This window comes from Ylistrum balloti, unplaced genomic scaffold (genome assembly GCF_031769215.1).
Source record: "Ylistrum balloti isolate Yb309-2 unplaced genomic scaffold, AGI_CSIRO_Ybal_v1 Utg370100, whole genome shotgun sequence".
Taxonomy (NCBI): Eukaryota; Metazoa; Mollusca; class Bivalvia; order Pectinida; family Pectinidae; genus Ylistrum; species Ylistrum balloti.
The window spans coordinates 228,787-300,875 of NW_026782127.1; the positions used below are offsets into that span (position 1 = coordinate 228,787).

The following is a 72,089-nucleotide window of genomic DNA, read 5'->3' on the forward strand; positions in this document are numbered from 1 at the left end:
AGCAAATAATACTGGACATAAATAAATAATTTAAATATCTTAACACTGAACGTGATTAAATTTTAAAATAATTAACTTTGTGTGCAAGAATACAAACACAACAGACATGTAAGAAATATGAGATTTATATTATCACAAGAAGATAATACACACGATGAATACATATGCACTATTTTTAGGGAAAATAACAGGTAGGGAACTTCTTCCATATAGTTAAAGGGTTGTGTTTTAAAATTCTGTAGAGCAAAATTAATTTTACTGTATAAAATGAAAGTTTCAGTCACTTTAAAACTACTTTTAGCCATTTAGAAGTGTTCTTAACAGTATTATGTTTGTGAAATTAAGTTTACAGAAATATACTGTTAAAACTGACATTCACAATTTCTATCCAACCCGGGAATGATTATAAAGTGTTAGCTCAGATACATTTCATTATACACAGAATTTAAATTAGCAAATAAATTTTGCTTTTTTGAAAAATACTTTTATATATACTGAATTCTTATTGAACTTGAGTATTATTTTTTACCCATCCATGGTAGGTTCTAGATGCCATACTAAATGTGCTGTGAATTCAAGACGATTCCCAAGTTTCTTTAAGCATTTTCTGCAGGTGAACGGATCTGATTCGTCTGCGGAGTGGAGGGAGTTATGCAGTAAACTCATTGCATAATCCTCAAACCATATACAACAATGTTCGCATCGCATCATTTTTTTCACTTGAGTTCCTGCGGGAATTTTGTTGACGGTGCTTGGACCCGCTGAAAGTGTTGTCAAAGTGCTTCCCCAACCCGACTGAGGGGCATTCACCAATTTGGACATATTAGCACTATTTCCTGCAGCGCTGGTTATTCCAGGGCTAGAACTGACTGTTGGGATGGTAGAAATTGGAACATAGGATTTTAATTTGGCTCGTAATTTCTGCTGCATGGCTGCCTTGTAACTTGCTGGTCCAATGACCTTGAATTTCATCTTTTTGACACCAGTAGCTGATCTTGGCCCCACTCGTATTTCCTGAACATTGGGAGTAGTTCCATTATTCTGTGTTTCATTATTTGAACTCTCCTCTTCGCTGGTTTTTGATGCTGAATTTTCTTCATTTTTTTCATCAGTTTTGCCATCATCTTCTTTAGATTTTTCGTCATCATCGGATTCATCATCATCATCGTCATTATCCATGGTCTGGCATTCCTTACTTAAATCATTGGATGTTTCAGCCTCTGCAGCAGCTTCAGCATTTTCCTCCATTTCGTCTGCATCTTTTGGTTCCTGTTTGATTTTTTTCAGGTCTGATGGTAAAATAAACATATTCATATCATCGGTGATGGTAGTTGTAGACTGATAGTTGTTATCACCATCTCCGTTATTTGTTTCATTTGTCTCCCTTCCTTCAAAAGTTTCCATTTCTTTCTTCAATGTATTTGATCCTCCATATGCCATTTCCATCTCATTCTGCACAGCATTTGAAATGGCATCTTTGATGATGCTTTCCATAGCAATGTCTTCGCTGAGTTGGAAATCGGCAGGCAGACCATTTGATTTATTCACTTTGGCTGGGACATGGCTTACTACATTGTTACGAGGCACTGAATCACGTTTTCCAGAGACGTCTTCTGGAACCTGTGGTTGGGGACCTAAACTGAATTTTGCAAGGCCTGTGACAGGATTTTCATCATCCTCTGGTATACTTGGTTCTTTTTTTATGATAACACCATTTTCTGTGACTTCTGTTGTGGGAGGGTATAACGACAGATGGCTTTCCTTGTGGGTATGGAGTTGCGTTATCAAATCGAAAGCCTCGCCACAACGATGACATGTAAACACTGTTGACACCCCATGAATCTGCTGCAAATGAGAATGCAAGGTCTGGCGACGTAAAAATTTCATGTCACAAAGACGACAAACATTTCTCTGTTTCTGCGGCATATGAACTTTTAAATGTTGTTTGACATGGTCAGAGCGCGTAAATCTACGACCACATATATTGCAAGCATACGGACGTTCTCCACTGTGAACTCTCACATGACGTTGTAATTTTGATGGTGTCGAGTAAGTTTTTCCGCAAACATAGCACGAATGTGAGGATGACTTGCCCCTGGAGTGTGTTGCTATGTGGTTTTGCATTTCGACAGGTGTATCAAATTGCCTTGCACAAAATCGGCACATAAACTTTGTGACTACCTGAACCGTATATTTGTCCTTATTAGCTGGAGTGGGCGTTGCAGTAATCATTGACTTTTCTACACTGGACCTTGTCCACACACCGGACCGTGTAGAAACAGGTGGTGTTGATGCCTCCCCATTCATTGACGAATCCAGACCATTGACCTCTTTCCTTGGTTGAAGGTCAAGGTTGCTCTCTGTGGCCTCTCCATTCATTGGTTGGTGCAAATATTAAGCTCTCTGGCTGTTAATTTAAGTTTTCATCTGAAAAAAACACAGAAATGAAATGTCTATTACTGTTTGAACACATAAAAAAACATTTTCCTTATTAAGTGAAATTAAGCAGAGATTCCCCCTCACTGAGAAGACCTTGAAAGCTTATGTAGCCTGCAACAAACCCAGGAAGCCGTTGATAATCCTTATTACTCATTTGATTGGCTTTAATATTTCAGGACAATGCATTAGCACTGTAATATGGGTGGGCTTATTACCAAACTTTATTGCCATTTAAATGGAGAAATGCCTTATAACAGAACGTAATCCATGAACAAGAGGCCCAGAGGGCATGTACTGCTCACCTGGATATTTTAGTCAATAATGTTAAACTTTACATTTCTTTAGAAGAAAAATATTTCCCCTGATGAGAATCAACCCACAGATACAGCTTCAGTGGGGGTCACAACTGCTTCAGATAACCATAGATTCAAATGAATTGTTGATGGTACAAAGCAATGATATGAAAATAAACTAAATCTACTTGGGGGGTTAGATTTCCCCCATTGGGTCCCACCCATCTAGCCCAAGGGGCCTTAAACCCACACTTTATACAACACTTTGGGCCAGGTGAGCTAAAAAAAACCACCACTTTAGAGCTTTCCTGTGTGTTGTCTATACATCATTCTGGATTAATAATTGATGAAGCGAACAGTATGAATTAAGTCATTACTTGTTGAACATATTTCAATATTTGTCTTCTGATTCACTTTTAGTATATTCAATACAGTTATCACCACCTGTTTGTCGTGAATATTTTTTATATATTTTATTAAATTGTCTAAAACAAGCAAAACAAGCTAATATATTACAATATTTTTGTTTATTGAAGTGCTTCAATCAAACTCCCTATAAAACAGCATTTTGTTCTGATAAGTTATTGTATCATTAAATATTTTTGTCCAACGGAAACAAACCAAAGGGTGTGTATTGTGATGTATATCTAATTGGAGCTAACATATTGTAACCCTGATAATGTACATGTGTAATCATTTCATCTCAACGAATGTCAAGTACGGTTTTATTTGTGATTTCAGAAATATGACTAAAAAGATGATTCACTTAAACAAGTCTCTGGCAAAGCCAAGTAAATTAAAACATTAACTGTCACTCTGGATGAAGAAGAGGAATGGTTTCGACCTCCACATACCAGGTAGGTCTTGTGTCTGACTGCAGGTTTCACCTGTCAGTCACCTGGAATCTCTTACCTTTCCGGATCAGGATGGATGTATTTGCTTTGGATAATCACATTCAAAATTCACCTTAAATGATATAGTATGGGACTTTAAAACTGGAGCAGCAGTTCTCAGCAACATCATCCAAAAAATGGATAATCAGAATATTTTAATCTGTAATGTCATTGATGATTATCTTATTCAAAATCTTCAGTTATCAATCGATGAAAAAACGAAAAAATAAAATTAGATTTGGTATATCAGTGTGTGGAAATGTTTTCTTAATTTTTTTCCAAACTACAAGTAACACATCTACAAATTGTGATTTTACAAATCCATAGAACAAATCGAAGTTTTATCTGCATGTTTTTAAAAATTGTTTTTAATTATTTTCAGGGTACAACATGAAAATATCCTAAATTTTACAACAAAATTATATCCTATCAATTGAATTCAATAATTGTTAAAATCATCATTAAAAATCCAAATCCTATTTGCGATGAGGATTTGCGATGAGATAACATATCACTGATTAATTTTATTAATAGATTAATGAAATAATCCTTTACCTTCATGTAAAAAATACATTGTTTTATTTGTGTTTATTTCTATTTTTCACTCTTGTTTCCCCTTTGTGACCCTCTCCTGGACTTTACACAACAATAGGCTTTAAATAGCGACACTGTGTATTGGGGGATTTCTAGCTCGTTACCTCGGCAAATGCAACAGACCCGAGCCGGAAATATAATATCATTTACCTACAGATTGCTATGAAAGATACCACGTGTTTCGTCTAATTTGGATTATTTTTGGTAAAAGCAAGCATATTATTCATTTCAAAGTCCAACCTATTTTCGATATAACTGAGATATAGATCCAATACACATACATGATATGTACACATATACGTACATTACCGGTGACCTCACTTTGCCCTAGGGGCCAAATACACAGCGCCATCTATCGTGGGTCACGGAAATAATTTATGCGCTATGTTTAGCCCTGTAATGACCGTAACATGCTGCCCTTTTTATTCTAGACCACAATAAAACTTTGAGCAAAAAACCGATCAAACATACGTTTAAAGACAAGGTTGATATATATTTGATATAAATCAGCTGTTTGATATTACATGTGTCAGTCAGAAACCGTCAAAATGAAAGCGAACCACAGCCCCTAGTAGACTTGTGTATTGTGTCTGACAGCGCCGTGTCATGGCGGCGAGAAGGGACCCGACCCTTTCTCAACAATTACTCACGTTTTCTATCTAAACAGGAGATTTTTAAAACTAAATGTTCGTGTAAATATCAACAATATATACTCACAATGACGGAGAGGCCGTTTCAGGGGTGAATCCAAACCCGGTGTGAACAAGGACCCTGATTTACCTACAGTAGCCACAGGTCCCTGCCTGTTCGCGAGCCAGCTAGTAAACCTGCGAACAGTGCTCGCTACCAACTAGGGATTAATAAGGGAGAGCAGTCAGCTCGCTCAGCTGGGATCTGATTCCAGGATGAGGTCATGTAGGGGGAAAAGGTAGCGGGATACTTTAGGGGCTAAACAGAATTAACCTAAGTTAACTTAGTAAAAATTCACTTCCAGGCGATGCACATTACTACACAAATAACAGCATAATCGTATTTATAAAAATATTCAGATATAAATATTTCATTTCCAATTTATGTATCTACCACTGAATGTACCGGATGGGCAAGGTAATTGGTTTGCATTTTCTTAAATAGCAATATACAAATAGGACTCGAAGTCTTTTTTTTAAATTTTAATAAACAATAATTTTTATATTTTAAATTTAACACGTGACAATTAGTATAAATGATAATAATAAAAATTATACCTATAGGAAATGTAAAGGATTTCGTCAAAGTGATACAATTTTGATGCATCTTTATTATTGGGAAAATATTCGTGAATACGTAAACCACGTCCACATACGTTTCCATAGCTCATCCTCCCCCTCTCTGTCTCTGTATACACGTCACATGTAGGTTTATGACCAACATATGATAACCAAACCCTACCGCAACCGTGCTTATGATTTTAAAAAATTGTAGTATTCATTTCCGTACTTATAGTATGTCCTTTACTCGTAGGTACACACACCGATTCACATTCACGCTCACATTCCAAGCTTTATATAATATACACGTGCATACCCCATTCACATACACAGAAATGCACGTGTGTGCATAGCGTTCTGTCTAGGCCTATTTCCATCAACATATACTTGAACTTGATTTAAAACAAAGTTTTAAATTGTGGATATGCATGTTGATCAGACATAACGCACGTGTACCCAAAGCACATGCAACGATATTAATTTACTAATAATATAAATAGTATTATATCGGCACACACCTTCTTAACACAGAAACTCTCTCAAATGTATATATATCTCATGCACTCCATGCTCTCATTACACCTCCACACGTGCTCCCAAAAGCGCTCACTTTCTCTGTCCATTGCATACCATAAATCTAGATCTCTCGCAAATATTCCCCCACCTATCGTTTGGACATTGTCCAGCTGGCGTGTGTCCGATAAACCCAGGTCACGTGGTATACAAAATCTGACGTAAGGGTACCTATACTGACCTGTGTGTACTGGCCCTCTGATACGGTCTGCAGAGATTTTTTTTGTGACAGTTAAAACAGCTAAATACACACACCGTGGAAAAGTAGCGATGCACAGGCCCCTCCCCCGTTTAATTTCTTTATTTTGTTTTGTGTCCAAGTGGTATTCTTGTCCCCTTTCATATATTTTTGTTTTATTTAATTTAATTTGCATTTTTTTATTTCTCGTTTTCTCCATTTCCTTTTATTGTTTTTTCTTCAGTCTTTAATTCTTTTAAGAAAGAGCTCTTTTAATATCGCAATATTTCAATATTTCAGTGAAAGGAAAAGGACGTATCTATCACTATCTATTTTCTACTGTTCAATTTCTAAAACATTATGTAAGCGTCTAAAGCAACATATGACTGAAGTACAAGTCGTCACTGGAAACACGAGAGCACAACAAACGGATGAAATATTCACCCGTCTGACCCGATCCCATAATTGTGTTTTTGATTTAGTTATTTTGTTTTGTTATTGTTTGTTTAATATGTATATGAAAATTATCTAGTACCAGTGTCCTGTCTTGATATGTATTAATATGTAAATGTATAAATTAATTTTCTGAAATTGAATCCATACCATCATTGCTAACATTTAGTTAAAAACTTCGGACCATAGAAAGAGTGAAAGTTGAGACCACTGAAGAAACTTGCATAAACACTTTACCCGAAAGATTGCCCCCAAAAGGTTGTCCCAAAACGAGTGAAATTAGATCATTTTCACAAATAAGACTGATTTTACCATTGTTAGTCCCCACAAGTACAACCATGCCGAAAATTAGGCCAACAATACATGTACTTTATTTGAATGAAGTGTCGACCCCTACCCCCCTCCCCGCCTTCCACCCCGACCCCCCCCTCCCAGCAAGCAAATAGTAAAAAAAAAAATTCATGTTGAATATGTACTGTAAATGATAGACACCACAATAACATATAAAAAAAATAAGGCCGTAAGATCTTATCTAATGAACCACAGGCCACTGTGGAAACTTGTACCAATGATTTAATCTAAAAGTTTCCAACAGGTCAAAAGTTTGAAATGCTGTCTACATAGAAGTGGTGGATCCCACTGAAAATCAAAACCGATTCTAAGTTACAAAGGCCACCACGCTTTTTTGACCGCATGATGAATGTAGATGTTGGGTCATTCTGCAACAACCGTATTTATATCAGTGTTATGGTGGGTGTTTTTATCACATTGTGACCTTGTCACTTCGATTTTGTCGCATTTTCGCTTCGATTTTGTCGCATTGTAGCGTTGGCGCTTATGTTTTGTCGCATTGACGCTTCGATATTGTCGCTTAGGTTTTGTCGTATTATCACGTTACGAAACTTTACGGTAGGCTATAATAAAACAATGGTGATGGGAAATAGACCTAAATGTGAATACCTAACTCCGAATATTCACGGGGCCACCCGTCTACAATTTTCTGATATTTTTTTTAACAAATGAGGACTTAATTTAGACACCGTGAATTAGGATACCCTAAGGTACACAAAGATGAACTAACGACAGATGCGTTAGCCAATTAGCGGAGGTTATTTGGGATGTTTTGTTCGATTTCGAACTCTTCTGGCTAACTCATCCCACAAGTATTCCATTGGGACATATCAGGGTTATATGGAGGCCAATCTATACAGAAAATCCCTACAAAATCTTGCGACGTGTGGTTTAGCGTTATCATGCTGAAATGTCAAATAGTGCCTTATAACAAAGGGCCCAATATGAGGCCTCAGAATCTCATCTCGATAGTGTACAACCGTTAGATTCGCTCTAATGACCACTAATGTTGTCCATGGGAAATCCTTCCTAAAACCATAAGTGATTCACCACCGAATCTGTCGTGCTCCATAAGTTTCTGCAAGAAGCTCACCTCAAAGACGGCACCCACGTCGATATTTATCCGTGAAGTGCATGGACCTCCAATGTCTCGAAGGGGACGTCTGTGCACCTTGTGCCGTCACCCATCGCAAACGGCGTGCTCAACGTTGAGGTGTCAGTAGTGAAACAAGGCCTCTCGCAGTCTATTTCTCACAGTTGCTGAGTGGGTCGGATGGTTTCCGTTACCAACGGTATTTCGCGCCGTTTCGGACGTCATTGATATCTTGTCACGCAAGTGGGTAAGGCTAATGTACTGATCTTGACGTCGCGATGTTACACGTGGATGTCCGGGTCTCGGATTTATAGTCGGTTTGTGAACTCCGAAGTGAGTAACTACCTGCTGTTGAGTATTACCTCCTATGAGCATTGCGACAGACCGTCCTCTACTAAGGTAGGATAGCCGTGGCATATTTGTAAAAACAATTCTTGATTGCAAACATAAAGACGGTCACGTGTCTTGGTGATAGGCAGAAACCGACACTAGTTTGAATGGAAAAGAACGCATGCATTTGTACAGTCACGGTACATTGGTAATTTAAACACACCGGATGTGGATGAGTTTTTTGTCACGGTTGACAGATTTTAAACATTTATTGAGGGATTAGGTAAGGTGTCCTAATATTCCTCTTACTTTTTACACAGCTATGTACACTATATCTTAAAAAAGAGATATTTTACAATTAAAAAATCGCGCTTCTTTCCACTTTCAGTATAGAGCAACACAGAAATGGTTTATGATCGTCTCCATGGAGACCACCTTACCTGACCGATGTTCCGTTCAGCTCTGAAATGAATTAAGTTGTCCATTTTTATAAATGACACAATATTATATATCCTTTCACCGTCATTCACTTCGCTAACAGATGCAATATATTCCTTGATATGTTTTACAAAAACTGAATTTTTCGAGTTCTGTAATAAAAATAACATTCTGTGGACGACAAAAACAATTAGGGAGAAAATGTTGGTTGGAGGTCGTAAACACGCTCTCTTCCGGTAAATTACGGTATACCGGAAACATTCCGTTGACCACTTTCCCATTCGTGTCTCACGCGCATTCCTAATCATTTAGGTTAGTAACTTTAGGAACGGAGATAACGTCACCTTCTGGCTGGATTAGAATTCCAATTCTCGAAATCAATTACATCGAAACATATCTTAAAAGTTGTATTTTCCACAAATTGATAGACATAAAAATAGAAAAAGAAACTACCATGATTATAATCCGAACTTAAATAAAATAGAACAAAATATGAACAAAAAGATTTACTCGGAGACTCCAGAAAAAGTACAGAGAGAATAAGACCAGGTCTTCCGGAAGAGTAAGCGTCTTCTGCTTCATTGACGACACCCCTCATGTAAACATTGGTGACTCCAATAAATAATGTCACACTTTCAAACAATAAGGGGGTATGCGACATCGGAATCAACAGGCAAACAAACTATCTAACATCATACACGTCCAGTTACAAAACGTCCCACATCTACGGTCTGTCGAGGAATTTGAACATAAGAAGTAAAGAGTTATTTCCCTTCTGTCCATTCTCAATGTGATTTTTAATCTGCATTTTCTTAAGTATGACAAACATTTATCTGATGTTTTTTTACAAACGATGAAAATAATAGTTATAGTTACAATTATATTTTTTCTCATTTGTCGTTACATATTCCGTACAAGTAAAAATACACACTGATTTTATCAATATACGGACTGTAACAGAATTCAGGCTGTCTTAAGTTGGAATGACTGAACTGTTTATTGACACGTGTTGCTAAGATACATTTCAATTTCAACAGTATTTTATTAACATTCCATATGTTAAACGGATTGGACAACAGGCTGAGCCTATATTAGTCCTTTCCAGAATTAATACATAAATACATTACATTTATCTGCAAGCAAATCTAGTGAGTAAAATATTGTATATATTAAATTAGGATATAACAGGTAAAGGGAGGTAACTCCAATTTATTGTGGAAAGTCCATGTGTATAAACACCTCGACCATCCACCCAAGGATATGCATAATAACTTATCAACAATTCTGCATTTTCTATGTTGATAGGTAATATCATGGTTAAGTTTGAGAGGTGGTGGATCTTTGTTAGAATAAATTGACATTTTGTGACATAATAAGTTCATATATTTTATTTTCTGTATTGGCTGATAAGTATTTAGATAAACACTTCTTGATTTTATTGGCTATCAGTTATAACGCGATTTGTTATATCTTTCCTAGAAAAGATATTGAAAAGATTTAACAAAAGAACACAAAAACCATTAGAATAGCCCAATAAGAATGCATATATACAGGATATTTGTTTGAAAGGGGGCATGATTGCTCAGTTGATTAGATTGTCGGCCTATGTAACTTACGATGAAGATCCAAGGTGCGAGGTTCGTTCCTCCCTACCGCTGTTGGTTTATGTTTCTTAGGAAGCTGATAAACGGGCCATTCATTTTTCAGGTGGTCGTGTCCTTGGGCAAGAAACTTAACACTTATTGCTCTGAATGACAAACGACGCGCCTTCCGTATAGTATTCAGTGGGGTAGCCATTTGCTACTACAGGGAGGTATACATCGCCTCAAAATGACTCTGGTAATGGAGCCATAAAGTCTGCAAACCAGCTAAATTGTTTCAGAAATAATTAACGAGTTTTAAAACCCAGTTGTGTTTTGTGAACTTTGATAAAGTAGTAGCAATTCCGTCAGTAAAATTCACTTTAAATAACTGAGCATATATTGGATATTTGTGCGTTAAGACATTTAGATTTAAAACAATAAATGTTGAACTTGAAATCTATCTATGTACGTACTTTGTAACTCATGTTTATCTAAAAATTATTTTAAACATTTTATCAAAGTGTATTTTGATCAGTGAATCATTAAAAATTAAACCACATAGTTTCTTGTATATATTCTATTTATAAATACACATACCTTGGGAAAACCTATTTTCAAGGTCACTCACTAGACATGTAAACAAATGAATCGGTTCAATACGAGGCACTATTGGATAGGGGGACAGATTGAAACGAATCCATGGTCAATCATGGATTACATTTATATCTAGATAACCTAGGAAGTGTAATGTAGTTTTTCTTACATTTAGGTCGAGATGCTGTGTTCTGTTTATTCACATTCGTGTTACACAAGAGAGGAAGTTTAGAAATCCGGCCACGAGCTTCCTGATAGACTGACGCATTCTTCCTATGTCTATTTTTAGAGACCCGTACAAGTGCGCTCCGGCAGACGATAAACTCCAAGAAGAAAATTGCTGCATTGATAGATAGAGGAGGATGCATGCTCCTCCTGAAAAGGTCCGTAGAGTATGTAAGCCATGTTTAAAGAGAAACCAAAGTTTCTCAAAATTTGAAGAGTACGGAGTAAACATCGGAAGAGCGGAATTTGTCTGCATAAAACTTCGTAAAACAAATTCAGAAAAATCTCCTGAAAATACAAAATCAGAAATCGCGGAATATAGGGACCTAGCGGATAAAATCCAAGACAAAGTGTATAACTGTGAACACTCTGCACCAAACGATGGATGCCTCAGAGACTGCAAAGAATTCATCAGTTACAAACTCCAACCAATCCATTATGGCCTCAGATTCGCTATCTATGAGGGTCAGGCCGATACTATGCGGACATGTGGACATCAGACCGAGGAGTTATACAAACACCCAATTTATCAATGTCTCAAAGTGCTTGCTCCACATACCCCTTTTCCTTCCATAGCCATGATGATATACAGATTCAGGTATGTACATTGTATAGCACGTCTGTTTATTATAGTGTCATTGTCCAGGCTTCAGATATAAACTCTTCTTAAGATGTTTTTGCAATTTTTTATCTCCGACTTTTGAAGACATTTTTTACCCTTACATAAGATTAATATATCTTTTATAATTAAAACACAAATAATTTGAAATTTCAATATTTCAAATACAAAATTATTATGTATATAGATCTACTTAAACATTTATTGTCTCATTGCTAGATTTGAAGACATTTTTTACCCTTACATAAGATTAATATATCTTTTATAATTAAAACACAAATAATTTGAAATTTCAATATTTCAAAAACCAACAGAAAGGTGTTGTCGCAAGGAATACACATGTTAAATATAAAATACCTACCTCATACGATACAATCGTTATGGCAAGGTTAAAATTGACAACAGACAAACAAACAGACAACACTAACACAATATGCAACCGATCCAGGTGAATGATAGACGACTTTTCGACAAATGGACCCTGAGTTTGAAGTTGTAAGAACCTATACATCGAAATGAAATGTTATTTATATCTTTACAGGTATGCAGCAGCACTGACCGTTTCCGGATTTACAGAGGACGCTAAGAAAGAAGCTGACATAGGAAAGAAGAAACTACAAAGCTTCTTAAATGACACAAGTATGGCTCGAATTAACGCAAGTTGTTTGTACGGATATGTCAATGTTCAGTTAGCACGACTTGAAAGAAACCCAACAAAAGAACAGGTTGATTACATACTGGAATGGATTAACAAAGGATTAGAACAAGTGAAAGAAATTCCTAACGGGCTCGTTAGCAATTTATGGGCGAGAATGTTTCTAGTGAAGAAATCGTTTCTTCTGTTGCGGATAGGCTTATCAGGTGAAGATATCTATGATGAAGATAATGAAGTTATCAGCTGTGAAGACAGGGAAGCAGCTAGTCAATGTTTGAAAGAAGCTGATGAACACTGGACAAATACGGATAAAAGAAGAATCATGCTGTACAAGAGGGCAGAAGCAAAAATTCGGTGGCTTGGTGGAGACAAAAAGGCGGCTCTCATCCGTCTTCAAGAAGCAATCGAACTTGCAACACATTTCAAGCGCGAAGAGAAAAACTTTCAGCAAATTCATCAGAAATGGGCTTCATAATGTTTCAAAATATGAATTGAGATGGTGGTTTAAACAGAATGTGAATGGGAAGTGTGCAATTCTATTCTGCGATAATTATATTTATTAACACAGCGTGTGTGCTTCAGGTTTAAAACCGCGGAGGGACTCATAAAAGGTTTTAACACGTTGATTGATTTTCCTTTATGTACGTACTACTGATCTATTGCAGTATGTTATTTTTATACCTTGAACCAGACTCTTTTTTAAAGACCATGTGCATATGTAATTACGATATTATTTATCTGTGTATTTTTGACTATATTCAGTTCACGTAAATTATTTTCTTTGTGTACATATCTCGTTTAATTTTATGCATTGTGTATATATTGTATATATAGACGAAAGTCATAAATCGGAAATATAAGTAACTATTTTTATCAATCCATTCACCGTGGTGATGCAATCATGGACTATAAAACTTCCATTATCGATTTAACTCCTTATGAACATGTTCATACGGAGTCAAATTGAATATTGCACTGTGATTACACTACTTTAGATTTTGTAAATGGTTTAACGAAGTATGACTTTCAAACATTCATGTTTACGATACAGAATGCATTCAATGCCTATCAGATGTTGAAATGGTTTTCATATCATTTTCATTTCCACATTTGTTGATATTTTTATATGTTAAATCATTAATAAAACATGACAAAAATCTGCACTAGTTGTAGTTTCTTTTTCAGTATAGTACACTGAGCACACTTGTGGTTTGTGCTAGGTGTGATGTCATTGTATATAACCTGTCGCCTGCTTCGTAAGTGTAAATCACTCGTTGAATTCAGCAGTCTGGTTAACTAGCTGGAAGTCACATGTATACATTGGACTACAGTATGAAGTCTAATACAACATTAAAACTTTCAAGTAAAGTTAAATAGGAAGGAAAAACTTGTGGAACACTATGACGATCGGAAAAAAATACTCGCTACTCGTTATTATTAGATATTACAGCAATCTTTCACGAGAAACAGAAACATACAAGTACATCAACCGAAAGGATCATTTTAGATACTGGCTATCATAACTGAGTAAGAGATATTTGGCAGTAATTGAAAATGAGGGTGGATATTTAATGATAATTGTCAGAGAAATGATCAAAAGTGGTGCGTTTGTAGTGTTTCCCATCATGAACCGGAGACATTCTGAAGCGGGGTTTCCTTCTAGTAACCTCTGGCCACCTCACTGAACAGGATGCAGGAGGTGCAACGCACGTCAGAACTAACCAGTCTTGTACAAAGACTCCACCACAATAACACAAACCGGTCCAACGCACATCAGAACTGACCAGTCTTGTACAAAAACTCCACCACAATAACACAGACCGGTCCGTTTTTTATGTTCCGAAGAAAAACAAACTACGACTTGTGTCGAACTAACCAAGATTAATGATGGTGTAGGCATTTTTTTCTTTTTATATAAAAGACCTTCTATGAATGGCTTTCGCTGATTGAATTCAACAAATATGATTTACAATTTAATTGAAAGAAATATTTCATATCATTAAATAGTAATAACTTAAAAATCAGCTTAGCTAAACATGGAACTAAAATGACATTACTCGTACTCAATCTAAAATACGCGAAAATCGTGACAATTTAATTTTATTATATATTGTACATTATCTTAATCCCCAAATAAGGAAGTTGTACTGATAGGCAGCTGGTAACTTGATCGTATTAGCAAATGAACTGATCACGTGATATTAACAGATGGATCACAATGTATTGTTTACACATTCTTCTTTGATTCTTTGTGACAAACATAAAGTAAAGTATCATGTTTGATCTTCATGACTCCTGTATGCTTCAGTGTGTTTTATGTTATTTTTGTTGATATTGATGACACTGACGCACGTATTGCATTGTTTGAGATACCAGAATGTACTTTGTGCATTTACCTCTGGCTTAGTCGGTAGATAATAACATACGTCATTGTTAAAGGGAGCTGCACAATATCGTTTTGATTGTAATTAAACATCGCATTCATATATCAATTTATCTAGTAATTTTAACGTAAGAACTTAAAACAATTAAGGTAGGATTTTGTCTTGAATACGATTTTTCATTCTTAGTAACATGATAGCGTGAACTTGTATCTGTATTTGTATTATCATAATGTAGCCTGTTCATATATTTTATTTTCTGTATTGGCTGATAAGTATTTAGATAAACACTTCTTGATTTTATTGGCTATCAGTTATAACGCGATTTGTTATATCTTTCCTAGAAAAGATCTTGAAAAGATTTAACAAAAGAACACAAAAACCATTAGAATAGCCCAATAAGAATGCATATATACAGGATATTTGTTTGAAAGGGGGCATGATTGCTCAGTTGATTAGATTGTCGGCCTATGTAACTTACGATGAAGATCCAAGGTGCGAGGTTCGTTCCTCCCTACCGCTGTTGGTTTATGTTTCTTAGGAAGCTGATAAACGGGCCATTCATTTTTCAGGTGGTCGTGTCCTTGGGCAAGACACTTAACACTTATTGCTCTGAATGACAAACGACGCGCCTTCCGTATAGTATTCAGTGGGGTAGCCATTTGCTACTACAGGGAGGTATACATCGCCTCAAAATGACTCTGGTAATGGAGCCATAAAGTCTGCAAACCAGCTAAACTGTTTCAGAAATAATTAACGAGTTTTAAAACCCAGTTGTGTTTTGTGAACTTTGATAAAGTAGTAGCAATTCCGTCAGTAAAATTCACTTTAAATAACTGAGCATATATTGGATATTTGTGCGTTAAGACATTTAGATTTAAAACAATAAATGTTGAACTTGAAATCTATCTATGTACGTACTTTGTAACTCATGTTTATCTAAAAATTATTTTAAACATTTTATCAAAGTGCATTTTGATCAGTGAATCATTAAAAATTAAACCACATAGTTTCTTGTATATATTCTATTTATAAATACACATACCTTGGGAAAACCTATTTTCAAGGTCACTCACTAGACATGTAAACAAATGAGTTCCATTATTGTCAAGTTGACATCTGTATTCTTATCCTGAAAACAAATGATCGATCGAAACGCGTTTTAGGATTTTCCTTTCTAAAGAATGAGGTTTTTCAGAAAAAGAAATTAGATATTGATATTCTGAAAAATCTCTATCTATATTTCGAAATTTGATATTTACCAATTTTGCATTATTCATTCACTAAGCTAACGATGCTTTAGTCAAGACACACGCGAAATTTCCAACTACGACTGGCTCCATACTAGGCATAGTTTTTTAAACTATGGTTACTGTCCGCTCTTGTTTCCACCAATAAACCACCTTGATTAAAGATATTGCGTGCACCTCACCTCGCTTATACTGAATTATTGGCAGACATTACGAAGTTGTCATATCTTATTTAAAAAATCAGTTTTTGCCAAACGGGTTATTTGTGTGTGTGTGTGTGTCTGTGAGATTGTAGATCTCTAAGGGGAAGAGGTCAATGCAATATATATAGATATATTATAAAGCATTATCGATATTCAGCGAGTACTTAAGGCTAAATATGCATCAGGTACATAACTGACGTATTGAATGCGGTACACTAGTACACGTATTAACGTAAGCAACACACAGAAGTCACTGGTCATTGTTACATAATACCCTCTACCAGGCAATTCCATTCCTTGTTAGCTGATGGACAAGGATATTAAAATCTAATTTCAAGTTAAGGTGCATAATGTCCAACAATTCCAATGTTCGGATTTTCTATCAGTTTTATTGGATCGATTTTCGAAAAAGGGTTCATTATATCTAATACGATAAAACAGATTGGGGTGTTATTGGATGATTCGACTCGGATTATACCTAACGTATGAATAATATGCATGGATGATCGTTACTCTGTATTGTTTCAAAGACAAAGATACGAGCGGATCTTAATACAAAAATAGCAATGGATGGAGCAGACATTGTACAAAAGAACGAAACAACGAACATTACTTATTATAAGTGTATCACGGTGGCGGATACTCAAACTCTCACGACAGATGATGTAAAACAAAGCGAGGAATATCTAGGATATAGAAAACATGCCGACGAAATTCAAAAAGATATTTACGACGCGAACTTCCGCCTTCCTAGAGACAGTTGTCTTAAGGACTGCGAGAAGTGGATAAAATATGATGTAGAGAAGAAAGTCTATAATTTTTTATTTGCTGAGTGTGAAGGAGAGGCTGATACACTTCGAACAACATCAAGGCTAACTGAAGACTTGCCAAAGCATGATATCTACCGGTGTTTGAAGAAATTGGCAGTTGTCACAAGCTTCCCGAAAGTTGCAAATATGATCTACAAATTCAGGTTAGTGTAGTACAATTACAATTTATATAGACCATTTTTTGGTTTCTTCGCCAAAAAAAAAAAAAAAAAAACAATATTAATGTAGAAGTGTTTTACCTTGCAGTTTTCATGGTTTCCATTGACTAGTAAAGGAATGAATACAATTGTATGTAATTGCCCATAAAAATAGTTTTGATATCTTGTGATGAAATTGATTTGGTGCTTAATACAATAACTGCTAACATTAAAAACTGCAGCACTATGATGCTTAATACAAAAGAATTATCGTCCCCATCAGAAATAAACCTTTACACACAATTTCTATCACATTAAAGATAAAAACAGCCAAAATATTACCAGAATTGTTGTAGGTAATGGTTGTGAACGAAATGTACGGTTTTGTCGATATCAAATTTCCATAATGGTGGAAGACATTATTATTACCATCCGTGTTTTGTTGATTAGCAAACACTGCTCCATATTCCATAGGATCTTAAAACTATATTTCATGATCCCTTTCATCACAATGCTCGTAAAAGCTATATTTTTAAACGTTTAAAATCAAACGTGGAAAATAAAAATGGCCATTCTCTTGGTCATCTTTAATTCATGACGTTACTTCATCGTCCATATTATAATATCTATTTCTGACAACAGCTTATATAAAACGTTGAAGGACATATTACGTCACTGACATATTATGATATCTATTTCTGACAACAGCTTATATAAAACGTTGACATATACGTCACTGACATATTATGATATCTATTTCTGACAACAGCTTATATAAAACGTTGAAGGACATATTACGTCACTGACATATTATGATATCTATTTCTGACAACAGCTTATATAAAACGTTGAAGGACATATTACGTCACTGACATATTATGATATCTCTTTCTGACAACAGCTTATATAAAACGTTGAAGGACATATTACGTCACTGACATGTCTGTTATAGTAATACATGAATATAATGGGCGGATTATGTGATAAAAAGTATTAATACCAAAACGTAATTTAATTCAATTACTCCTATACATTCGTAGCGTATCGTTTACATATTTATATATCTAAGTTTCATTTCGCTCTCGGATTACAAACTTTAATTGCTACACTTATATGGATGTGTCTGTATTATAGGAAGGCGGCCGCGTTCGCAGTGGCTGGAGAAACGGAAAAAGCAATAAAGAAATCTGATGATGGCTATGAAACTCTTCAGTTATTTCTTGGAAACAAGAAAATGGCAAAAACCAACGCAAGCTGCTTGTACGGATACGTAAACGTACATCTGAGTAAATTTAGTGCCGAAAAGGATGCTGGGAATTCAGGGGAGCAAAAAGACAAAATATTCTTTCTGATTACAAAAGGATTGGAACAAGCAGAGTTAATTGAAGAACGAGACACAATGAACATGTGGGCGAGAATGTTCCTGGTGAAAAAGGCATTTTGCTTTTTGAACATAGGTCTCAACGGCGAGGACATTTATAATCCGGAAGGTCTTCATATAACGGATAACGATAGGAGATCAGCCAATGAATGCTTAGTCAGGGCTAAAGAATCCCACTGGGCTGTAACAGACAAAAGAAGAGTTATGCTGAGAAAACGAGCTCAAGCGAAGATGTTTTGGATTGAAGGAAATAGATCCACTGCAATGCAATGTCTGAGAAAAGCCGTCGATATTGCGATCGAATTTGAACGCGAGGAAAAATTCTTTCAGAAAATTCTGCGGAGATGGGAAAAAGATATTGAGACAGAAAATAAAAAAGTAAAGAAACAGAAGTGAGATAGTAAATGAACACCTTAAGATATGTAATTTAATCAGTCTGTACTGTTGAGGTATTGTCACTGTTGGGGATTATGTGCTGTAAAAAGTGAATAAACTCGGAATGCATTCACAGTGTACATTGATATACATCACATCAGTACACATTGTTATATATTACATCAGTATACATTGTTATATATTACATCAATATACATTGTTCTATATCACATCAGTATACATTGTTCTATATCACATCAGTATACATTGTTCTATATCACATCAGTATACATTGTTCTATATCACATCAGTATACATTGTTCTATATCACATCAGTATACATTGTTCTATATCACATCAGTATACATTGTTCTATATCACATCAGTATACATTGTTCTATATCACATTCTTAGATATACATTGTTCTATATCACATTAGTATACAATGTTAAATATTACATCACTATACATTGCTATACATCACATCAGTATACAATGTTAAATATTACATCACTATACATTGTTATATATTACATCACTTTACATTATGATATAAGTATTGATATACTTTCATCAGAGATGACAACTGTTTTCTTCATTAGAAATTTGTTTAACTGGTGACATATTGTTTTATTAAGAGAATTTGAAAAGAAATAATTATTAATGTCTTTTTACTAAATAGCTTATTTTCATACCCAGGTTTGAATATAATTCTGTCTGTCTGTCTGTCTGTCTGTCTGTCTGTCTGTCTGATCTTGTAGAGTAATTTCGATGAAACGAAATTAAAGATCGTAGGATGCAATTTGTAGAATTTCTCACTAAAGATTTTCTTGGATATATCTGCCTCTATATGGCCACTCTCTTGGTCTTTAGTTCGCCCGATGAGGAAGGTTTTAGGTCTTGTCCCCTGGCAGGGTCTACCGTATTATATAGTTCCTGCTCCCTGTTTAGATATCACTCATTCTCACTAAGCCAACATTCTGAAATTTACCTGTACTACCTGGCTAACGTCAAATTTTACACCTGAGTGATTTTCAGCTATAGTCTGTTCCTACTTTCCTTGACAGAAAATATTAAAAAAATGACAAGCTGAATATGATTTATAAAATAAAGATTTAAATCAATTTATGTCGAAAATCATATTTAAGTCTTAAATGTTTGCTGCAATTACTTAATATATATGTACTAAAATCTACATACATTATGTAATATATTCTAAAATCTTAATCTCAAGAGTTTAAATTGTGATATCAATAAGAAAGGTATTTACAAGTGTTTTAATCAATATTTTTTTCCAAAATGACAGATTTAGAACTGAAAACGCAAAAAAAAAACCAAAAAAAAAAAAAAAAAAAAAAAAACCATTCCGTGCTACCAGTAATTCTAAAATATATAATATCCTATTAGATGTTGTTATGCCTGCTGTTAATCACTAACATAATTGATAGAATTGTGAAATATAATTAGATATTGTTAACATTAATTGCTTAAATGTTGTTTTATCATTTCATAGTCCGTTCGTGAAATAATGGTAATTGTGTATTTATAAAAAGTCTGGAAATTTCGGTGCGACGAAAGCCCAGCTTGTTTCTCAGGCGAAAAAGGCTATGTATGCATTATATACTAGAATTAATTCATTAAATCTACCAACTGATTGTCAGTTGATACTTTTTGATCAGACTATTGTGCCAATCCTGCTATATGGATGTGAATCCTGGGGTTTCTCAATACAGATTGTATAGAGAATGTACACTTAGATTTTCTGAGAAATATTCTAGCAGTCAAGAAAAGTACTCCAAATTTATGCTGTATGGATAAACTGGCCGTACCCCATTATCTTTGCAGATAAAAACTCGTATGATCACATATTAGGGTAGAATAGTCACATCAAAGATGAACAAATTGACACATCTGCTGTACAGTTTTTTATTACATTATAATCATGTTAATAGTTTCTATAGTAACTGGTTACGGGCTATTAAGACCACATTAGAAGAATGTGGTATGGCTCATGTATGGTAAAACAAAGAGTGAGTGATCAATATGTACAAACATGGTTAAATGTTGCTGAAAACTCTAGTAAAGGTTCACTGTATAAGCTATTTAAGCCTGACCTGAAATTAGAAGAGTATTTAACAAGTAGTATTCCAAATTATTATCAAAATTGTCTAACAAAGTATAGAACTACCAATCATCGCCTTCCCATTGAGCTTGGCAGATGGAATGCTGTGGCACGTACTGATCGTAGATGTGAATTATGTAATGCAAATGAAGTTGGTGATGAATACCACTACTTATCAGTGTGTCATCACTTTTCTGATATAGACACCAGATCATTGATAGTGTCTACTATAATGCTCCAAATAGGTATCATTTTGTAAGATTAATAACAACAAAGGATAATGTAAAATGATAAAATTATGTAAATTTATATCTCACATATTGAAGTTTTGGGCAAATGTCTAAAAAGTAGCATTTTTTCTATGCCACTCTGTGTATAGTTTGTAAATTTGATAATAACAAAACATAAAAATGCTGTTTAAATTACTTACATTTGTATATCTTTATATATTTGGTGAAATGAAGTTTTGGATAAACACCTAAACTACAAAACATTTAAATGTTTAACATCTCATTTTAATTGTACAACTATTTATTGTATACCATGCTAACTCTGACTACGCCATGTGTCCATATGAACATCCTCATATGTCATGTATGTATGATCTGAGGGCTCAATAAAAGAATTTGAATTGAATTTGTGTACCTAAGTGTTTACCTAATATACTAGTGTTGTTGTAACTCATATGAATTAAAATGTTGATGTGATGGAAGAAGACATCAAAGCTTGGCTTGGGTGGGTTGGGATTAAAACAAAACATATCAAATGTCTTGTACTAATTTTCATATTTTCAAATCGTTCATATTCCATGATGGCTGATGCACAGGTTAACATCAACTTCATAGAAAATGGAAGGGGTGGATACTATCTTCTTCATGCAGGCTACAAGTTTTCCGTCAGGACCTGACGTAATGATAGAGTTTATTGGAGATGTGTACAGAGACCGTGCCCGGCCACTATTACAACACTGAACAACATTTCAGTTACCTTTGGAAATATCCATGACCATCCTGGAGATACCATCAAACTGGCAGCGGATGTGTTTCTCAATGATGTTAAACAACGTTGTCCTAAAGAAGTTTGTCCTATTCCTACTATCTTCGAGGCATAAGGAAATCTGCGTGATAGAGATTTTGATGATGATGTTGGCGAGATGATTTCAAAGATTCCCACATTTGAGAGTTGTAAAGCATCCCTTTACAGAGCCCGTTCAAAGACTGCCAAAACTACACAACAAGAAGTGAACTTACAGGGCGCCTGGACGGAAACTCTAGCAGGAGAGAGGTTTCTTCTTTGTGATGACACCGATGGTAACGGACACAAAATCACCATTTTCGTCAAATGATGACAATTTGAGCAATTTTATAGTCAAATAGTGAAATAAACTGCATGTGTTGCATCAAAAAAGAAATATCAATTATGAAAAATTCTGCTGTGAAAAAAACATTCTAGTACCGAATTGAATTAATTCATTTCCTTTAATACCTTTTCCTACACGCAGATAGTGTATCAATTATACAAATTATAGGCTTTTACCATTGGATTACTAATAGACGGTTTTAAGTCATGATATAGAGGATACACAGAACATTACAATACTCCTATTCAAAAGGAATCTAGCTACTTTGTGTGTCTATATATGTGTATATACATAAATAATTGTCTCTAAATGTGAAGAATTTTCATTTCATGAGATTGAAAACGTTTGTAAAAACTTACCTTCGGGTAAAGCTCCTGGTCTTGATTTCCTTGTTTATGAAAATTTTAAATTTGCTCATGTGTCACTTTTTCACTGTTTAACAAAGCTTTTCAATGCATTTTTAGTAAACAACTACATACCTTTGTCTATTAAAAGAGGCGCCATTACCAGCAATCTTTCCTGTAGCGTGCTGCGCATTCGCCAGCCTGAGCCGATTTTTCACCTGTACTGTTACTATAGATTATATAGAGAGAAAATCTTTAAACTTGAATAAAGCATTTTTTCGTTCAAATGACAGTATTTTTCCCCGTATACATTTGGATGATAATTTTATAAGCTTTAATATGATATTTGAAAATTAAAAATAAGCTGTGAGGAGTCGGTGCCTTTTTTGAGTTAAAGTTCAGAAGTTTATTTACTATGAATAAAGAAGGATTTCCACTAGAAATTCGCTATATCACCGAATTCAAAGTTAGATAAAAATATTTCCCAAACTTTGTGAATATTTTTCCCGTATAGGTTAATTTTCTAAATTTATCCAGGATTCCGACACTATAATTTTTTTTAAAAATAAAAGTTTAGGAATCGGTGCCTTTTTAAGATATATGTACATAGGTGTAGATTCAGAAGCCTCATTTTACGCTGGTGTGACGTCATGGGAACAGTGTTATCGAGTCTCTGTACACTGTGTTGACTTAAATATCTGGACATACTCAAGTGTAAATATGGCGTAATTTCAATGATTTATATTTGATAATTAGAATTTTATACTAGTTATTTTGTTTAGTTTGTTTTTATTTCAGCACTTTGACAGTGTATATCCATTATTAAAAACACTGTAAATATGTACGCGGAACAGGTGCAAGTTAAAACTAAGATATTAATAACAATTTTCCATAATTAATTAATATAATGTGTATATGAAATTTATAGATATTATTGTATCACTGTAAATGTAATATCAATCAACATGAACTGGGCAAGGAGAAGATTTATATAGACATTGCCTGTTATCTCATACTTTTGTGTAAGAACACAATAGAATTTGTTGAACTGAATTGAAAAATAGTAAGCCACAACCGATTCACTGTTTTCCATCGAGGATTTAAACAAGATTAGACGTGCATATATCTTTAATTTGCATAACGTTAATTTCTAAACAAGTTAATGAAATATATGAAGGAATCATTATAACAGGAGGAAGTAAAAAACTCTTTCTAAGTCTTCATCTAAGCATGTTACGTTATCATTAACGACAGGATATAACGGTACCAGTATCTAAAAATTCTATCGTTACAAAGCACATAACCTTACCTTATATAAACAACTATGTGTCTTATATAGAGGACACGATAAGTCAAAAGCTGATCCAAATAGCTATCGTGCCATTTTGAAAAATTGTTTTTTTAGAAAGATTACAGTCTGAAAACATCTTTAAAGTTAGTCCTCTACAAAATGGTTTCCAAAAGCAAGTTAGTAGTGCCATGACTTCCTTCCTCTTGCATGAAGCTAGTATTTATGCCAAAGATTGTGATAACAATCTTTTCACTTGTTTCTTGGATACTTCTACAGCGTTGGACTGTGTTTGGCACAACGGTCTTTACTTCAAAATGAACCAAATGGGGTTCCCTGTTAAATATATAAAAGTATTAGCTTCAATGTTTGAAGATATGCAAAGTTGCGTTTTGTATCAAGGTTTTCAATCTAATTGGTTTTCCATCGATCAGGGAACGAGGCAAGGAAGTATTGTCTCTCCATGGATATATACTTTATATATAAATGACTTGCTAGACACTTTATGTAACTCAAACTTTGCTTTATGTATAGGAAATGTAAATATCCCTTGCCCTACTCAGGCAGATGGTATGGTTTTACTAGCATATAACAAACGTGGTCTTAATGAATTGATGAATATCTGTTGCATGTACAGTTGTAAATGGAGGTTTACATATAATGCTTTCAAAACATGCATAATAGTTTTCAAAAAATCGAAAACGATGTATTCTAGGTCGAAACGCAAGTAGTTACTTGGTTCAAAAGACGTTAATGAAGTTGAAAGTACCATACTATCTTGATAAGTATAGATTAGGAAGTCCTAATATAGTTCATGAGTTCCGAAGTTCATGTTTTGGTTTTCTCGGATCCAACCTTATAGGAGATAGTATCAACCCTTTAATTGGTTTAAGGCTGTATAAATCTATCATCGTAGCACGTGGACTTTACAGCTGTGAACTATGGTTTCTTCTCTCTAATTCAGATTGGAGTCGATTAGAAAAGATTATAAATCTCTGTGTCAAATTAATTCAGTGCTTTCCGTTACGTACTAGATCTGACATCTGCTTAGGAATGTTAGGTTTACCTTCCATATCTGCTAGGGGTGATCAATGTAAACTCTTTTATCTGGATCGCTATGTAATTTGACTTCACATTGTGGTGTTCAGCAAATAGTTGTACTACGTTCATTGCATATGCATTATCAAATGTATAAAAGTACCGATGGTGTTATCCCAAATATATGGTTTATTTTACATAAGTACGATCTACAAAATTATACATATGACTTTATAAAATCGGGTATATTCCCGATGAAATCTCATTGGAAACAAATAGTTAAAACGACAGTTTTGAGAAAAGAAGAGAGCAATTGGCAATCTCGCTTGAATGCCACCAATGACTTCAGTAGATTCAAAATTCTCCAAACTACGCTTGTACCTTCGCCACTCTATTTTTTCTGGCGCTCACTTAATGTTCGTTTTGGTACGGTATGTCAGAAAATGGCAAAGTTATGGACAATTAATACAGACTGTGAGTCATTATGTTTAAAATGTGCTAGCTACTGTGAAGATGCTTTAGCACACTGCTACGTCGGTTGTCGCCATCCCATTATTATAGATCTAAGGGATACTTTTTCACCAAAATTGATAATGATTACCCGGTATCTGTATATATATTTGTTGACAATTTGGAACGTGAACGTTTTATTACAACCCTGCTAGGGGCCGTTCCTATAGAACTGCAACTGTTATTCTCTCCCATTCAGCCCTCCGGCTGTCCGGTTACATTGCACTTGTCAATCTACAAGGTGCGCGACACTGACCTTCAAAGGCCAACATGAAAATTGCGTGCATGACCACTGTGCCGAGATCACCCTATAAAAGACACGTCCACCCGTGCCCCTACGCTTTTGTCATTCAAAGGTGCGCTTGACAGACTGAACACGCTGTGTTGGTCATTAGTACACTTAGTATTTTTGCTTGGTTGTACTTTGATTTCTTTTGACAGTTTTAGACTGTTTCGCTTTGAGCGCTCGGCCTCCAGTTATGGTTCGTGGTGCGGGGTAAACCTGTGTCCACCCCTTCTAGTAAGAGTACGAGTTTTGAGAATGAGGATATTTCCCTCCATCCGGCGGATGAAGAAGCCGTTGGCTGTGACGATTTTTTCGTCCGTACTGTACAGCCTTCCGAGGACGAGGTCCCGGAAACGGAAATTTTGTTAGATGTTATAAGCGGAAGGAAGCGTGTCGCTTCGGCAGCGCTGGGGGGACCCGCACAGAATGAAGGTAAGTGTATTAAGGTGGGCATGTCCGCCAGAATTAAGGAATTGGAGTCTAAACTCGAGCGCCTATCTAGGGAACGTTGTTCCGTAGTTTCTGACGATAAAGTACCGTCTGTCACAGTTTCCTGTGACCCTATACATGACCCGCTGGGTCTAGCAAGTGAATACGAGCCCGAGTTTGGTGACGGTTTTGACAGCAGGTTACCGGAAGGTAATAACGCTGTTAGTTTAGGGCTAGATGAGATTTATTCTGACATTTTCCCGTCTGCAGAGGCCGAGGAGCTTATGCCTGATATTTTTGGCGAAGTGAAATATGGACCGGAGGTCCTTGAGGGCTTAGCGCGGTTGGTTAATTCTGCTTGTACGATACAGCAGATACGGCTAAAATGATGGAGAAATATCAGTTGCCAAAGAACTGTGATGGTCTTACGGTGCCACGTTGTAATAGGGAGATTTGGGGTAAATTGAACAAAAAAATGCAGACGAGGGAAGCACAATTACAGGAAGTGCAGAAATCCCTGGCCACAGGGCTTATACCTCTGGTTAAGCTAACCCAAAACTTAATGACTTTGCCTCAGTTTAGGGAGACACTTAGGCCTTTGTGTGTTGATGCGTTGTCCTTAGTTGGGAATGCTTTTCAACAGTTGTCGGTTAAGAGAAGGTATGGCATGAGGCCAGCCTTACCGGTGTCTTATCATGCTATTTGTTCTAGACATGCCGGTGTCTAAGTTACTGTTTGTCGATGAATTAGGCAAAAACGTTAAAGAACTGACAGAAACCCCAAAGGCATTTAATATGTTTTCTAACAATAAAGGTAGAACAGCCTGGAGCAACCAGAGAGGCCGGGGCGGACGTATTCGTCCTTTTTTACGGCAGGGCCGGAATTATCATGGCAGAGGCCGGGGGTACAGGAGACAGGATGCTCAGTACCAGCAACAGAGTGTGAATCAGGCACAGTCGAAAGAATAGTGAGTGAAAATCTACCTTCAGGTCGTTTGAACTCAAAAGTTTCATTTTGGGAGTCCATTACGGATGATGAATGGGTGTTAGGAACAATTCGGGGGCTCAGATTACAGTTTGCTGAGACCCCAGTAGAAATTAGGCTTCCTGGTTCTATATGTTTCAATGCACAATAAATGGAGTTGATTGATAATGAGGTACACGAGTTGTTGAGGAAAGGAGCAATATCGCGCTCATTAAGTGAGCAGGGAGAATTTATTTCGAATATATTTTTGGTACAGAAGAAGAACGGCACGTTTCGCCCTGTTATTAATTTGAGGAAGTTGAATGAGTGTATAGTGTATCATCATTTTAAGCAAGAAACACTAGAGGTGGTTCTTGAGGCAGTTGAGAGAGGAGACTGGTTTTTTTTACCTCTATTGATTTGAAGGACGCCTATCTCGGTATTCCAGTTCATGAGCAGTTTAGGAAGTATTTGAAGTTTAGGTGGAGAGATCAGCTCTATGAGTTTGTGTCTATGCCATTTGGGCTTACTAGTGCTCCAGGATTTTTACCAAGGTGTTGAAACCTATCTTTGCGAAGGTACGCAGTTTGGGCATAACAGCGTTTTACTACATAGATGATTCTCTAGTGAAGGAGAAAAGTAAAGAAGTTTGTGAAGTTAATAGTAAAACATTGGCTAGTACTTTGTTGGAGGCTGGTTTTCAGGTTAATTATGAGAAGTCTGTGTTGGTAGCAAGCAATATCATTGTCCATCTTGGTTATGTGATAAATTCTAGTTTGTTTACGGTGTCCCTTCCTGATGATAAGGTGGAAAAAATATGTTCAACATGCAAGGTTATATTGGAGAAAGACCAGGTCAGTTTGAGAGAGTTGGCAAGTTTGATTGGTGTGTTTACATCAGCTTTGAGGGCGGTGAGACTCTCTGGGCTTTATGATAGGGTCACAGAGAGAGAAAACTTCGTACTTGCAGGGAAATGATAATTATGATGACCAGATAGTTCTGTCACCAGAATGCAGGAGAGAAATAGAATTGTGGATTGCAAATGTTAGGCATATGAATGGTAGGAGCATTAGACCAAAGGACCCATCTGTGGTCATTGAAACAGATGCCTCACTCTTAGGTTGGGGGGCAAAACAGGGAGAGTTAACAACCCAGGGTTTTTGGTCTTTGCAGGAACGGCAGTTCCATATCAACTATTTAGAGTTGAAGACTGTATGGTTAACTATTCAGGCCTTGTGTTCGGATATGTGGAACACCCACATTAGAATCAAATCCGCTTACATTAATGAGCCGGGTGGTAGTTCACCCCTGATGAATGAGTTGGCTAAGTCAATATGGATATGGTGTGATGAAAGAAAATTCATCTGACAGCATGTCATTTACCTGGTGTGGAGAACGTTGACGCAGATTGCTTGTCAAGGTCATTAGTATTGTCAGGGGAATGGTCATTGCATGTTTATATAATTGACAGGATTTGTAGGCACTATTTTACACCTGACGTTGATCTGTTCGCTAGCAGGTTAAATTGTAAGTTACAGAGATTTGTGTCCTAGATACCTGATCCAGATGCCATGTGATATAATGCATTTATGACGTCATGGAATTATTTTACACCCTGTCATTTCCTCCTTTCAGTTTAATAACCAGGGTCCTACTCAAGGTGAAGGACAAGGTGTCAAACACTTTGAAGGTGCAATGTAACCGCACAGCCGGCGGGCTGAATGGAAGAGAATCTCCCCCTCATCAAAGCATCGCCATGTGATGGATGAGAGGGATTCTCTGTAACGAAAGCCCGAAGGCTGGACGGTTACATTACCCGCCACAATTACTAGGTATCCCTCCCCTGGGTTGGGGTGGTTTGATTTGTCAACAAAATGGTTGGTCTTTGAACAAGCGAAGGGGCACGGGTGGACGTGTCTTTTATAGGTTGACCTCGGTACAGTGGTCATGCACGCAATTTTCATGTTGGCCTTTGAAGGTCAGTTTCACGCACCTTGTAGAGTGACAAGTGCAATGTAACCGTCCAGCCTTCGGGCTTTCATTACAGAGAATCCCTCTCATCCATCACATAGTGATGCTTGGATGAGGGGGAGATTCTCTACTGTTTTAGAATTACAACCATTTAGATTGGATTTTTTTGTATTTATTATAAAAGTGTCCGAATTAACATTTCAATGAGGCTTTCATACAGCTACGCTGTTCACAGTTATAATGCTTTGCAATTTACTCAGTGTCTTTATTTTCCCATTCTTTTGATATAATATATAATTTTTTCTCATTTGTGTACTCAGTTGATCATTATCATGCAAACAAATCTTATATTCTCTGACGTATTTTTTTCCAATTACACTTTCACCCTGATTTCTTTTTGTACACTCACTTTATAAATCACTGCTTGTTTACTATGTTTTTGTACTCTTCAATTATGGTGGAAATAAAGATATGAATGAATGAATAGCTATATGTGTACTTTCTTATATATATATATTTTTTATGATTCTATAATTGAAAAGTAGTAGGTATATGTGTACTTTCTGATGTTCCTATGTTTTTCTATTATTAAAAAATAGCAGCTATGTGTGTACTTGCTTATAATCCTATGTTTTTTATAATTTAAAAATAGTAGCTATGTTTCTTATACATATGGTATATAAGTAAGTTAATACTGTAAATGCATTCAATGTGAAATAAAAAAACATGTAATTCTTAAATATCCAGAGTTATTTTTTCTCTTGAAAGTATGAAGTTTTATGAAGCAGTCTATAGCCTTACCTGTAATTATCTCCTATTGTTCTACCTCTCACACCTATTTTCCCATGGCCAACAAATTACCTTACTTGTATACCCCAAAATTCAAAATGTATGCTAAGTGAGTAGATAGTGTAATGTCACCAGATGTCCTGTTGGAGGTCTTCGACACCAAACGTCTGCGTAGCAACACTGTCAAATCGGCTTCAGTTCCGAACTATCACAAAGAACTGGACCTTATTCAACAAATACTCTCGCTTCGGATACACCAGGAAACCGTCTTGAAATGACCCTAGCTGTTGATTAAAAAATACACAAAAAAGGGCCATAATTCATCACCATTTTGATGAATGGACTTACACTTGGTGAACTGTTCTTGGCCTATAAGCGAATATATTTTGTGCATCACAGAAATAAATGATTGGTTGAAATTATGATATTGTACTATTAAGATTGACATAGAAAGGTTCAGGGTGATGACAAATGCAATCTAAATAAAGGTACCATTTTCCATTTAAAAAAATAAGAAAAAAGAAATCTGTTCTCATTTGGTTGTTATGATTAATATGAAGGCTACTGTTTAGAGGAATCAAGCTGGACAATGCCTTCTTAACTTGTGAATCAGTTTCAATTTATCTGTACGTGATATGCAGGAAAATATATAGGTTTGCTGTATTTTCCCCAAAAATAGTGGTTTGCACAGTAAACTTTTTGTCAAAAGGCCCATAACTCCCAATCCTTCGTCCTTCTATCTATCTTATGAAAGCTTGTGTCAAATAGCGTAGCTCATGAAAGCGTATGAGTTTACATATTTCTATAACCGTTACCATGGAATCGCAATAGAGGCATCCGAGCAGATAAAATTTAGATATCACCCGATTCACCTTAATATCGATTTTTCAAGGTTCTAGGTGATGGTTAACACAAAGATTGCATTATGAAACTCGACCATGCATAAGAAAATTAAGGAAGCGATATTTCTAAAAAGGAAATTCATCTTTATTTAATAATCATTTCGATGAAACATTAATTGGATACAAATATTCAGATCATAAATGTGACTGATATAACAGCACACTGACGGTATAAGAAATGTTACTACATTTAGGTTTACATGAGAACATTTAAAAGCGTTTCGATAAAAACACATGCATTAAAACCAAAGTTTACGTAAACATTGCTCTTTTAGCACAAAGATATTGAAAGATTGTCCCCAAAACAATCACAAATGAATAGTACATTTCAGCAGAATTTTAAATAAGATACAATAAAGCCAAATATTAAAGCAGCATCATTCAGTTATTTCGTCCTTCTAGGACTTGTCAGGATCTGTTGAAACCTAGGAAGCGACTTTGCATATTATTTTCGAAACGAGAATGGGTTAACTGATTTGTTGTTTCACTAATTAAACAAATGGTTCTTAATTAAACAAATAGTTCTTAATTAAATAAATGCTTCTTAATTAAACAAATGGTTCTTAATTAAACAATATAGAAATATATGGTATTTTAAGATCCCTTGTTTCGGATGTATCAGTTGTTTTCAACTGATCACATCGACAAAATCAGAAACGGATGGGTTCCGATTGTTTGAGTGAAGTGTTACGGTAAGACGAGGACGTTACTACGTCATCAATTTCACCAATCAATTTCATGAGGAGATAAAAAACAGAACCGAAAAAATTGGGAATTTCAATCAAGTATTTTAAAATAGCACTGTCCGCATATGAAGTGCACTTAACGAGCTCATCCGTAAGTGTGTTAGCTAAAACTATAAGAATGTCCTTTGTTAAGCAGCATTTGTTGTAAACCTGAGATAACGTGCCACCATCGTGAAAGGTAACAATAATTCCCACGGTGTTCCTAGTATATTTGTATGTGTTCCTTTACAGAGAGAAAAAATCAGAATTCCCTTCTCCCTTTATTGCGATGAAGAGAGTTTTTTGCAATATCGTGAGGTAGTTTCTTCGTAGTTCACAAAAAGGCAGGTTTCTGTTCTCGATTCGTAAAGCTTTTCCTCAAAGTAGCAGTCTCAAGTCTGTTAAACTATTCCTTCAGCTTTTTGTGGTTGACCACGCACCCCCGACAGTGCTAGATTCGTATGGTAAGTGGTAGGGGAACATTTAATCTTCTTGCTAAAAATAAAAGATAGATAAAAGTGTAAGTAATTACATTAAATGTATTTACATGCCTATCTTCCTTGAAGTATCATGGTTAGACTTTTCTTCCAGTAATTACGTCTATAAAGGCATAGTTCTATGAGATTAAACCAGACTTCCATATATATATATACAAAATTACAATATTTTCACTATAGCTAGTACTATTTCTGATCTCCAATGCATTAGATAATGTCACCATGACACGCTAAATGAATAAATATGTTACGGAAATATTTCGTTCTAGTTAATTGATAATAATAAACATGAATATTTTGGGTTTTTATACGCGTTTTGTTTGAAGGAATATTTTCATTTCAAGGAACTTTGATACACATTAACAAACATTGAGAAATCAGCACAATCAACCTTCATCAAATAAAACTGAAAGACAAAAAAATGTAAGTTATAACAATGTCAACATCATGATCAGTATAGTATTAAAAATATATTATTCATAAATCATGAGCACCAAATGTACCTTGCCTACGAAGCGCAAACTTTTTATCTTCAAAAACTTGAAAAAGTGTCATGGCGGTGGGTGTGAAAATCCTGAAAAAGTGTCATATCGGCAGGGTGCGCGTAGGACGAACAGTCCAATTTTGTGACGTCTAATGAGGTCAAGTGATATTACATATTAAGACGATCTTGCCACAACGACAAGGATTAAAGCAAAATTGATGTTCTGTTTGTAAGTTTTGTTTGTTTATAAGTGCTGTTAGTTGATAATTCAGCTTCTTATCATGGCGCTAACTCCACGTAGTGTTCTGTACGCTTACGTCATGTCGAGAATTCCGTGAAATATATTGTTAAAAAATAATCAATAGTTCAACCACGCTGTGCTTCTTTTTTGAAATATAAAGTAATCGTATTGTTATTAAAAAAAATAAACTAATTGTGGATGCTTGTAAAATAGCGATTTGAAAAATCGCGGCATTATTTACGCAGAAAATTGCCGCTAGACGGCTCTAACTCTTTTCGATATTTCAGCCAATGAGAAGGCCAGGATCGGTAACTTTTGTCTGAAAGGCCGTCGCAATAGGCTGTACGTACTGAGTACGTTTAGCCTAAAAAAGACAGAATAGGACATAAGATAATATAATTTCATTTTTTTATAAAGCACGCGCGTACAATGTCAGAATTAGCGATATACATTTCCACAAAATTTTCAACCCATAGACAGCGTTTGTTAAATTAATTACAAAATAATAATAATAATAATAATAATAATAATAATAATAATAATAATTTTCAATATTTACCTGAGAAGGTTTTGGCGGGAAATCGATTGGTTCATGTGTCGTGAGGTACTGGGAATCAAGCCCTTGTAGTAAAAGAAACAAGACTTCTTCAGAGGCATGGCTGTTACGTCAATTCCGGTCAAAAGCGTACTTCAGTTTAAGTTGCTCACTTTATGAACTTCTTACAATTACAATCAATTATCTGCTGCTAGCATTTACTTTTCAGTGGCAAATATGACTGTAAACAGAACATCAGCTTGTATTTATACAATTTTTGTTGTTGTTCTGTTGGCTAAATATACATATTATATCGTACTTATTGAAGATATGGTCTCGTGTCATCAGTGGTTGCTGATAACGACAGTTTAATGGCTGACGCCATTTAATGAAACTTTCCATATTCCTATTAATAGAATGTGATAATTCCATTTTAATGTTTGTAGTGAGACTATTTTGAGTTATTATCGGCATGATTTTACCCTGGGTTTGAATCAGTATTGAAAGAAATTTAAAGAGAAAAGATATTAAAGATGGTTTTAAGATATGTTATATTTTTATTCCATAACAATCTTGTGATATTTTTGTTGGAGAGAGTAAAATCTTAAATTGTCCAGGAATGTTGGCCATAGTCTACATCATATTCAACAATTTATTTAATGACATAAAACAAGACATATATACGATAAACATTTCAACATTATCCCACTGACTAGCTTAGGTTATTGTTAAATGTACACATTTGATATGGGTGATAGGCTCTCTAAATATAGAGACATACCTGGATGTTGATATACATCTATATTTAGAATAAATAGATATGTTCGACACATTATCTTTATTAATAGAAATTCATTATGACATTGTCGCATTTGCAACAAACACTGTAGCATTGTATGAAGAGAAGTAGATAACCAGCTGAATTCGACATATACGCTTTGACCGGAACTGATCACGTCAGCAGTATAATTATTTATAGATCAGCGTCAATGATGTTTACATTTTCAATGATTTAATATTAACAAACGCACATGTTCGATAAGAAGATATAACAAAGAATACATATTTGTATTTATACATACATTTAAGCTAATATGAGGTTTTAATTGACTAAACAATTCGAACACAGAAAACCTGTTTTTTAAAGATGTATCTTACAACAATAATTTACACTCTGCATTTTTAGAATATAATGAAAATGAAAAGAAAGATGTTTTTGAAGGTTAGGGATTGTAGGAAGGAATAAACAAAATGTTAACATAAATAGCGTCTTTATTTAAAGATTCAAGAATATTCATTGAAGATTATTTGATTGAAACTCGATTTAAACAAATTGATGAATTGCTAATATTGGCATTATTTATTTTCAATTTGAAAACGTAACAAAGAAAATATGGCCATGTCAAAAGAATCTTAAATCAAACTCCAATTCGATGAAACAAAGACTCTTGAAAACATCCAAGGAGAACAAGACCAGGTGCTCCAGAAGAGTAAGCGTCTTCTGATTCATCTTACTTGTAGCTTTTGGTCAATCCAACAAAGTCATGTCGCATTGCCAAGTGAGAATAAGGTAATCAACTACTGAACACCTAAAAAAACAAAGTTACATGTAACCTCCTGGTTCTCTTTTCTCAGTGACAACTTAGTATTATCTGCAAATAATGATATTCACAATTCAAATTATACATTCTGATGTTGGCATTTTTATTTTTTTAAAGGAATCACAAGAAGATATTTAAACTCTCGAGATTGCTCAAACGATAAACATTTCTTAGCAAAATTTAAAGATGTCAATGTATTTTGTCGCACAAGTAAACGTTTGAATAGACTTTTTTACGCAACAAGGATCGTACAAAAGACATATAAGTGAATAATATCTTTCTATATAAACAAAGCAATAGATACAACATAGGAAAACACTAAATTAAACTAAATGAAACCAGAGATATGTTTCAATTAGAGTGACTACATCATACAGTTGCAGTTCATGATTATAGAGAAACGTTCTATCACGCATTTAGATATCTTTTCTGAGTCCATGATAGAATTAAGTGACCACAGCCACTTGAAACAGCAAATTGTACAACTATAGAAAATGGCGGGCAGGTTAACCAAATACTCCGCCAGGTAAATCCTTGGCCGGGCATTACATCCGCGCTCCAGGCGGACTTTCGTCTTGATGTCGGTACGGAAGGGAGATAACCCATAATTCTTCTTTGGAGCTGAATTATTTCGCCGTATGTTACAAATACTAATATAACAAGTCCACATAAAGCCAGAACCGTACTGAATGTCTACCCGTATGTACTGGACATATAGCCACTTGACCTGTGACTTTCCAAAGTTTACATGCACCAAACCGCTCTCACACGCATGACAAGGCGGTAACCAACATCTCTAGCCAGGAAAAGAAATTCACCAATCCTACATAGCTCACAGGGATACATTCGCCAAGAATTATTGTTTACTAAAAGGCTGCGCACACAAAACTGCCATATCTCTGTCCTCAACCTTAAAATACCTTCAGAAAATGGGGCGGTAACTGTTTTCAGCTCATCACAATTAATCGAACATCTGAACAAATTGCCTTGTAATTATTTAAACGACATAAAGGATGAAAGTTTTTCTCTGGTGGTCAGGTGTCATCAAGATATAAAGTGTGATAAGGATAGTTGGAATGTGCAGTGAAGCGTTCAATTAAAAACGTATTTCCAATTCGAGTTATTTTAACTTTCCAATATCTATGTATATATTTGGGTCGTTCTGTACTGACGCGCTCGTTATTTACAAGTCTAGTGCACTGGACACCTTCTCTGAGCACCTGAATAAACTATAGAGCACAAACATGGGATGATTCCAACCATCACTCGCCGGGCAAGAAACACACTGATCGGTTGACATTTTAGACTATGAATCATCCAATGGAGGTAATAAGTATATCCGGCTACAGTAAGAGGGGATTTGATAGAGGTTAGAGTAGGAAGAATACTCACCAGTCAACTAACAGGAAACTTTGTAAAAGGGAACGTTATAAAGAACATCTAACTAATCTGTCAACACGACACAGGAACGCTTTACAAGTACACCTCGCCAATCTATCAACAGGGAACGCTTTACAAGTACACCTCGCCAATCTATCAACAAGGAACGCTGTACAAGGACACCTCGCCAATCTATCAACAAGGAACGCTGTACAAGGACACCTCGCCAATCTATCAACAGGGAACGCTGTACAAGGACACCTCACCAATCTATCAACAGGGAACGCTGTACAAGGACACCTCGCCAATCTATCAACAGGGAACGCTGTCGAGGACACCTCACCAATCTACCAACAGGGAACGCTGTAGAGGACTCCTCGTCAATCTACCAACAAGGAACGCTGTACAAGGACACCTCCCCAATCTACCAACAGGGAACGCTGTACAAGGACACCTCGCCAATTTATCAACAGTGAACGCTGTAGAAGGACACCTATCAACAGGGAACGCTGTACAAGAACACCTTACCAATCTATCAACAGGGAACGCTGTACAAGGACACCTCACCAATCTATCAACAGGGAACGCTGTACAAGAACACCTCGCCAATCTATCAACAGGGAATGCTGTACAGGACACCTCGCTAATCTATCAACAGGGAACGCTGTACAAGGACACCTCGCCAATCTATCAACAGTGAACGTTGTACAAGAACACCCCGCCAATCTATCAACAGTGAACGCTGTACAAGGACATCTCATCAATCTATCAACAGGGAACGCTGTACAAGGACACCTCGCCAATCTATCAACAGTGAACGTTGTACAAGAACACCTCGCCAATCTATCAACAGGGAACGCTGTACAATGACACCTCACCAATCTATCAACAGTGAACGCTTTACAGGACACCTCGCCAATCTATCAACAGTGAACGCTGTACAGGACACCTTACCAATCTATGAAAAGAGAACGCTGTGCAAGGACACCGCATCAATATATCAACAGTGAACGCTGTACAAGAACACCTTACCAATCTATCAACAGGGAACGCTGTACAAGAACACCTTACCAATCTATCAACAGGGAACGCTGTACAAGGACACCTTACCAATCTATCAACAGGGAACGCTGTACAAGGACACCTTACCAATCTATCAACAGGGAACGCTGTACAAGGACACCTTACCAATCTATCAACAGGGAACGCTGTACAAGGACACCTCGCCAATCTATCAACAGTGAACGCTGTACAAGGACACCTTACCAATCTATCAACAGGGAACGCTGTCCAAGGACACCTTGCCAATCTATCAACATTGAACGCTGTACAAGGACATCTCGCCAATCTATCAACAGTGAACGCTGTACAAGAACACCTTACCAATCTACCAACAGGGAACACAGTATAGGACACCTCGCCAATCTCTCAACAGGGAACGCTGTACAAGAACACCTTACCAATCTATCAACAGGGAACTCTGTACAAGGACACCTCGCCAATCTATCAACAGTGAACGCTGTACAAGGACACCTCGCCAATCTATCAAAAGAGAACGCTGTCCAAGGACACCTCATCAATCTATCAAAAGAGAACGCTGTCCAAGGCCACCTCATCAATCTATCAACAGGGAACGCTGTACAAGGACACCTCGCCAATCTATCAACAAGGAACGCTGTACAAGGACACCTTATCAATTTATCAACAGGGAACGCTGTCCAAGGACACCTTGCCAATCTATCAACATTGAACGCTGTACAAGGACATCTCGCCAATCTATCAACAGTGAACGCTGTACAAGAACACCTTACCAATCTACCAACAGGGAACACAGTATAGGACACCTCGCCAATCTCTCAACAGGGAACGCTGTCCAAAGACACCTCGCCAATATATCAACAGTGAACACTGTACAGGACACCTCGCCAATCTATCAACAGTGAACGCTGTACAAGAACACCTTACCAATCTATCAACAGGGAATGCTGTACAAGGACACCTCACCAATCTATCAACAGGGAACGCTGTACAAGGACACCTCGCCAATCTATCAACAGGGAACGCTGTACAAGACACCTCGCCAATCTATCAACAGTGAACGCTGTACAGGACACCCTACCAATCTATCAAAAGAGAACGCTGTACAAGGACACCTCGCCAATCTATCAGCAGTGAATGCTGTACAAGAACACCTTACTAATCTATCAACAGAGAACGCTGTACAAGGACACCTCATCAATATATCAACAGTGAATGCTGTACAAGAACACCTTACTAATCTATCAACAAGGATCGCTGTACAAGGACACCTTACCAATCTATCAACAGGGAACGCTGTACAAGGACTTCTCACCAATCTATCAACAGTGAACGCTGTACAAGGACACCTCGCCAATCTATCAATAGTGAACGCTGTACAAGAACACCTCGCCAATCTATCAACAGAGAACGCTGTCCAATGACACCTTGCCAATCTATCAACAGTGAACGCTGTACAAGAACACCTTACCAATCTATCAACAAGGAACTCAGGGCGGCTCAAAACCGAGCGTTTGCCTATCACATGCTGCTTCGGTTACAATCCCTTAGTCTCGTGACAGAATGGTACACACAAGTTGTAGGTCCTGACCACAGAAGGACTGGTGGATGACAAATATATGTTTAGTACAACAACATCATCATAATTGACCTTTATACACTTAGTGATTTTCATCTCGATATTTTTAATCCAATTAATTACTATAAAACTGTGTAAATTTCAAATTTACTAACTACAAAAATGTATTTTATTTTCAACATATACGATGGTCAATACAGATCTCGCATTTCCTGGTCATCTATCATTGAACAATTCTTAAACTGATCTCAGCACCAGGAAACCAAACAAGTATGTGTTTACGTGTCAGTATTCCATCCTCAATTCAAGTTCGGCTGACATCATCGGTTCAATGTTTTGATACTTTTTATATTTAAATCTAGGCAATTGGAAAGGAGATATGTTCACTGTTATCTATCGTCCTTAACGTTTAAGGTAACTACAAATAAAAATTGAAATATATCTTTTTTTTTCAATCGCGAATAAAATACGTGAGCTCTTGGAAAAATAATGTGCTCGCTGAAATGAACTGATTGTCAGTAACCATGTCTTCTGTTTTCTGGAACTTGTTTAACGTCGCATCTTCCACTGTATCACCTGTTTCGCTTACATGGAGAAGGAGCAGATGCTTGATCTACATATAAACAAAGAAAGCTCATGATATATATATAAATATATATATATATATATATATCTCCCTCCCCCCTCTCTCTCTGTCTGTCTGTCTGTCTCTGTCTCTCTCTCTTCTCCCTGCCCCCTCTCTTTGTCTGCCTGACGGTCGGTCTGTCTGTATGTCTGTCTGTCTGTACTGTCTGTCTGTCTGTCTGCCCCTGCACCCTCCCCCCCACCCCCGCCCAATTGCCCTCCTCTGTCTCTGTCCCTCTTTCTGTCTCTGTCTCTCTTCCCTCGGCCCCCTTCCCCATCTCTCTCTTTTCCCTCCACCCCCTCTCTCTCTCTCTCTCTCTCTCTCTCTCTCTCTCTCTTGTTTAATTGTTATATATCTTACTGCCACCTTTTACATGTAATGTGTGTGTATTAATATGTCTGGAAAGGGCTTTATGTAAGTTGTAAAACTTTTACCTAATCTATTGTCACTTATATGCAATACAATATGTTTAAATAAAAAGATTTCCACTCTCGACACTGTTTTTTATTATCATTATTTCTTCAAAAGAAAAATATGCGAATAGATATTGTTATTTTTCCCCAAAGATTATGAAAAAAAATCAGGACACAAGACACAAGATCGAAATTTTCAAATGGATTTCTTTCTAAAAACTTCCGATTCTTAACTAAAGGGAATGAAATAATGGAGGTTGAAAAATGACAGGAAACTGATTAACAACTGAATATAGTGTAATAGGTGTTAATCATGTGACTGAATTTATATCTTAGAAGATGAACTAAAACTTTGAATCTTGTGGGTGATATCAATGTTACATAAGACGATTTGTATTTTGTTTGTGTTCATGCTGTCATTGTATACAGTGCATTAAGATTATATTTTGTTACACTTATAATGATTTCACGAAACGTGAGACGATAAAATAATTATAAGTTTGATTTACAGTTTCAATAAATGTAAATTTAAATTGAATATAAATTTCCCACTTACCTCAATCGTGTATCCTTTTGAAGACTAATACGTTTAATTTCTAAGTAAAAACAAAATTATAACGCACATATGTATTTATTCATATTTTGATGTGTTCTTTTCTTGTGATGAATCTCTTTACAAAACGAAGACAATGCAATTATTAGAACAAAAACGAAATAAAGAAATCATATTTTGCATATACATGTTCTGTAAAGTATTTTACAGTGTCAAACATTTGCATGTATTTAATGATAGAGCTAAGAAATCGACAAATTGCAAACAAATACATCAAAGTTTGTTGACACCTGTGACGTATACAGATTTACCTGTATTGGAAAAGATTTACCTGTGAGTAAGATTGAGGAGAATTATTAAACAGGTGAGGTGAATGCTTTATGTCGATTGTCCTGCACGAAGGAATGACCTGTAATGTCCACTTATTGGACAGTGACCGTGTTGACACAGAATCAGAGGTCAGCGTCACACAAGATTTGACCACTTCTGAATAAGAAATGTTTGCTGATATCATTGTCTATTTTCTCACGTGATAAAAAACCGGAAATTGAAAATGTATAAATATTGTGATCTTAAACACATCAGATATAGATGAAAGTATACTATAGAACGTGCAATTCAGATAACATAGTTAACTATGGGACATACAGCAAGGTAAGATTTCTAATCGTTAATAGTTAAAGTCACTTTTAATATGTACAGTACTTTAGGAAGAGTGGACATATCATAATATGTTGATATCTAATTTACAACACTAAGAGTATCAATTATCGATTTTTAGACTGTTAGGTTTATTATCTGTCGTTGAAATAAGATAAACTTGATATTATCGTGTTGTAAACACAAATTTTATATAAAATCATTTAACAATACATATAAACATATCTCATTACAAATGAGACAAAATGAACATGAAAATTCTAAAATAGAAATGATAATCATAATTTTCTTTCATATTTGTGTATTTTTAAATATTTATTATGAAATTGCAATTTGATATTTTAAGGAAGATAACTTAACCACAATTGCTTAGTAATGAAAATTTTCCAATAAAGAAAATTCCATAATAACACTCTTTCTGTATCATTCCACTTTGATTTTTGATAAAGCTTTGTTCTTGATTTATCGTATTTCACGGTATTTTCTCAGTAAGGGTGATACCTATGCTTATCAACCAGCCAAAACAGATGATAACGTTTACCTAAGGTCAGAGTTCAAGGCCATGGATTCAGACGCAGACGGCAAGTTGACCCGGAAGGAATTCACACGACTTCTTATTTTTCTGGGATACGATGGTGGTTATAATAAAACTGAGGTCAGTGAACTCCTAATTAATCATCACAAGTCCGCATAATACACATTTATACCGGACCTCCACCATGGCTAGTAAGACAGTCATAGAAATAACAACTAGAACACAAGATGTGAATTGAATATGGCCGTTTATTATAGTAAACGCCATTTGTTATATGGTTCAAAGTTTATCATTTAAATCGACCGGACAAGTCTTAGATGGGGAATACACATATATCTACATATTACATATTGGTTATTTTCCATTTGTTTCTTGACTGTGTCTAGAGTAAGAAATCATTGTATTTGTCAGATCCTGTTCAGGGCTTACAGCAGACCGTCAGATGATCTGACGATAGACGATTACGTAGAGATGCTGGAGGATAACCCGGATGTTATGAGGAGGTTAGTTTCTAACAGTGAAAACTAAATGCTGATATTATCTGGAAGACGCACGTCCTTGTAGACAAATTAATTCTGCGGCTTCGAAACATGACATACGTTGTTAATCTTAAACTTGTTTTTTTTTAATTATCGATGTAAATGATAATAGTGACACATAATTATCACTTTATTGACGACAATGAATCATTATTAATGTTTCTAAATAGAATATCTCACTTTGTTTTACGAAGAGAATCCGGAAAATTCACGGAAGTCTCTTATTTTGAAAATATCAAAATGTACAGGACTAAAACGGAATGGTATCATTCATACAAAATTTTCCTTCTCTCAAAGATATCTTAGTAGACACATGGAAATATTTCTTTCCGATAAAGCAGCGTTTCTGTTCCTTTGTTCAGACCCACACAGGGTTGAAGAAGAATACTTATAATAAGACTTGTTTCAGCATTGTAGTAAATAAGAACGTTTTCTATCGTCGTTTTGTATTTTTATTTTGTTCAATAGAACCAGTAGGATGAGGGTGATATTCGGAGCCTTCGATGACAATAAGAACGGATTTGCGGACAAATCAATTATCGGGGTGAGACTCAAACAAATGGGATACGAAGTTAACGAAACGATGAGAAGGAAATTTGACGAATTAGATGAAAACAAAGACGGAAAAATAAGTTATGAAAAGTTTTTGCGTAATCATCTAGAAATTAAAGGATTTTTGTCGTGAAATTGTGATATTTTTCTGATATCTTAAATGTTCATCTATGACATGAGTTTCATTATGGAGAAATCACCTCGGTCCACATTCGGCTAATTTCGGCTAATTCCAGATACTCTCATCGATATTGCTGTAGTTACGGAATCAGACGCGTTGAAAAGAGCAAGATCCCTCCATGAAGAATTTTGAATTTTGCTGACTAAAAACTGCGATGATTTACAAGTATCCGTCACGTGAAGGAAGGTATACAAAGAACCGATGAAATAGGTCTCATTTTGAGTTTAACTTTCGCCAAAGACGTATATGTGTGTTAGAGCCTCGGTATGAGAAGGATTCTCAATGACTTGGCGGGAAATATAAATCGAGTGCTACGATAAAGGGAATATCCATCCGTAACATCATATTCTCAACTTAACTTTAAGTATTGAAAATCGTTTATTGGTTTGTGTTCGCTACAGCAATTTACAACTGGTTTCGTGTAATACATCTTCGATACCACAGGAGTTACTAAAGTGTTGCTGCTTTGTAATCTTCAAAAGGAGCTTATCAGCCTGTGATAGGTCAGTTTTGTTTTCTCTTGGAACCTATCAAATTACTTCGGTTGTGCCTTCCATATCGTCATGACATGTTGCAGAGAGCAAAGTGATTATAACCCATAGAGTATCAAGGATACATGTAGCGAAGATAAAATCCAACATCATACATTCAAGGATGAATTCTTTCAGACATTGGTGAAATATCTAGTTATTTTTGTTCTTAATTTGTATATTTCCTTTCAATTTATACCATATGTGAACCACACGTGCTAAACAATACCGAGTGAAATTATACCATATTTTTTAAAAATCTATTCGTTTGTAAACAGTTTTCAATGCAATTAATGCATTTGATGGTGCTATGTTTTCCAATAAATATTCAATGATTTTAAAATAATTTTCAATCTTTCGTTTTCTTGTCATTGTATTTCGCTTCGGAATTATTTCTATAGAATCAAACAAGAACTTTTATAACTTCCATGTCTGTATTTGCCTTGTTGTTTCGGAACATTTTCTTCGGAAAAGTAGTGTGACGAAATGACTATTACAGGTCGAAATGGTGACCTTCATCTGTAATGATATACTATCCCCTGTTATGCTTTGTTTAAAACGGTTGTATAACAAAGGATATCCTTGCTTTTAATGAAGTCAGTAAGATTATAATATCTTTTTTTATAGTCGCTATTGAAGGTTATATTAAAATATATGTATTTTATTAATATACACAATACATCTAAAGTAGCAGCCGAATTGGATTTAAAAATAAGTGTTACACACTTATACAAAATGCATGTTCATACGTTTGATCCTAGAATATCGTTAGGCTTAGCTGAAAAATAAACACAAACTTGATTTAGATTGTACATTTATGAACTTTTGTCTGATGTTAGTTTCTATCCCTGTTAGAGCATGTCTTAAATCCGCGGATACCGCTCTCGACACGTTAAGTACAATTGGTTGGTCCCCAGATCGAATGTAAAACCATTGACCTCATGGACCAGCTATCAACCATGTACATCCTTTCACACATAATCTAAAGGGAGGTAACTCTGGTAAGCATATGTAACATACACTACTTCTTCTTATAATGAAAACACACTTATAAAGCACCATATCTCCCAAGTTAACAATAGTACATTTCAAAATCAGTGAATTCTGTTCTATTTTTAATCTAGAACAAGAATAACAAAGTTAAGAAAAAGAAAAGTTAAATAATTTCCACGTGACACTACTCACGTATGCGTATTTTTCTTCCTCTTTCTTTATTTGTATTATTGTAGTAGCAAGTTGTGATAAAAAAATCTGACGTGCAAGGGGTGACGAAAAGAGAGAATGAGAATAGTGAGGTTTGTGAGGGAGAAATGAAGGGGTGGGAGTATAGCAAGTTTATCATATAAAAAACATCACATACACATTTCATATGATTGTTTGCTTTTTGCACACAGGCAACAAACATTTCTCTTATTTGCCGGATGCGGTAACGCTTCATCCTTTTACCGGGGTGACTTGGGTTCGAATCTCCGACATTCGGACGTGACAAGGTTTTCGGTTACCTGCCCGATCACATTGATTTTCATTAGTGGATATGCTTGTTTCCTCCCTCTAAATGACCTCCAGCCCCGCGTGCTTCCATCTAAACGATTTTTAAAACTTGTTTCACAATTGCTATAAGCAAAAACTTTTGCGCGTTTAATCTTTTTGAATGTGAAATTTAACTGAAAGTATACTTCAATTCTGGATAATATACCTGTCAATCACCTACATTTATGCTGGGATAATTAGCCAAGATTAATTACATGACTGGGCGCAAGTCGAGGTCAAGTTGAGTACACGTGTGGTACACACTTCGCCACAGATAGGAGTGAGCCTGAACAATGATGTTGTATTAACTTTGCTCTCGTCCATTAAGACATACTCCTTTCATTGGGCCTTCCTATTTGCATATTTTAGTCTTCATATCGAGGTTGTTGTGCATGGAAACGGAAATGCTATCTCACCCCCGATAGCCGGAAGGCTACGGAAAAGAACCAGGAGCGTATATTTTCAACGACTATTAGACAGTGTAAATGGCTAGAAATATTTCCTAAACAATTCATATGAAAAAATAGATAAATAAATCAAATCTTGATAAAAACATCTTCAACGATGTCTGTGGAAGAGATTGAGGTGAGAGAATTTGTCTGTGGTGATCTCACCTCCCGGGATATTCTCATCCATTACCTTTAAACTATCTCATTTGTATGTTTGACATAAAACTAGTCATGTATATATATGAAAAACACCATTCTCCCCCGAGTATGTGGATGTCACTAGTTATATTGTTGGGCGTATTTAGCACTTAATTGATCGCCAATGTTATTGGTACATTTTGTATACCTGTGTTATATACCGGTAGGTGTACCACACCTGTAAACAGGTAAACTATGGGAAAGTGACAGGTAAAATACGTACACGTAGAAATGTACAGGTGGAAATACTCCCAAGTATGGCTGAAATATTAACTTAAAGGTAAGAATTTTATATATATTATCATCATCCAATATTTAAGAAAAAATGGTGAGAGAGAGAGAGAGAGAGAGAGAGAGAGAGAGAGAGAGAGAGAGAGAGAGAGAGAGAGAGAGAGAGAGAGAGAGAGAGAGAGAGAGAGAGAGAGAGAGAGAGAGAGAGAGAGAGAGAGAGAGAGAGAGAGAGAGAGAGAGAGAGAGAGAGAGAGAGAGAGAGAGAGAGAGAGAGAGAGAGAGAGAGAGAGAGAGGGAGGGAGGGAGGGAGGGAGGGAGGGAGAGAGAGAGAGAGAGAGAGAGAGAGAGAGAGAGAGAGGCATGCGCACATAATGAGAGTAATAGTCACACAGAGAGACAGATACACGTACATTTAGATGAAGAGAGATAGATCAGGGAGAAAAGTGAGAAAAATGTTAACAAACGATTCAGTTTAGGTTTTGAAGTGTCCATTTTATTTCTGACATAACTTCCGTGGCACGGTGAAAATCACATAGAATCTATATTACTAGATTAAAGTGTTTGATTTACTGTTAAAGTCATTAGCACGAACACTGAAAAGCGTTATATCAAATGCTTGTACCTAGCTTCATGTCAGTTAAATAACGTTTTTAAAAGAATTGGTCGTCCCCGTGGATATATTTAGAGAGGTTCAGTAAAGGGAAGCAAACACGTGCATCTTCTAAGTCAAATCAAACTTATGGATAGTTGATGGTTAAACTATAAATTAAAGCTGGATGTAATTAATATCATGTGATTTATTAAAACACAAACCAATTTATCAAGATTAACACATAGTAAATGTTGTTTAATATTAGGTTATATAATAAACATTTTAACGTGGTAACCCCCTTTTGACCCCCTCCATCACTGTTTGGACACATTGATTATAAAGTCTACACAATGTAATAAGTGTAAGATTTAGAGCCCACTGTTAGACTTAGAACCCAGTGTAAGACATAGAACCCAGTGTAAGACATAGAACCCTGTGTAAGACATAGAACCCTGTGTAAGACATAGAACCCTGTGTAAGACATAGAACCCTGTGTAAGACATAGAACCCAGTGTTAGACATAGAACCCTGTGTAAGACTTAGAACCCAGTGTAAGACATAGAACCCTGTGTAAGACTTAGAACCCAGTGTAAGACATAGAACCAAGTGTAAGACTTAGAACCCAGTGTAAGACATAGAACCCAGTGTAAGACTTAGAACCCAGTGTAAGACATAGAACCCAGTGTAAGACATAGAACCCAGTGTAAGACATAGAACCCAGTGTAAGACATAGAACCCAGTGTAAGACATAGAACCCAGTGTAAGACTTAGAACCCAGTGTAAGACTTAGAACCCAGTGTAAGAATTATGACCCAGTGTAAGACATAGAACCCAGTGTAAACTTCCAGCCCAGTGTAAGACTTAGAACCCAGTGTAAGACTTAGAACCAAGTGTAAGACTTAGAACCAAGTGTTAGACATAGAACCAAGTGTAAGACTTAGAACCAAGTGTTAGACATAGAACCAAGTGTAAGACATAGAACCCAGTGTAAGACTTAGAACCCAGTGTAAGACATAGAACCCAGTGTAAGACTTAGAGAACCCAGTGTAAACTTCCAGCCCAGTGTAAGACTTAGAGCCCAGTGTAAACTTCCAGCCCAGTGTAAGACTTAGAGCCCAGTGTAAACTTCCAGCCCAGTGTAAGACTTAGAGCCCAGTGTAAACTTCCAGCCCAGTGTAAGACTTAGAGCCCAGTGTAAACTTCCAGCCCAGTGTAAGACTTAGAGCCCAGTGTAAACTTCCAGCCCAGTGTAAGACTTAGAACCCTGTGTAAGACTTCCAGCCCAGTGTAAGACATAGAACCCAGTGTAAACTTCCAGCCCAGTGTAAGACATAGAACCCAGTGTAAACTTCCAGCCCAGTGTAAGACATAGAACCCAGTGTAAACTTCCAGCCCAGTGTAAGACTTAGAGCCCAGTGTAAACTTCCAGCCCAGTGTAAGACTTAGAGCCCAGTGTAAACTTCCAGCCCAGTGTAAGACTTAGAGCCCAGTGTAAACTTCCAGCCCAGTGTAAGACTTAGAGCCCAGTGTAAACTTCCAGCCCAGTGTAAGACATAGAACCCAGTGTAAACTTCCAGCCCAGTGTAAGACATAGAACCCAGTGTAAACTTCCAGCCCAGTGTAAGACATAGAACCCAGTGTAAACTTCCAGCCCAGTGTAAGACTTAGAGCCCAGTGTAAACTTCCAGCCCAGTGTAAGACTTAGAGCCCAGTGTAAACTTCCAGCCTAGTGTAAGACTTAGAGCCCAGTGTAAACTTCCAGCCCAGTGTAAGACATAGAACCCAGTGTAAACTTCCAGCCCAGTGTAAGACATAGAACCCAGTGTAAACTTCCAGCCCAGTGTAAGACTTAGAGCCCAGTGTAAACTTCCAGCCTAGTGTAAGACTTAGAGCCCAGTGTAAGACTTCGAATCCGATTTTCTTTAAACTTTAACCAACAATATAAAATAACATTAATCACGGGACAGTGCCGAGTATCCTTTCATACCGATGTCGTGGAATAAGAATATACATTGAGGGAGTTTAACCCTGACGTTTACCGTACGATGTAAGTCACGTTGTTGTACACTCACATACTTGGAATTCTTCTAAAATCATATCCAAAGTCGAAATTTTTTAAATTGATTGAAATTTGAAAGTAGACCTTCCTATCTGGATTTTGAGATTTCTTTCGACCAATTTTGATTTTCTGAGTCCCTCCTATGTTTCGACATTCGACTCTGCTACCCACTTGCCATAAGAAGTTCTACTCATACATTGGGTTGATAAATCAGTCTTGTACAGTTGACCTCATCTCTATAATTAACTTTCTGTTAATATCGACTTTCATTAATTCTTTATCCATTCTACACAGGGGGGAGGAAGAGGAGGGGAGTTCAGTCGGTTTCTACTGTAAACGCATGTAAAGATACTAGTGGTGTTGTTTGACATTCCCTACCTACCCGTGTGGCAGTAAGTATTTCTCATTAAGCTAGGGAACAGACCAACCAGTCTGTGCTGTTATTTGTTGTGTCCAAAATGGGGAAAGACTCTTTAGATATAATAGAATTTTAAATGTTTACTAAATTTTTGAAACCCGTAATTTCTATATTGATCGGAATAAAGGGTCGGTACATCTCCCTTTTCATCTCCTTTAAAACCTCAGTTACAAGCCATGAAATGTCCTTCTTGATTTTAATTGTTCGATCCCTCAAAGCGTCTTAGAGAAATGAAACAGCTGAGTGATATTATTTCTTTCATTTAGAGTAGATTGTCGTTATACGTACAAAGTTTTAGCCAAGTCAGCTGACACAAATTCATCTCGATAAAACTTTGACGCTTTTAATATATAAAGCATGAAAAATGAAATTACAATGCCCTGCATTATATTATGTAAAACCGCATTAAGCATGTCGCCATGGCCTCGCGTCTTTCATGAACATAAACACAGACAGGTACTTTATATATAAAAGCACATTGAATTCTAATCTATGTAAACAGTTCTATAATTCAACACTTCATCACAACTGTAAACACCATTTGGACCAAATGACAAACACATATTGACAATATATTAGCAGTATATTGACAGTGTCTCGTCCATAATCGACATCAATTTCCTCAGATACCAGGTTCTATTAAATATTTTATGTAGCATATCAGTGTTAATATTTTAATCAATGGGTACTCACTTTTTGCTGATTTCGATTTTCACAATTGTCTTTTGTCAATATTTTACTTCTGTGAGAGCCAGTCTATTCTATTTTTTTTCTACATTCAAAGTTGTAAAATTTCTTTCTTCAATGTTACAGCAGTTTAAGCGTATTTATAAATTAATTGTGTTTTTAACTTTTCCTGCTATGTATCTAAGTATTTGAAAAGAATCACTTTCTCTTTAAATCTAATGAAGAAATTTTAATTTGTTTACATTTGTAAGTTTCCAAATGAAAACAAAATGCGTCCCTTTATCGTCAAGCTGACAATTCTTCCAAAACTTTGTCCACTAATGTCGACACTACATAAACAAAACGGGTTGGTATAGTCGGCCATTTACATACGATTGAAGAGCAGGTATGAATGACAGCAGTAGATAATGATAGAAAAACTCCAATAGGGCAAGGGAGAAATTCATTATCGTAAACGACATGTAATCAGCTTACTGCATGACATTGAATTGGAAAATACAACAATCTTAAGTTATCTCCCTTTCTTTATTTTAAAATCTGTCCACATGCCAAGTTTCAATAGACCTGTATCAAAAATGTCTTGTTTCATGGTATAGATAGAAATATCCTTAATTTCAAAATGTAAACATTCACAGATATGTGTTACATCTTAAGACACAGATTCATACACATGGAACATCTACACGCGCAGGTGTCGTTAATCTATCATTTCTGTAAGTTGTGATTAACATACGTATCATTGCCTTGCCTTGTTGTGGTATAAAATCATTTGAAGCACACTGGTTACCATAGTAACCTGTATGGCGTAGTAATATCAAATCAAGTTAATTTCCTTAAATTTCATAATTTATCGCCATAATAATGAAAACACAGAAATCACACATACAGTCCAGAATACATACTGCTTGTATGGTAATTATCATCGTCAAAATCATTAACTGAATATATATATAAACAACAAGAAACCCTGATTCTACGGTATATGAGTGTGAGGAACAAGGTACAAAGATATGCTATAAAATACAATATTTATTCTAATTAGCAAACGTGTTTTATTATATACGGTCTGTTCTTGTTTAATCATTTCGGATGGGAAACCATACTATCATTGTTATTTACCGCTGTAGAACTTTAATGTAGTGTAGTAAGAGCGAGAAACTATGGAACGATAAGAGAATGTAGTTAATAGTATTACGTATATTCGCGATATTGTTTTTCATTTGTCACTTATGGGCTGCCATAGAAAACATTTGTCAATATTTCATATAGAAATATTTATAAGGATTATCGAATCGCATTTTAATGAACATCAAGGGTTAAGTAATTTGATAAATTAGGCCCAAACTTTACTTTGTTGTATTTAACAATCAAACAACATCACACAACGTAAGTAACAGCAATGAATCGATGTGTTTCCTTAGTCGACTTCGATAGGAGAGACTTGGAAAAGGCGTCCTAGTTGTCAGGTTCGATTTTTCTTCGTGGCGCTTTGAGTTACATACATGTACATGTAAGAGGCTTTCTGAGTCAACGTTGCATACACAGAAAGGGTGGTCTCATTTTCTTGGTTAAGTATGCACATAGTATATTCTTAACACGCTTTCGATGAGAGCAATCCTGTTTGTACAATTGTTTGGTTTTTTGTGGTGTAAAACTAGGCGTGAACGTTTCATTACTATGTAACAGGTCAGAATGGCGTTCGTAACTATAGGCATAATTATTCTGGGGCATGCTCAAACGCACAGCATCGAATTCATTATGACGATTTAGTTGACAAAAAAACCCGGATACAAAGCCAGAGGCATGGTAATGAATGACGGGCGTATCTAAAATACTCTCTTACGAACAATTACCGTCACGATATACTTTTAGGTTCAAAATTTTAGAATGGTCAGGTGGCGCAGTGGTAATGCACCCGCTTTTCATCTAGGTGTCCGAGGTTCGATTCTCCAAGCGGAAGTGAAAAGGTACTCCGGTTTCCTCCCACAGTGAAACCCCTCGTGCGCTTCCATCTGGACCATAGAGTGTTTCACCATTGTTTTAGAATAAATTACGTTTAAATTATTTGAACATAATTTGTGTATCTAAAACTGTTTAAAAATCGTTAAGAAACTTTATTTTAGTGAAGTCTTCTGTTGAACGAAATTTTATAAAAGGAAATATTTTCGAATTCAAGTCTTTAAATTTTTTTTCTGGTAAAAACGATTTTGTTGATGAGTTCTCTATTTGTTGTTTGTTTAACTTGATTCCTACTTAGAGCAAAACAAATATTGTACTGATATCTTAGTTCTATTTAAACATACTCCCTTATTTACCTATACTAAATGAATATTAGAACTATTTGATTTTAAGATAATATGTGTGATATTTAATCTTGTCTTTTTAAAAGTTACTTGATTATGCCCCTTCACAAGTTAGGATGAAAAGATTCGGTCAACTAAACTACTTTACAGCATACAATGATTTTACCGTAAAAATCATAATAATTTCACTTACAATTTATAACTTAACTTAACAGAATGTTAAACATTCGCGTTATGAGCTGTGAGAAGGTTTCGCTGGTACGAGAATCTGAATATTTCAACAGACATACTAGTATAACTTCTCTAAGAATGGTTAAAAATTTGACAAAGAGTTTTTCATTTAACAATAACTCAAGTTCAATTTAAATAAACTCTTTACTATATTTATGTACCTGATTTTGAAGCGACTTTGAAACCAAACTGTTTTTTCTGTCCAAATTAGAGCGTGGGACAAACCTGTCAGTATAAACGGCCTCTCGCCCATACACAGCGCATTCGCATTACAATACACTATCAACTCAACTGACTCGTCACACTTTAATTATGAATACCTGTTTGTATGCAGGAAGGATGTAAAAATCAAGTATATATGATTTAAGATTTCCAAGATTCACCAAGATTTCATGAACTAAAGTCATGCATTTTTCAAATAAGACTTTCAATCTTAATTTTTGTGATTTGATTCCACGTCGGAAACCTGCGAAAGACACAACTTCTTAAAATAACAATAATTAGGGATTTGCATGATGCTCCGTAGTCCGAATGCTTAGGAGATTTACTGATTCTAAGTTGAAGTTGTTTTAAACGCGCTAAACGCAATAAAAACGTCCCTTTTTGAAGTAGATATAAATTTGAAATGGTAATCAACGCTATTTTCTCTGACCTGTTGTCAGACCTTAACATTATCTTCGTTGAAATGAAATACGATTTGAGAGAGATTTGACTTTAGAGTTATAAAAACTTCAAGTGAATATTGATATATTTCAACTAATTCGTAATTCAAATTCGAAATCGATAAAAATCAGACAAAACATGATCAAAGGAGAGAAATACAAGGAAACCTTTGAAGCAAACGTCACTGGCTTTATCGAAGGCACCTTTGCAATAACAAAGGTCATTCCTAGTTAGGTCATGCCTCAAAATGAGAGCAAAGGAAATTTCAATAGAGCCACCGAGCACACAAACGAGTATCGAGCACAAACACGCTCGCGACCGTAATTTCCTGTAGTTTTCACCAACCTGCGTCTCTCATTTGTTTTGAATTACGACAATAATGAGAACAAATCTTACAATATCGAACTAACATTGACATGTAATAGTGTGTGTTGTAGGGAAGCAGGGGTGGTGCTATATAGCAAAGGAAAATTAACAAAAGGTAAATGGAAATCATCAGGCGTATTTACAGAGTGAAATCTGTCGTTATTTGTTGAATTCCTGTTCATTTAGTCCCAATCGCTACTGAACAGTCAAAGGAGGACGAATCATCCGTGCAATGTTATTTCATTTATTAATTCATATTTAACGCAGCTATTGTGATTATATTCTTACGTCCACTGTTCTTAAATTTTAAATTGATTTAATGGTCACTTAGCACAGTAATTTTGCTTACCACGTTGATTAACCCTTCTAAGTTCCTCAGTAATTCTTGAGATTATGTTACCCGGATGTAAAGTTACGTGTGCCCTGGTTCATTAATTAAAAGAAACATCCTAATAACATTTTCGGAATTTTCTCACTAGCCATGATAATTGGAATAAAAATTATATAATTAATTAATGGTATGTTTATTAAGTTCCCAATAAGACACACTGGTATAGTTTTACAATTATATAACTATGGTACCCTTATGACAATCACAGTAATACGCGGCATTAAACTGCCGAACTGTTGCTAGTGTACTGTGATTCATGGAGAAATAACCACATATGACTATTGTGCGGTTTACACCCCTGTAACGTAAGGTAATATAAACACATGCTATGGTTCATGACGCCATGACATGCAATGATAGACTGTGGAGTTTGTTTAAACAATAACGATCGTAAATCGCCGTTGATTTAAATACCCTATTTATGATTGGTGAAATAATGACTCACATATTTCGATTTGTTCAAACAAAGACGCAATTTTATTAATTTTTAACTAGATGTGGCTGGAGATTTCTATCGCTGGTTGTAAATTTTGCGAGACTTCGGTGAAAGTGTTATATGATATGTATACTCTATGTGTATTCGGGATTTTTAAATACACAGTACACAGGACCATAACTGTTGGTCGTTTACATAGTCTAGTGTTAAATGTACGGTGTACCTAAAGGGATGTCTCTTAATTGACCACTATATCAAACGGAATATCCCAAGTCATACGCGCAAAGTTAGGTAAGTAGAATTCACATTTTATAGATAAAATTCGTCTTTAAAAGGATTTACACGCACAAGTACATAATGACAAATTGTCACACGCGTGGATGTTTTTAGAATGCTGATATGTACATACGTGTCAACAGATGTATATTTCATTTTTGTGTGTAAGTAAGTTTTATGTACTGGTAAATCTATATAGTTTGTATTATCTTAATATCATGTAAGATTCATTGTTTTCACACAGTACGAATTCACTTTTAAAAGTCATACAAATACATTATTCATTTCGTGGTTTAACTGGAAGTCACCAACTTACAGCTTCAGAACACAGCACAATTCTCTCTCTCTCTCTCTCTCTCTCTCTCTCTCTCTCTCTCTCTCTCTCTCTCTCTCTCTCTCTCTCTCTCTCTCTCTCTCTCTCTCTCTCTCTCTCTCTCTCTCTCTCTCTCTCTCTCTCTCTCTCTCTCTCTCTCTCTCTCTCTCTCTCTCTGTCTGTCTGTCTGTCTGTTTCTCAAAAATCAAATATCAAATATGTAAGATATGACGTTTCCACGTAAACAAGCGCTAGGCTTTCCAGCAGACTTATGGCACATTTCCGTTTTATCATCACATATAGAGGGGTTCATCCATATAGATTTAAAGTACTGGATTCGAACGAGGATAGATTCTCACTTCAAGGAAAGAAGTAGTTGACGGTACGCTTTTATGAGGCTGCCTAAATATTGACATCAAAACTCCTACATTTCACTCACTCTCCCCAAAAATGATATTTTTCGCACCCTCAGCAAAGCAGTTAAACAAACATTCCGATTTAGGAGAAAGCATGGGCGTTATACGCACCTGTTACTTTTCCTGCCCCACTATGATGAAAGCGTCGTCATTGGACAAATATAAATTATCAAGAATTTGTTAAAACACGAGTTTAAGAACTGGTTGTGTTAATACTGCCAACTCGAGAAATGTTTTATTAAAAAAAAAGAGTAATTGTTTGTTTCTGATTACGTCTGTAGTCTTGTAGAGTAAGCTCATTTTAAGTTTCACTCAAGAAGTGGAATAAATAGTATATGGATTTTGAGGAACGGAACTCCAAATGGCTTGTTCAACACCCTCTTCTAAAAACATTTCTTTTATAAAATCATTTTCATCTGAAGGAACGCCTTATCCCTCTTGTCATGAGAAATTCTGTATAATAATATTTTAATTTCCCTAGTGTGAATTATCAATTTCTGGATAGCAATACCCCTGCATCTCCTACACATATTTACACATATATATTTACATGTCATAGATGATTCGATACGCAAGGGCCTGTTCCCATTATCACGATTTTCGTGTAAGAAATCGTCGACTGACGGACAAACTCTAAACACAGGGTTTCAAAAATTGCAGATTGATGAAAATTAAGGTAAAGTTTTGTGGTCGTCATAGTGATCTCATTGAGAAGCTGGACATGTTTGATGTTTGTTAGTTTGCCCGTTGATTCTGTTGTTGTATACCTTTTTCTCATTTGAGAACATGACATTACTTCGATTGACCAAGGATTACATGTGTCGTCGATGAAGCAGAAGACGCTTTCTCTTTCGGAACACCTGATCTTATTCTCCTTGTAATTTCAGGATTCTCCGTGTATATCTTTCTGTTGCTCATATTTTGTCATAGATTCATTGGATTTGAGTTTGGATTGTGATAAGGTTGAAATGTTGGTATTTTCTTGATTTTTTTATTATCATGTGTGCTAAATAGATCTTGAGAATTACTTCACACCAAAGTTCGTCATGTGTAATTTATCCAGGAAGCTCTTTATTGTTGGCTGGTTTGTCATTTATTCCAACATTCATGTATTAAAAGACTACTTCCTTCTGTAGCGATTAACATATCCGTTCTCTGTGAGGATAAAGTCGGACATGACGTCTTCATCCCAGGTCAATTGACCTAATTTTCTTACAAAATATACAAAATAAATACAATACATATATATATCCTATTCTACACGAACATGTATGTGCACTCTCAAATGTCTTCGATGTAAATTCCGTCTCTTTCCGATTTTCTTTTCTATGAACCTTTAACGGTGTCAAACGTAACTTATAAAGTTTTTATTGATTTTCATGAAACGTCAATTAAAATGGCGGATAAATGTGTGCCCCATTTAAGCCATTGGATTCATCAGTGTTCTAAAGAATGGTTCCTGTCATTGACAGACAGTGTTATGTTTATTCGGTGAAACGTCTGCTCAGTTAGTGTCAAGTGGGTGAAATGTTTAACAACTTTCGCGATAAAGAATTGAGATAATCTAAAACCCCAACTAAAGACGTTTGCATTTATAATAAGATCTTTTAATAATTGGACTCATATTTGGATTTTTTCAAACGACTTCACATTGAGACGATGACATAAGATTTTTTCCATTTATGAAATCACTACTTAAACACGTGAATAATTTGAGTAAATGACAGATAAGGGTTTAAAATTTTATTTGAGTGCTAGTTTATATGTAAGCAATTGAAACTGCTGCTTGTCGATAAATACACCTTCATGTATGTGATAGAGAGGCAATTAATGATGCACCTGAGTGACCCAGATGTGATCATTATCGACCTTCGTTCGAGCCGCGTACTCAGTACTGATGACGGGAATCGTTAGCGATAAGGACCTCCCACGTTCCGGTGTAAAGTGAAGAGATGACCCCAATTTAAATGGTGTCTAGTGTCATTTTACACATAACACCGGTATACCGACACATATCGCAAGGATTTATCTTGCAACCAACTTGAACAGATGCAGTTGTCCTTTTTACTTTTCTGTTTAACTACGTGCCACGTTTCAAAAACTTTAATATGTCTTACTGTAATCAACGGCAACGGCATATACCATTTATATACCGTCAACAAACGAAAAATATTCGAATGTGAAAAGAAGGTTTATTGTCCTTGTTTGTCTCTTGCGTTTGTTATTAATTTTTTTTTATTAACCTAAAATATTTCTGAAATTCTGAATGAAACACATTGTTAAATGTTGATCTGCTTCTTAATCATTTTTACTCCAGTTATTATTGATTTCTTTGTTAGTTCTTTTTGTGACGAATTTGTCGTTAGTGGTTTGTTTCATTTGATTTTCATGTTAAGGTTTGATCACAGAATTAATATTGTAAAGCTAAATTGTTTGCGCTTTCGTCTATTTGTAAGGTAATATGAAGACTTTTATTACCGCAAATGGTCTAATATCACATGGCTTCATATCAAACTTTAGTATTACAACGACAATAAATGGGTTATGAGAGTTGAAGAAAACTATGTGGAAGATTTACGGTAATTAAAGTTATCTAATTGGAAAACATTCGATTTGGAAATATTCTTTTTCTCTGGGCGATATGAAACTGAACGTGTGTGATACTCATTAGTTTACCTGTTGGTTCCGTTGTTGCATACCTTGTTCTTGTTCTCATTTGAGAACGTAATATTACTTGGATTGGCCAAGGATTACATGGCGAGTATCGTCGATGAAGCAGAAGACGCTTACTCTTTCAAAACACCTGGTTTTGTTCTCTTGGTACCCTTTTAAGGGTCTCTGTGTACATCTTTCTTTTCTTCATATTTTGCCCCGGATTTATTAAATCCGTGTTTGGATTATGATTATGTTGACATTTTGGTATTTTCTTGTTGTTTATTGAACACACTAAACGTAATTGGTGACACGAACGTATAAGAAAATATAAAAAGAAAAAAAATAGCAACATCGAACCTCCTTCCCCCTCCTACACTTAAAAGAAAAGAAAAAAGTTTTGAACTAAACAAGTGGATTCTCTTTCACATGGGATAGGAATGCGGTCTTGAGGTTTTATCAAGTTGTGTATGGATACTAAATTGCTTTAAACCATTGATATGAAAAACAAAAAAAAAACAATGAGACATGTATTATTATATATTTCAGAACGTCTATAATGAACACCTACCACAGCTAGCAATGATGATATAAAGACGCTCACATCGCACGTTTAGATAGACGTTTAGAGATAGATACAGTAAACCCAAACGATGAATTAACCTTATCATCCTGCTGTTACAATACAAATTGTCCTTTTTAAAAATGGAGAAAATGTGCCAAGTATTACGGCCGAGCTATCTACCATACTGTACTTTAAATTCAGTAGATACGATATCAGATCGGTATAGAAGGCTGATATTCTCTTGTGTTTGTCTTTTTCACATTTTCTCATGTTCTTGAAGCTTTTTTGTGATATTTTGAACATATTTCCTTTTGTTTAGTAAACACATCTTTATCTTCTTGTCATTTTTACTTACATGATATCCGAATTTGTCCTTGTGTATTGACGCTGTGTAAGTATCTTATTTTCAGTTCGATTTAGATCGGTTACAAACAAGACTAAAGGTTAAATTTCTCCTTTATGAATGGATACGATCAGTAGGACAGAATGATATCGAATTCAATGGACTATGATACTCTAAACATCTCAGTTGCATTTAATTTGATATGATAATAATGGATATATGAAAGGGTAAGTAATGTATATATTGTTAGTAGAGAAAGTGTATGATAATCTATTTCTCCTGTTGATTAAATAAAAGAGGTTTGATGAATCTATATCGCTAATTCATTGTCGCTGATCAGCACAATTCATTGTAGAGAAAACTTTTTGAAGTATATAAAATTTACATTTTGAATTTATCAAATTACAAATACAGTTACGTGTCTTCGTCTTATTACTTTCCCGTGCCTATCATATTTCTTGTTTTTATCAATAACTGTGGGAATTGCCTTGACCTATAGAATTCTATGGTTTGTTTGCTTTCTAAAAATCACTGTCCATACATTATGTTATTTCTAGAGGTATCAATTCATTGTAAGTTAGTAAGCGATCCGACTTTACAAACCCGATGTCATCAGCTTAATCACTAGTAAACACAATGTCTAGAAAAAAAACACAAATTTCAATGATAAAAGATAATAATTGTATGTTTTAAATTTCCATTTGACATATTTAGAAATCAAAATATTGGTATTTTAAATTTGATTTTTTTTACTTTTTAGAATTATTAGTAATGTATTTTCTGTGAAACATAAAGTAAGATAACAAAGCGTTTCTGAACTCGACAGAGAGAAATATTTCTGGTAATTTATATTACGGACAATAGATTTAAATAAATTGATTTTTTCTGTTGCAAAGGTTTCCTATGATTATCTAATTAAACGTTCTTTTGTTGATGAATGTGATCTAAAACACGATAAACTTTTTATTTCATTGATAAAAGATTAAAAACATATTTCATTTATATCTAATTCAAATAAAACACTTCTTCTTTGAACACAATATAACAATACATTTATGGGCCCGTCCAAGGAATACACCTACATTTATCAGTATACGTCTAGAACATGTTTAATTATTGTGTACATTGTGACTGAATACCTGTCACATTTCATGAGTATTATTGGTTAATAGTCATTGAGATAGGTTATCAAATAACCACGTAGATTTACAAAAAGTTAATTACTTTCCGTCGTTTAACTTCATTATAACAACACATTAGGATGTTTTGATTGATTGTAATGAAATTTATTTATTTTCAATATATATGTATTACTTTGTTGTACTTGGCCTCAATTGCTTTCCGTTTAAAGGTATCATAATTTATTTATACAGTGCATGTTAAAAGAGGGATATCACGGGCGTGTTTGTTGGTTTTCTTCATTTAAATATACATATCCGTAACATCAAAGGAATCAACACGAGTCGTATCCATTTAAATATACATATCCGTAACATCAAAGGAATCAACACGAGTCGTATCCATTTAAATATACATATCCGTAACATCAAAGGAATCAACACGAGTCGTATCCATTTAAATATACATATCCGTAACATCAAAGGAATCAACACGAGTCGTATCCATTTAAATATACATATCCGTAACATCAAAGGAATCAACACGAGTCGTATCCATTTAAATATACATATCCGTAACATCAAAGGAATCAACACGAGTCGTATCCATTTAAATATACATATCCGTAACATCAAAGGAATCAACACGAGTCGTATCCATTTAAATATACATATCCGTAACATCAAAGGAATCAACACGAGTCGTATCCATTTAAATATACATATCCGTAACATCAAAGGAATCAACACGAGTCGTATCCATTTAAATATACATATCCGTAACATCAAAGGAATCAACACGAGTCGTATCCATTTAAATATAAAAATCATCTTACAGTATTACAAGTTTAATAAATGTATAATGTTTGTGATAAGTATGTTATTCATATTAATATTCTCGCAACATTTAAATATACTTTTTTCAAAGGAATCAACAAAGTCGTATCCATTTAAATATACATATCCGTAACATCAAAGGAATCAACACGAAAGTCGTATACATTTAAATATACATATCCGTAACATCAAAGGAATCAACACGAGTCGTATCCATTTAAATATACATATCCGTAACATCAAAGGAATCAACACGAGTCGTATCCATTTAAATATACATATCCGTAACATCAAAGGAATCAACACGAGTCGTATCCATTTAAATATACATATCCGTAACATCAAAGGAATCAACACGAGTCGTATCCATTTAAATATACATATCCGTAACATCAAAGGAATCAACACGAGTCGTATCCATTTAAATATACATATCCGTAACATCAAAGGAATCAACACGAGTCGTACAAATTTAAATATACATAAATCCGTAACATCAAAGGAATCAACACGAGTCGTATCCATTTAAATATACATATCCGTAACATCAAAGGAATCAACACGAGTCGTATCCATTTAAATATACATATCCGTAACATCAAAGGAATCAACACGAGTCGTATCCATTTCACATAAAAAATCATCTTATTTTGAAGTATTACAAGTTTAATAAATGTATAATGTTTGTGATAAGTATGTTATTCATATTAATATTCTCGCAACTGGATGAAATTCCTTTTTTCAAAAATAGATAAAAGTGGTCTACCCTTCAAAGATTCTCAATGGTACATAATGCATTTCAGTGGTAACCCCTACAAAATTAACTTACTGATGGTAGAAAATGATTAGTACAAACACAAAATTAACTTACTGATGGTAGATAAATGATTAGTACACCCCTACAAAATTAACTTACTGATGGTAGATAAATGATTAGTACACCCCTACAAAATTAACTTACTGATGGTAGATAAATGATTAGTACACCCCTACAAAATTAACTTACTGATGGTAGATAAATGATTAGTACACCCCTACAAAATTAACTTACTGATGGTAGATAAAGAATTAGTACATTTCTACAAAATTCAAACTCAGAAATTCTATGAAAGCAGGAAAAAATATTATCGAAAGAAAAAAATCATCCATGCAATAATGCAGGGATAATATAACAGGCGGACATGAAAAGCGACTTCTGCTCCATCAACGACACCCGGCATGTAAAACTTGGTCGTTATGAAGATTATAAGATAATCGATTTCAGTCGAATGTCTTTCCATCTTTATTTCATCTGATATGGCGCCTCCCAAGTCGTGAATTATCCGAGATAAGCTTTTGATAATGAACATAGATATACGTGTACATGTATATTAAAGTCAATAGTTTATTGACACGAAATTTCTTTAAGCGAAGTATATAGGATTGCATACATCTATAATGTGATTTCTGTTATAACCTGCAGTTCGTGCTGCATTTCTTACGCCATCGATAAAGAACTCTTTTGTACATTTTTCTATGTATTCATGTATATTTCGTTATTGAAATTATATATCCATGTCTCTTGTTAAACATCATCGCATGATTGGAATTGTATATATTTCCAATTCTATAGCCAATTTCAATCGATTTCATTATGTCGCTTCTCATGACGCCTAGCCCTAGTGTCAATGCACTGTTAGCTTACAAAGCCAATTTTCAAAATCCTCCCTACAGAAAACTTGTTATTCATGCAACAATTTATTTTCAAATAAGCTTTATAATGAAGAACGGCATACTGAAGTAAGAATATCGACTTACGAAAACACAGGTCATTGTGAAATAATAAAATTTAGAGAAAAGAAAAAAGGAAAAAAACTTACTAGACGTTATTGAAACGAAATGAAAATCTGTTTTTGTTCAAAGACATGCAAGCTCAACTCACCGTGAATGATACCTTGTCATAAAGTCACGTGCTCTTTATATTACCATAATCATAATCATTATTACAAATGTTATTCCCAGGCAATCTTTATTACAATGTTTGTTCCCAGACAATTATACCCCAAAACCGGAATGGATACACAATTACTGTTTATTTGCAATATTCTATTGTTTGAAAAAAATCACTGGAAGAAATATACCTGTGATCCCGTCATTCATGCTATCAGGGGGTTCATTCAGCTAGTATAGGTAATGACATGAGATGTCAGGATCAACACTGTAGGGATTCCCCCTTGCTGTGAGTATGACATAACGAGCCTTCAGGTGTCAAATCTGTATAAATGTGGTAAGTGTTATTTGTACGCCTACACAGTACAAACATCACGTAAAACTATTTATATTTGAAATCATATACCAGTTTGGAGAATTTGTAAATGTTATGGAGTAAGGGTTTATATCTCTGATGCTACATCAGAAAAAAACCTTATGAAACAGGTGATAGGATTGTGGAGCAGACAAAAAACCAATCGCCCCTTTTACAAAGACGATCAAGGTTCGATTCGCTATAACGCCTGGAAATGTATGGGTGAACTGTTCATTTCCATAAGGTTTTTACTAAGGTAATACGCTTTTCTTCAATAGTAAGATATTTTTGGACACTTTCGTTAAGGTTAGTAAAGATTCACAACTTTTACAAATGAGAGCAATTTGAGAAAAATATAATCGAAGTTTGTTTGCTCGACGTCAGGGTTCGAATCTTTCGGAAACGTTAGAAAAACGACATGACATTAGTGTCGTTTGTTGTTGTCATTAATGATTGGGTTCATATTTTGTAAACATATTAACTTATTATGGTTTTTATCGCAATACCTTAAGAATACTTCCATGCCTGCACATGTCGTCTGCTCAGTAGAACTCAGGAAACCGATTTGGATTCCCTGAACAAGCTGATATAACTATAATCAGCTAAAATTTGAAGTTTTTTCCACTTTTTATAAAAGAGTTTGTTATAAAATAATACTTGGTTATTGTTGTGTTTCAATCTGTAATATTGTTATATAATTCAAAACTAAATCAGGATTCCAGTGAGATTAGTCCTTATCAACTCACGTGCCATTTGAAGGGTACGTCTTATACAGTATAGAGCCCATGCCCAGAGATACAAAAATATCTATTATAAAATTGTTTAAAAGGCACGCAAGGATGTGAAACCTTTCAATACAATTCTTGAATTTGTATGGTAAATAAGTAAAATCATATGATTAACCAAAGTCATCACACAGCTGTCTTATCATTTAAGTCGTGTATGTTATACTAACTATAGGCAACTAAGAAACAAACCAAAAACGGGTCTTTAGAAGATGAATTGTATTTGAATATGAATATGTCTTAATATTGGTATTCTCTCAGGTAAATTTGGATGTACAAGCATATCAATGAAAGCACTTTTATAACACAACTGCATTAATCAAATAATTACTCATTTGTCCTTATGATCGCGAAGGGCGTATGCAGACAGTTTAAACCGCATCGTTCCGGAACATTTCTGTTGACGATTTTGTATGTTAGACACCGGTCGCCCGGATGTGTTTGTTTTCCACTTTAGTTAAGGGGATAGTGGCTAATGCCAGAAATGATCCTCTATAAATTTAAGCTTCCACGAAGCCTTGTTAGATTGTGATGCCCATTCAAAACATGGCTTTATCACGTAGATTCCATAACAGATATTTGTGATTTGTAAAAATTAAAATTTGTCTTCATTGAAAAAGTATTTGAGGTTTTACTCTCCGTAATTGGTAAATTTTAATCTTTATCGAAATGAAATATAACGTTATGGTAACGAGAGATTGATTTTATCAAGTTTTCAATATTTGTGGCGGAATGTTATATTTACCATGAAAAGCATTTGAAGGGGACATCAAACACTTGACTGTTAGCAAATATTTTAGTAAAACACGTTAAACAATTTTTGTGACGCCTGCCAACGAAATGAGAAAAGTAAACGAGAATATGTGTGTAGGTACTAGTATATGTACGGAAAAAACACCATTAGATTGGACAGTACGTACAAAAGTATGGTTTTGAAAAGTGAGAAAACTAAGACATGCTCAGTTGAGGTTACGGTTTGTTTTTAAACAGAAGAGACTTTTCAGGGGAGGACATACCGCTTCTAAATTCTTATGAAAACTGGCACCAGAATGTACGCACGTTCAACAATATTCACAATCAGATTTTAAAGCATAACTCAGACTTTATATATGATGTTGTAAGGAAAAATGCATACACTATATATCATGTGTTTAAGTAACAAATATGGGTGGTCGGGTAGTCTGGTGGCCCAGTGGTAACACACTCGCTTTTCAACGTAAGGTTCGATCCCCGGTAAGGACGTGAAAAAGTAAAATGACATCTGCCCGATCACGTGGGGTCCCCCCCCCCCCCCCCCCGAGTGCTCCAGTTTTATCACATATTAAGACTTATCGTGTGCTTCCACCCAGGGCAACAAGCGTGATCGACATAAGCTTAATAAACCTAGGACAAGATAACATATATCCTCACACACACAATGTGAAAGTCAATTTCTTAAGATGATATATATCCTCAGATCCAAGGATCAATGTCATGTTTTGTGTTGAATTTTAAAAAAGTCAAAGTGAATATTAAGACACGACCTTGTGTAACTGAGGAGGTGTCGAAGTCGATATTTACGGTAAATGAATATCGGTTTTAATTGCTTCTAAAATGTTTTAGAAAGCAAAATTCTAATACTTTCATATCACGATTGCCAGTTAAGACCAGGTAATGATAAAATATTGGATTTTGTTAGAAACTCCGAAGACTTCTAATGAGCAGAATGCAGCCATTTTAAGACAAAATGTTTTCAATAACATTGTTTATATATTAATAAAGATTTGACATGTCTTGTTTGTTACGTTTGGTCCAGTTTACAATACAAATTGCTATCGTTTATATCAGTCATACATAAATAACGCTGACAGATGCAATTACAATGACTTGTACATCATGTTCACAGTATGAATGCTTCATCTACTGATATCTAAGGCACAACAAGCCACTTTGATATCCACTTTCTCATAACAGTTTACACGAGCACTCGTCCAAAAGTGACATGTTTATAATATTTTAATGGTATATAACAAAGGATGAGATATTTACTGTATGTCCTTAAAGTAGGGATACATTAGTTAAGACTGAAATCATAAAGATTGATGTGTTTGGTTTAATATTGATGACTTAATTATAAATCAAGTACATTTAGGTAGGATTTTACATTAAAAGTGGATTTTTATTAAATGATGTTTAATATTTCTTCTCTGATCTTTAACCATGAAAGTATGTTTATTTCAATAACTTGTTATGTGCTGAAAGTCACGTTTAAATTAATTTGAATGGTGGCAGAATATACACGTGTACTTGGCGTTCCTTTGAAGTTTTCAGATGTAGGAAAATTGCACAAATATAGGGCATTTATACTTCCCCTTCTACATTTTGAATTTTAATAATTTCGATTTTCACCAGTTGTCTCCTAGATTTCAATATATAGATCCATATCATCACTGAGCCTGAGAAGAACGGAAAAAACTGTATGATGTAGCATCACTGACGAGTTTTAGAAGGACGAAACAGTCGTATGATGTAGCATCACTGACGAGTTTTAGAAGGACGAAACAGTCGTATGATGTAACATCAATGACGAGTCTTAGAAGGACGAAACAGTCGTATGATGTAGCATCACTGACTAGTCTTAGAAGGACGAAACAGTCGTATGATGTAGCATCACTGACGAGTACTAGAAGGACGAAACAGTCGTATGATGTAGCATCACTAACTAGTACTAGAAGGACGAAACAGTCGTATGATGTAGCATCACTGACGAGTACTAGAAGGACGAAACAGTCGTATGATGTAGCATCACTAACTAGTACTAGAAGGACGAAACAGTCGTATGATGTAGCATCACTGACGAATACTAGAAAGACGAAACAGTCGTATGATGTAGCATCAATGACGAGTCTTAGAAGGACGAAACAGCTGTATGATGTAGCATCACTGACGAGTTTTAGAAGGACGAAACAGTCGTATGATGTAGCATCACTGACGAGTACTAGAAGGACGAAACAGTCGTATGATGTAGCATCACTGACGAGTCTTGGAAGGACGAAACAGCTGTATGATGTAGCATCACTGACGAGTCTTGGAAGGACGAAACAGCTGTATGATGTAGCATCACTGACGAGTACTAGAAGGACGAAACAGCTGTATGATGTAGCATCACTGACGAGTACTAGAAGGACGAAACAGTCGTATGATGTAGCATCACTGACGAGTACTAGAAGGACGAAACAGTCGTATGATGTAGCATCACTGACGAGTACTAGAAGGACGAAACAGCTGTATGATGTAGCATCACTGTCGAGTCCTAGAAGGACGAATCAGCTGTATGATGTAGCATCACTGACGAGTACTAGAAGGACGAAACAGCTGTACGATGTAGCATCACTGACGAGTACTAGAAGGACGAAACAGTCGTATGATGTAGCATCACTGACGAGTACTAGAAGGACGAAACAGCTGTATGATGTAGCATCACTGACGAGTCCTAGGAGGACGAAACAGCTGTACGATGTAGCATCACTGACGAGTCCTAGAAGGACGAAACAGCTGTATGATGTAGAGTTACTGACGAGTCCTAGAAGGACGAAACAGCTGGATGATGTAGCATCACTGACGAGTACTAGAAGGACGAAACAGCTGTATGATGTAGAGTTACTGACGAGTCCTAGAAGGATGAAACAGACGTATAGTATAGTTTAGTTCATTATTTAACTTAAGTTTAGCTATTTGTATTGAAAGGTCAGAAGATATTGAAGAGTTACAAATTGCAAAGATGCAGTGAAAGTTTATCTTTAAATATTTCTGCCATTATTGTATAGTGTATGAGAGATTGAACAAAAGACTCCTTAACGAACAGCTTCTTTTAAAATACTTAATATTGAATAAATCAGTATTATACAAATTTAAAGTGAAGACGGGGCTGATTAAACTAATTGATTTATTTCTGAAAAAGTCACCTTCTTCTCTTTACACATGGAATAAATAATACATTATATTATCATTTTCTTTCGTCCGATGCAGATACTTGCTTTGAAACTTGTTGTTCATGTTGAAAATCCATTTAACTTTTTCACTGCCCTTAATGGGGTGAAACAGCGGTTAACGTGTATAAAATATTTGTTATAAAAGTGGTCTTAAACTCTGTTACATATCGAGGTTATTTTAACACCATCCGTTTCAGGAAATCAACATCGATTTGGTCAGAAATTGTTAAATGGACATTGAAATTTAATCAAGGTATACCGGCTGTATAACAGAAGGAATTACAATACAGCCATTGTGTCCCTGTATTTAGTTAAATTTTGAGCTGGTATTTCATTCACTTCATATATATTACTATTTACAATGTGTATGTATATATTACAGTTATAATGGATACCGAAAAAATAAACATTGAACCTAAACCGCCTATTTAACTTTAACACACATCGTACAATTCCTTCGAGGAATTGACAGAACCAGATTGAGAATTAGAAGTACAACTTCATTACATTGACTACATAACCAGGTAATATATATATACCATAGGAATAGATTTAAATTCTCCTTAATGTCATCCCTCGGGTATTCTTATCCACAGAACTACTCCGTGTGGCTTTATCACACATTGCCTAATAGTGAAATACATATTAGAATAAGTATTGGACATTCCGTTACATGTTTAAAATCCAACATTTTTACCGTCTATGTATGTTGTCATGAAATTACACACGTGATAAATTTAGGTATGAACTTGTAATATTTTAAGTACATATTTAGACATAATATGCGAGAGCAAATGTTAATTTTCTAATACGAAGTCAATTAAACCGGAAAACATGTACATAAGACCCATTTAATTGAAAGAACAGACAGAAGGCATTGTATTCAGATGTAACATACATTTTCATTTAATTCACGATATTCGCTATCTAGGTCAAATTCAGACGATGCCATGTCCTTAAAGAGGGAGCTGTGTAAATAATAACAAAACCATAAAAAGGCGCAGTACCAAGGAAAAAGATATCTTACAGAGATTCGATGACGATTATAATTTTTTTCGTCAGAGTACATTTCCGGAAATCATGTTCTATACGTCTTTCTGTTTTTCTTTATCTGTCGCTGGAATCTTGATATTGAAAGCAGACCCTGAATACCAAATCAACTTTGGCTAGTTAACATCACTGAAGGCATTTCCGTGATAAAAAGTTTATGTGACATGACTTTTAAAATTTAAAGTACCCTTGTGGTATATTACACTCTGTTTTGTTCTTTGCAAACAATTTCCTGGTTAGTTTGTACTTTGTCTAGAATATCTACCACAAGTATGTATAATACCCATTGTTGTGATTTTGCAAAGTCATTGTAGATTTTTAACAAATCCTTGTTAAGAGGTGTGCGAAAGTTAGGTAGGGAAAATACTGAAATCAAACGAGCGTGTTACATGTGTGAGATAAGCCATGACCTCCATTGATATCCTAGAACCCAACTCCGATGATTTCTTACTCTCCATATGAATACAAAATAATTGATTAATTATCAATACTCACTTTTATATCTAATCTACGATTATGTGTTGACATCAGGGTGCATTCTTTACAATCTAAAATTTTATAAGAGAATATTATAATTAAGAATTGTATTAAAGTTTCACGATTAAAGTTGAAAAGGCTTTTTACGTTCTGTCCACTTTGCACTGAATGACCTCGCACTCAGAACTACACTACTGAACGTAATCTATAGCGACTAGTTAACTTTAATTACACGGGGAACTTCCTCTTTTGTAAAAATAACCTAATATAGGCGTGGAACTTTAAAGATTTGTCAGCGTTATGTATATAAATCTTAAGGGGATGTATTTTTCGTAAATATATTACTTGCATTGACTATTGTATAATAGTTTCTCCAATATACTTAAATTTAATCACATTTTTGGAAAGAGATATATCTCTGTGATTGATTTTCTATAGTTCGTTGTATAAAATTGAACGTCTTGAATATATGAATTATTTTTCTGGTTGATTTTTTTGTTGCAATTGAAACGCGGCATGTGTTAAAAAGATTGCGTTTTTGTGTCACCAAGGATAAGTTAGTCGTTTGAGGTGTTATGTTGAGATTTTGGTATTTAATTTATTGGGGGTGATTCAGTCATTCTGTCCAAATGGATTACGTGATAAAGCTTTACACCATCTGCATGCTTTACCATAACTGCAAATTGTAGTTTAGAAAATTTTCTGACATTTCGTTTATCAGATCTTAAATAACGAAAAAATCGGAAACCTGAAACCCGAAAACGATTTCAGATAGGTGTAATATGAAACATGTTTTAAGAATAAACACTCTTTCAATGTTTTATATGTTATACATGATCTCGTGCTCCAAGTCCAGCTAACAAGTCACTGGCTGGTTAATACACGGAAATACTGGAAAGCGGTGACACTCCAACATTCCGAGCTTAATGTGGAATTGTTTTATTGTAGATTGATTGAAACCTCGTGGAAACCCTTATTTAAGAACTTGGTGTCCCATCACAGAGAAGTTTTATGTTGCAGCTGAAATCTGACGTATTTGTGCACAAAATTCAATTTTAAACTTAAATTCTAGATATGTATAATATGTTCAGTAGCAAGAATCATAAATTTAATGCCTTGGGATTCTTCAAATACCGCCAGTATTTATCAATAAAATGTCATTACAATCAGATGCCAGGGAATAATATTTCTATATACTGTAAAATAATTAATTTTCGGGAGTTATTTTCTTTGATTTCGTCGGTACTCTCTATCCACGAATTCATGTCACCGTACTGTTAAAGTTGTTGAAATTAGTGTAAGTATATTTATTGAGCTATGTAAATCCTAAAAATAAAGGTTTTTTAACCACGATAATTAAAGCCCACAAAAATATGTGATTCTACAGTATAATCAAGTGTGAATAGATGTTATAATAAAAAAAGAGAAAGAAGTTGGCGATTGCAACCAATGTGCAAATGAAACTACGAGAACTATATCGCGATTGTATTGTACACTGGAGTATATATCAAATACAACCTTCTGTTCATAGATTTGTTTTCAACGGTTTTCTTTGCACACTTTTGCTTGGATCACTGTGAAAGTTGCTCTTTTGAAATTTCTCTTCTTGTATTGTTTTCTTTTATCAATTTTGATTTAAATTCCTGTTTTGTGTACATGTCGCCTGTTATTATCCGTAAGATACTGCTGTAATAATGAAAGGGCGATGCTGCAAAATGATATTTCTTTTGTGAATTTCAATTTTCGTGTTTTTTTCGGTGAAATAGTATTTCGCTACAGCACACTAAATCTGTCAATACTAATTTTAACATTTCATGGAGATATGAATTCATACATTAGGAGAACCAATCAAATCAACGAAAATAAATCCTCCACGGAAATGTATGATTTTACAGCATATAATTGTAAAATCATTTCTTTTCGTAATATGACCACGTGCAAGTTTGTTTAAGTGTCTGGAATTACATTGGCGATTTCTTTCGGGTTTGTCACGTATAGAACCTTACAGCGAATATCAGTTACTCAGATATATTCAAACGTTGATGTGATTTAGTCCCAATTTTTAATCCTTTAATTATTTACTTATAATTCATACAGAGAGAAGTTTAATGTAAAAATCATTGTAAAATATATTCTATCCGATCATATCGTAAGTCATTGTGTCAACATTTTATTAATGTCTCTATGACGTAACCCTCTATCCAAAATGAATGTTAGAACTACGCCCGATTTTTTAACGTTCACGTCAGAATATAATAAGTTCTTTATAAGTGCTTAACACCTTTTACTCTACTTTAAAAGGTGAATTACGGAATCTGTCATTTTCCTGATAAAGTAGTAATATCTTAAACGCTCCTCGATTTAAGACGTTAATAGATTTATCGCTCTACCGACCGCTCTTTGAGATAAGACCATATCTTTATAGTTATGTATAAAGTAATCAGTTTGCCGTTACATATATACTTATGATAAATCGCAAAAACATTTAAATCGAACCCCAGACGCATTTAATTCTTTTTTCCGTATATACTGTAACTCATTATAGTTTTGCGAGTATTTTATTCGCAGATCATTCTTTTGCGGTTTATGATTTAAATATGAAATTTTGAGTTTTTTTTATTTCATCGTAAAAAGGAAATTTTGTGACTGATATTTGTAG

General features: G+C 35.2%; 2 protein-coding genes across 2 annotated transcripts; one reads left to right on the top strand and one right to left on the bottom strand.

The window, feature by feature from the left end:
• Positions 1–309: 309 nt before the first annotated feature.
• LOC132550017 (protein suppressor of hairy wing-like) lies at positions 310–5,034 on the bottom strand. The gene is made up of 2 exons (XM_060214015.1): positions 4,937–5,034; positions 310–2,427 (listed from the first exon to the last, which is right to left on the bottom strand). The coding sequence occupies exon 2, from the start codon at positions 2,377–2,379 to the stop codon at positions 526–528; it is 1,854 nt and encodes a 617-aa protein (XP_060069998.1). The 5' UTR covers positions 2,380–2,427; positions 4,937–5,034; the 3' UTR covers positions 310–525.
• A 6,390-nt stretch (positions 5,035–11,424) lies between these two features.
• On the top strand, positions 11,425–13,630 carry LOC132550006 (uncharacterized). The gene is made up of 2 exons (XM_060213999.1): positions 11,425–11,885; positions 12,448–13,630. The coding sequence occupies exons 1-2, from the start codon at positions 11,425–11,427 to the stop codon at positions 13,034–13,036; spliced, it is 1,050 nt and encodes a 349-aa protein (XP_060069982.1). The 3' UTR covers positions 13,037–13,630.
• The last annotated feature ends 58,459 nt before the right edge of the window (positions 13,631–72,089 follow it).

Coding starts and splice junctions, on each gene's coding strand:
- LOC132550017 (XM_060214015.1), bottom strand. CDS start 2,379: ATGAATGGAGAGGCCACAGAGAGCAACCTTGACCTTCAACCAAGGAAA.
- LOC132550006 (XM_060213999.1), top strand. CDS start 11,425: ATGCATGCTCCTCCTGAAAAGGTCCGTAGAGTATGTAAGCCATGTTTA. Junction 11,886..12,447: donor ATGATGATATACAGATTCAG/GTATGTACATTG, acceptor ATATCTTTACAG/GTATGCAGCAGCACTGACCG.